The following is a 72,089-nucleotide window of genomic DNA, read 5'->3' as shown; positions in this document are numbered from 1 at the left end:
GATGATCGACTGGGGCCTGGGGGTGGCCGAAGAGTTGAGGGGCAAGGTCGCCGAAGAAGGAAACGAACCGAGGGGCGCTGGAGGAGGGTGAAGCAACAATGCGGCGGAAAAGGAGTCGCGGGCTTTATATCGCCGCCCGGGAGCAATCTCCACCGTCCGATTCAGGTCATAAAGAACGAGGCCATCATCCAGCCATTCATTTCAAACGGCGGCTATCCCATCGGACGTGACACCACCACCATACGCTGACAAGCGCATGATCGCCATGTGTCAGCAGGATATTGGTCGCATTTAATGAGCGCCCCTTACCGTGTGAAGCACACGTGATGAGTAGTAGGGGAGAGAAGTGGGCATAGATTCCAAGAGAATACAAGGCACGAACAAGATACCGCCGAACGGATGAACATCCCCAAGCCTGGCCGAGCGGACTAATGTAGCGGTCGTTACTCAGTCAGATCGGCAGTCCAGTCAGTCGGACTTCGCCTCCTTCGACTAGACTTGAGGAGGAGGCAATTGATCCGGCGGTTAGAACAGGGGACCCCCATTTTGAGGGGTCAATGCCACGCTGGAGTCAAAAGGCCAAGGGGTCGACCGGAGAAGGAGGGGCCGACCTCCCAACCGGCCCCGGCCGGCCGACCGGTGAATAGCCGAAGGCAAAAGATGCCCCCACAGAACTCGGGTTCCGACGCTCAATGGAATACTAACAAGGAGCCGAGCGGAAGGCCTAAGAGAAGGTGACATACTGCTAACAGTCCCCACATAGTACCCTACCGAAAATATCCCCAGCATATCGATACCAACGGCAGGCCGGACGGGATGTGAGTGTCGTCCGGCGCGTTAGATGAGGGCTGGCCGGACGGACTCCCCGTCCAGCCGGCCTGCCGAACGCCCCGGCCTGTGGTCGGTAGAGAAGAACCAGAACATCTTATGACAGCTGTCAAGGCCTATGGCTAGGCTATACTCTAAGTCTGACAACGAGGTGTTCTGTTGTCCCATCGAGGACATGCTTGGACTGTAGCAGTATGACGTCAGGTAAGCTTTCTGACAGACACATACCGAGGTATGGGCTGCGGACATGTAGGCGCCTCGGTGGACGTGCAGGAGCTCTCTCACCACTCTATATAAAGAGCCTCATACTTCGCCGGAGGTACGGGAGATACAACTTTGGAGCCACTTGTTTTACTGCTAGCTTGCCTGACTTGAGCGTCGGAGGGTCGCCGCCGGGAACCCCTTCCCGGCCCGACTTCTGTGCAGGTTCGCCGGAACTTCGTACGATAAGCCGGGGATCTCCATCAGCGATTCGGAGAGAGCCACGTGCCCAGCGTCCGTTGATTCAGCCTTCGGACAGGATCAATGAACTAGTTATGATGCGGAAACTAATAACTAGTTATACCTTTTGTAGCTATAGACCTCTTGATCTTCTATTGTATTCCTCTCATTCTCTTGGACGTCGTGTGGGCGATGATTTTCTAAGATGAAATCCACTTAAGATTCTTCCAAGGCTTCTAAGATCTGGCCACCAAATAACCTCCAAGGGATGCTAGACAAGAGAGCTTCCTTCTCTTCTTCTTCTCCTTCAAGCAACCGGCCACCAAGAGATCTCCCACAATTGATGCCGCCGACCTCCAAGAGAGAAAAACAAAAGGAGAGAAGAGAAAGAACAAGGGCCGGCCACCAAGGAAGAATAGAGAGGAATAGAAGATGTCTTATTAGGTGAGGCACCCCCTCATTCTCTTTTATATTCCTTGGTCTTGTCAAAAAAGGAATGCTTTATAACAAAAAATAAAACTTCCTTTTCTCCCATGACATGGCCGGCCACAAGCTTGTGCTCCAAGTAAGGAAAGATTTTAAACAAAATTAAAATCTCTCTATTAAATCTCTTTTGTGGATAGTTATAAAAGGAATATTTTATAAATTAAAATCTCTCTTTTAAATCCTTTTATGGATATCTATAAAAGAAAAGATTTAAAATAAAACATGGTTACAAAAGGAAAGTTTTATAACAAAAATTAAAATCTTTCTTTCACATTATAGATAACTACAAATAAGAAAAGATTTCAAATCATTCTTTTATTCCTTTGTAGAAAGCTATAAAAGGAAATATTTTAAAATTTAAAACTCTCTTTTAAAATCATCATAAAAGGAAATTTTTTAACAAAATAAAAATTCTTTTTATTTCCTTTTGTGACTAATCTAAAAAAGAAAAGTTTTATATTAAAATCATCCTTTTAAATCCTTTTAATGGATCTCTATAAAAGGAAAATTTTTATAAAAAATAAAACTTCCTTTTCTTCTTATGTGTGGCCGACCCCTTGCTTGGGCACCAAGCTAGGCTTGGTCGGCCCTAGCTTGGGCTCCAAGCTTAGCTTGACCAGTCCCTTGCTTGGTCTCCAAGCAAGGCTTGGCCGGCCCTAGCTTGGGCTTTAAGAAGCTAGGCTTTTGGGTGGATATAAGGCTTTATATAAGAGACTACAATAGGGACCGAGAGGAGGAATTTGTTTTGGTTTTCCGATGAGCTTGAGCTTCCCGTGTTCGCCCTGAATACCCAACTCAAGTTCATCAATAATATCTCATTCCACTAAAGAGTTATTATTGCACTACCGCACCAATCCCATATTACAATATGGGCTCCTTCTTATCATGAGTGTGTTGGCCTCCCTGTGTTTAAGATATCGAATATCCACTAATTAAATGAGTTACTGACAACTCACTTAATTAATATCTAGCTCCAAGAGTAGTACCACTCAACCTTATTGTCATGTCGGACTAAGCCCATCTGTAGGGTTTACATGACAATCCTTATGAGCTCCTCAAGGGGGCATTATCAACCTAGATTACTAGGACACAGTTTCATTCTATAATCAACAACACACCATATAAATAATATCATTTCCCAACTTATCGGGTCTATTGATTTAACGAACTAAATCACACCCTTTGATAAATTAAAGAAATAAATATTAAGTATACGTGCTTGTTATTATATCATGATTAAAAATACACACTTCCATAATAACAGAGGTCTTGTTCTTTTTAATAGTCAGTATAAAAAGAACAACCTCAAATGGTCCTGCTCAATACACTCAGAGTGTACTAGTGTGATTTATAGTCAAGATAAACTCATACCAAATTACATTACAACCATTCCAATGGTTTGTCTCATTCCATCTTGGTTGTGAGCAGCTATTTATAATTTATAAGGAACTGATAATATGATCTTCTGTGTGTCTCCTCACATCATGTTATCTACAATATAAATTAAATGGACAATTACACTTAGCATAAATGTAGACATTTGACCAATGTGATTCTTATTTCAAAATGAGTGTTTATACAAAAAGTTAGACTTTTAATATGCACTCTAACACTAAGGTCGGGTGCGGCGAGGGCACTGGGGGGCGAGCGATTTCGCCTTTGCCACAAGAAGGAAAATAAGTAAAAAAAAAAGTAAGAAAAGAGAAGTGAAATTGGGGGGAAAGGGATCTGATCGGAAGGTAGATCATATTTGAAGGGATAAGCCAACCCATTGGAGTAATTGGAATCACCCAACTTACCATCCTTCTCCTTACCAATCAAGCTCAAACTCCTAAATATAGGCACTTCCACATCAAATCAAACCTTGAATCCCACCTCCTCAACTCCCCTTTCATCAACATCCTCCGGAGACACCACCTTGGAGGCCCTCTGCACCAGATCATCGAAGAACTAGAACCTCTTGTCCAAGTCCACCACGACCATTGCACCCTCCATTGCTCCCGATCCTGCAATATCGCCTGGTTCATCCTTGCCTATTACAGGATGAAGAAGACCTTATCGGGGAAGTCGGGGGGCTTCTGGTGTCAGCGAGGTGGCGGCAGAGCTAGAGGAGGGGTGGGAGGCCGCTAGCCATGGCGAGGCAAGCGAAGCTGTGGGAGAGGGTTTCGGTGGCAGCATGCAGGGCGAGGAAAAGAATGCAGAGGGGAAGCTCACCCCCTCCCTGTTCATCACTCGGTCGAGCGTTACGATAGAGGTGACGAACCCTAACTTTTTAGCTGCTGTTGCAGCGACGACGACACAAGGGAATGAAGAAAAGGGTTAACCGATTCAACTCATTCCGAGGAGAAAAATATTTTAACCTTTAGTTCAGCACTTCAGTGAATAACTATTATAAAATAAAATAAATAAATTTAAAAATGAGATCAGTATTTTTTAATCTATGAAATTTAAATAATACTTACTATATCAAAGTTGATTATCATATATTACTTTATATTCAATAATTACTAAAGTAAACAGTGACGAACTCTATCAACAAAATTCACATAATAACATCAAAACCAATCCCAATACTTACACTACAATACTCCTAAGAATGATTCAAAGTCCATGGTCCAACTGATTTCCAAGCTTGCTCAAAATTTCATAGTTCCAGATGCATCAAAATTGTCATTATGTAAAAAAAAAAAAAAGATCAATGTCATCGATCATTGTTTATATTGTAAAGTCATTTTCACTCAAAATGGTTTCTTAATTTGGACTTTTGAGTGGGTATTGAAGATTGCAGAATATCTACATAAGTATGATTGATCAATTAATACCCTAACCTGGAAATTCTAGAAATGTTGAGTGATTATTGTTGTAGCCCCATGAAATCAGCAGAATATTGCATGGATATCATGGTCGAACCAATGCTTGTAAGTTGATATTTATAAGCTCATATGTTGCATAATCAGCCCTTGTGATGTAGCACCAAAATTACACCATCTCAGTGAACAAAATTTGTGAAAGAAAATTTATTAAACTGAATATGATTAACATTAGGGATTATCTCCTAATGGCTCCAACTAAAAAAAAAAACATAAGAAATAAATTAAAAATATTCAAGAGAAATTTAGAAGTCTTATTTCATCCAGCATTACATCACATTATTCTAAAATTCTTTATCAGATAATGGTGCATTCTCCTACCTTAATAGTTTCCAAAGAGTTGTTATATATGTGCTATAGCTAATCTTATGAAATTGTCAACTAGTTAACACAATGACAGGAATACTTTTCTATCCTTGTTTTTCAGTTTACATTAACCATCAAAATACAACCAAACTAAGGAAAAAACTATAAATTCAGTAGATCAAATGAAAAAAAAGTTAATAAAGTGAGGAAATTTGAACTCAAATACCATACAACACATGATCAATTATATATAATGACGACCCAATAAAACCACAATATCAAATTCAATCCTTTTGAAATATTAAATGCAGACATAATAAATTTACTTTTATGCGTAGTTATAAATATAATCTTTTATTATCTTGTATATCTAGTTATAAATATAATCTTGTATGCATACCGCCCACTCAGAATGCACTTCATCAATTTCTTCCTTATAGTGCTTTGTTTTCATGAACTGTGAATAAATACATATATTATATTAGTAAAAAAATAATTAATAATGACTTTGCAAAATGATACACACAATTATTCGAGAAGATTGAGAATATGCCAAATATTACTTTTGAGGATACAGTGAATCCTTATTACTGGTAGCATTTGTAGGATCGAAGAAAAGTGCTATAAGGGGGGGTGAATAGCCATGCCACTTTTTTTATGTTTTTAAAGAAACTCGAGAGATAACGTAGTGAAAAATAAAGTAAAGAGAACAAGCACAAGGCTAACACCCTTCTTTTTTACTTGGTTCACAGTTTGATGACTGCTAGTCTAAGACCCACGATCGTTGATCGCTTTTATTGGGTAATTCACTAAAAGAATGATGATTACAAAATTATTTCAAATACAATGAAAATACAAATGTTGCCGACAATTTAAATGAGTGTCAGCTTTGGTGTTGGTTGTTGGAGCATTGTTTGGGCATTGTAACGAAGGTTTCGAAATAACACGTGAGTATGGAAGTCATTAGAAAAAATGATTGAGGTGTTGGTCGAAACCTTCTTTTATAGGCCTTTCCAGACGCCTGAATCCCTTCCAGGCACCTTAATTAAGACTGACATGATGTGACTCAGTGAAGCTCTATATGTTAAAATTTATCCAGACCCATGTGCCTGGATCTTTTCTAGGCACCTAGATCGTGACGTGCTCCAACTAATCAGAAGTTGCCACGTGATCCTACCATCAGGCTGAGTTTAGGGTGCTTAGATCCCTTTCAGGTGCCTAGATCTCTTCCAGGCACCTGGATTAATTGTTTCCATATTTTAATTCCTACATCACAGAGTTAGCAAAGAATAATAATAACAAAGTGCAACGTAGTCAATCCAATTTGGACTATTTAGTCTTGACTTTTAGGTTTCTTATGAAACCCTAAGTCTTGACTTTTCTAGATCTATTTGGGCTTTTACTCAGCATCCGATCTTGACCTTCAGAACTTCTTGCTAGATGTCTAGTCCTCGACTCGTCTAAACTTCAACCTTGTGTCTTAGACCTCTAGGGCTTCCTTCTGTCTAACATCCTTGATCTACCAAGTCTTCTTCCCAGTCTACTCGACTTGGACTTCTTTGCCTAATCCACTCAACTAGGACTTCTTTGCCTAGCCAGAAGTAGGGCTTTCCCTTTGCCTAATATTTACTAGGACTTTTATCTTGCCTAGTATTTAGTCAACTTGACCTACTAGGACTTTCTGATTGAACTACTTGTAAACTTATTCAATTTCATTATATAACACCATAGCTTAGCTTTGAACCTTTGATAACATCAAAATTAGGTTTGATTATCTGGTGCTCCTTGTACCAACAATCTCTTCCTTTTTTATTATGGTAACCTAGTTCAAAGTTAAGTAAATATAAAGAAAATTTTCAAAAGTACCCCCCCCCCACCCACTCAACTTAATCTCTCCCTAAAAAATTAATGTCTTAGAGGTTTTTGAAAATACTTAAACTTTTAACCTATTCTCTCCCCCTTTGACATATGTCAAAAACAAACGCGGAGTTCCAAAAACATAGCAATTTTGTAAAGAAGCATTTCAAAGCAAATTCCAAAAAGATTGTGATACTAAGTATGGAGAAATAGTTTTGAGGAGCGGGAGGTTGAGCAATGGGAGGGTTTTGCCTTTGTAGAGGAGGAGGTGGCATTTGTTGACATAGAGTAGGAACTGTTAAAATATTTTTCATATGAGGATAAGCTTTGATGATACGCTCCAACTCTTGTTCTAGTCCTCGACATTTGTGAGTGTTGTGACCATATTCTTGATGCAAGTCACAAAAAGCATTAGAAGGTTGTCTTTGGGGTCCTCGTTGTGCTCTTACAAGCCACCTCAAAACTTGATATTAATCACAAATCTACAGAGCTCTTTCTTTATAATGGTGTAGAGGTAAAGCATGAGAATGATACCTCAAGGGTCTTACAACATTGGCTTGAGATGTTCGAGTGGTCACTCATTAATATTCTTCGAGCGAGTTCCCCTCTGTTCTTGCCTAGCTCGTTGAGCTTCCTTCACATTTATATATATTTTCCACTTGCACTAGGAGTGCATCATAATTTGATGCAGGATTTTTGGACAAAGAGTGAAAGAAATTCCCTTCCTGAAGCCCTTGCATGAAGGCTCCCTTCAAAATTTCTAGAACCGTCGAAGGAATCTCACGCGCCATACAAGTATATCGTTGGATGTACTATCTTAAAGTTTCTTGAGGCCTTTGCTTAAGATTAAACAAACTAAGTGGAGTGGGAACATACCTCTTGGAACTAGAAAAATGCCGTAAAAATAATGTAGCGAAATCATCAAAAGAAGAGATAGTTCCTGATTTCAAAGTACTAAACCATTGTTGCGTTGGTCTAACTAAAGTTGTTAGAAAGACGCACATTTGACCCCTTAAGTGTATTTATAAAGCACTATCGTATTTTCAAAATGGCATAGATAATCCTCTGGATCTGAAGAGTCATTTTATTCAGTAACATGAGACGTATGAAAATGAAATGATAAATATTCTTGTAAGATCTCCTCAGAAAAGGTGATCTAACGTGCAAGCATTCTTTGAGAAGAGGAAATCCAAACAAGGTCTTCCTCCAACAAAATATTGTTTAAATGAGGTACCATCGGTGATGGAACAACAAGTGTATCAACGATCGACAATTTGTCAGGTTGATATTTAGAAATAACTCCTCTAGAACTATGTGAGACAGGAGTAATTATTGGTGGCCTTTCAACAGATAGAGTTTCTCTTCCCCTAGATGGGCGAGGATCACTTGTAGATCCTCGAGCTTCTTCTAAGATTGTTACCACCAAATGTGAGATTTTCTTTTGTAACCTCGAATCTTGACTACCTTCATTGGGATTGGGCAATGATGGTTGGGAAGATTTAATCGAATATTCTGACTGATCTTCTATTGTCGCTTTACCAGATTGAGTCATAGTAGATTTTTGTAAGAGTTTTCAATAGACAATGCCAATTTGATGACTCCTTTTTCTACTCGCTTGGGCTCCTCCTTCTCAGCAATTCCTATTCTCTTGTATCACCTTTTAGATCTAAGAAAGTATCATGAATTAGAGTCGGGTCGGCTCCTCTGGTGTAGCCCTTCGAACGCTCAAGTTAGTAATAGGTAGAGAAAGACAGAGTTAAAGGAAGAAGAATAGCTTAAAGAAGAAAGAGTTGCCTCTGCTATTTAAAAACAAAAGACCATCATACATAGAAGTTACCATCTATGGTGCTTATATAACTTTTAAAATAGAATCTCCATGTCACCTAGCTTTGCGCCTTTTTACTTCTTCTCTCCTTAGTCAGTAAGGACGCAGTTTCTGATGATCCATTATCATGTGTCCAATTCTTGACTATCACATAAAGTGAAGAAGGCTCCTAGGGAACCATTTCTGACAACCATTACTCATCCTTCATTCACTGATTGCCATATATTATGAAGAAGGAATCAAGGGAACTGCCTCTGACATTCATTACTTATTTTTCTAATCATCAAATGTCACGTGATAGTAACCAGAAGCTTCCTAATGAAAGACTCACTCAGTAGTATTGCTCTGCAGGCCTTAATATAATTGCCCTGCAATAACTTAACATTATTGATCAATGAACCTCAATGATGTCACTTTGTGTAATTGAGCATTATTGCCCAGTGGACCTTTGATGTTACTTTACGAACACAACATGATTGTTCGATGGATCTTAATGATGTCACTTTGTGGAGTTGAGTGTTATTATTCAGGGAAGCTTTGATGTTACTTTACGAACACTTAACATTATTACTTGATGGGCCTTCAACATTATTGCTCTTCCATACTATTGTCCTGGGAACCTCTATATGATTTATCTGTGGAAACGTAACATTATTGTTTGGCAGACCTTTAATATTATTGTTCTTCCATACTATTATCATGCAAACCTCCATACGATTGCTCTACGGGAACTTAGAATTATTGTTCGGCAGACCTTTAGTAATATTGCTCAACGAACCTTCATGCAATTGCTCTACGGAACTTAGTCATACTACCCTATGGGGTTTTGATGATATTGCCCGACAATATTTATTCAACCCATAGGGAGAAACCCACCCATATCGCTCAGGAAAACCTTCTTATATTACTCGGGGTGGCTACCATCATGTATATCGACAGAGATTCAAAAGACTTTGTGCTAGTCGCCCTCAACACCAGATCAGCGATAAGCTATTCAATAATTTTATTAAGGATTACTTGCAATTACTCTGGGTTAATTTTGATGTGATCAACCAAGTTAAGTGTTAGAGTGTATACTAAAAGTCTAGCTTTTGTAAACATTTATTTTTGAAATAAAAAAATCACATTGGTCAATATCTACATTTATTTGTTAAATGTAATTGTTCAATTAATTTATATAGTAGACAACATGGTGTGTGGTGTCACACACAGAAGATCATGATGTCGGTTCTTTATAAATTATAAACAGTTTCTCACGACTAAGATGGAAAGGAACGAACCATCTGAATAGTCGTAGTGTAATTAAGTATTAGTTTATCTTGATTAATAAATTATACTGGTACACTCTAAGTGTATTGAGTAGGATCATTTTAGGTAAGTTCTTTTTGTACTGACTTAATAAAAGAACTAGACCTTAGTTATTATGGAAGTGTGTGCTCTTAATCCTAATATAATAACAAACACATATATTTAATATTTATTCTTTGATTTATCAAAGGGTGAGGTTTAACTCGATAAATCAATATGCCTGATAAGTTGGGAAATGACTTATAATGTGTGTTGTTGATTATAGAAGGAATCTGTGTCCTAGTTATCTAGGTTGAGAATGTCCCCAAGAGGAGCTCATAAAGATTGTCATGTAAAACCCTGTAGGTGGACTTAGTCCGACATGACAATAAAGTTGAGTGGTACTACTCTTAGAGCTAGATATTAATTAAGTGATTTGTCAGTAACTTACTTAATTAGTGGGCATTCGTTATCCTAAACACAGGGAGACTAACACACTCATGATAAGAAGGAGCCCATAATGTAATTTGAGATTGGTGCGGTAGTGCGATAATAACTCTCTAGTAGAATGAGTTATTATCGATGAACTTGAGTTGTGTGTTCGGGGCAAACACGGGATACTCAAACTCATCGGAAGGCCAAAACTAATTTCTCCTCTAGGTCCCTGTCGTAGCCTCATTAAAGCCTCAAGTCCATCCAAAGAAAAGCCCATCTTAGTGTGTAAAATACCTAAAATAGGCGAATATTAATAAGGGAATTTTCTGGAATTTTTGGAAATTTTTCGGGAATTTTTCGGAGCATGTATGGATGAGTTAACGGGGATAAAATTTGGGTCTCGGGAAAGCCTGTTTAGGTTACCCCGTTTAAGCGAGGAAATGTTTATATTTACATTTCCTTTTCTTTTATTTCTTTTTATTTTTCTTTATTACCTCACCGAATTCCCTCTCATCCTCGCCGAGACCCCCCCGCATGGCTCTCTTCCCTTCTCCTCTCACGCCCGACACCTTCCTCCTCCCTTGCCCTAACCGCCGGCCCGGCGGTTTCTTCCTCGCCGCCACCCACTTCATCTTCTCTCCCGAGCTTTATTCCGCACGAAATTGGGTCTGCAGAGCGCCGCCAGCCGACTGTCACGAGAGCATCGCCGGCTCCTTCTCTCGGCCAACCCATCCTTGCCGGCCGACGAGAGACAAGGGGAAACCTCGCCTCCACTTGACCGTGCCTTAGGTCACTGCCTCTCTTTTTCCTTCCTGTCCAAGCACCGGCGTCGTGTGAGCCAAGCTCACCCCCAAATGCTTGTCCCCTAGCCGAGACCTAGGTACCGAGTTCTTCCTTGGTGTGCCACTTCCGAGTGCGAGTTTGTTGCTTCCCTTGGTTCTCACTCAGTGTACTCCTCTCTGCCCTAGATTTGGATTGTGTCGCCGCCGAGTTTGCTTCGCCGACGCTGTGCCCTAGCATTGTCGCCGGCCACAGGTTCGATCCATCACAGATTGTAGGCTCTGTACCCTAGCTTTGATTGGAATTGGGTTGTTTTTGGTTGATTTTGGATTTTTATTGTTCTTGATTTGTGGTCAGTGAAATAACCAGCAAGGAGTTTGGGTTTGTGGATGATTTTGGGTTCCGGCAGCTATCCCATTTAGCAGCCTACTTAATTGTCAACAGCAACACACTTTGCGACCGGGAATCAAGAAACCACAGGCTGTGAATTGAGGTAAGGTTTATGGTTTTGATCTTTGTGTTAGATTATTGCTAGTTGTGTTAGCAATAATTATTGATTTAGGTTTAGAAGTTGTATAACGGTGTAGTTGGGGTTAATGAAACTAACCCTAATTGGTCAGTGGATTAGAAATTAGTTTAGCTATTTGTTTATAATTAAATTAGCTAAACTGTGCGATTTATCATAAGACCTTGACGCGAGACGAGTTTCTCGACGTCCGGATTTGGACTGATTGGACCTTTCTTTTGTCGGAGGCGGGTACTTTTGACTTATGTCATTTGATATACATAGTAGTGAATTTAACAAGTTGCATTAATTATGCCCTTTATTTGTTTCGGTTAGTCACTACCCAATATCTGATACATGATTGATTGATTGCTTGATTTGCATCCCATGTATACTTTATTTGTTTATACATGCTTATAGGGGGTAGTGATATTGTAGGACCGTTAGATTCGATAGAGGGGGGGTGAATATCGATTCGAAAACTTAGAGTGTAAACGCAGCGGAAAATTAAAATAGACACAAATGTTTTACTTCGTTCGGAGCCTGTGACGACTCCTACTCGAAGGCCCGTGGTCCTTGACCACTTTCGTTGGGCAATTCACTAGCAATTCGAAATGATGATTACAAAAGAACCGTACAGTGAATGCTAATGAAAACTGAAAACAAATACCGACAAGAAGGGAAAAGAATGGAGCGTAATGTCGGAGCTTTGTTGGCGTCGCACTGAACGTCGAGCAGCAAGACCAGCAGTAGAAGAATTCTCAGCTTAATTGATTGTTCTGAAGCTCCTGCCTGGTGCTTCTTTTATATGCTGTTCCGGGTGCCTGGATTCCTTCAGAATGTGACGAATCTTCGCTCAAACCATGATGCTCACGTGGCGGCGACTCAGTGCATAGAATTCGCCCAGGCGCCGGATCCTTCCGAGCGCGGACCTCGCCGGACCACCTTGTTTGAAAACTCCTTTTCCGCAAAACAAAGTTAGTCGAGGCAAATATACATCTGTAAAGCAGTTATTGTTAGCACAGTTAAAGTTCAACAGATGGATAAAAGAGTATGACTTAGACTCCGTCTTTCCGGACCGGAATCTAGTCATGATCTCGACTTAGACATCCGAAATGGATCTAAGCCGGATCGGCGCCTAATATCCCTTCCCGGAACGCGTCCTCACGGTCACTCCCCTCCGGTGACTTACCTCACTTACCGCCAAACGTCCGGTCGGACCCTGCCGACTTCTTGCCAGCGTCCGGTCGGCCCGTCGACCCGCTTGGACTTCTCGCCACTATCCGGTCAGCCCGTCGACCTAGCCGACTTCTCGCCAGCGTCCGGTCACCACGTCGACCGCTTGGACTTCTCGCCAGACTATCCGGTCGGCCGTCGACCTAGCCGGACTTCGTGCCGGACATCCTGTCTCGACCTGCTGGACTTCTCTGCACACTCGATCAAAGTGTCAGACAACAACAAAACTAACTTAACCTATTTGTCATTCATCAAAACCTGGGTTAAATCGTTAGTGCTAACCGCACCAACAATCTCCCCCTTTTTGATGGAATGACAACCTGGTTAAGTTAGTGAAAACATATGCAAGAAACAACATGCATTTATGTGGTTTTAAAGTTAGTTTGTATTTTCAAATTGGTTTAGCTAACTTAACCACCTAACCCTCCCCCTTTGGCATTCATCAAAAATAAGCAAGGGTAAATAATCATAGTGTAGAGTTACTGTAAAAAGTAATCAGATTTTGAAACATATCTAAGTTTGGTTCAAAATTGAAAGATAAAAGTACAATTTTTAACACCAAGTTTAAAAAAATAGTCAAGTTGACTTGGGGGAGACAAGTTGAATTTTGAAAAGTATAAATTTAAAGTTAATCAAGTTTAACTTTTCAAGCGTGTAAAAATTTTCAAATCAGGTTTTTCAAATTTACTTTTCATGTTTAAGTAACATTTACTTTTCAAATCAGCTAAGTTTGGAAAGTTGAATTTTCAAGCATATGTTACAAAACTGAATAAGTTTAAATTTGCAATATTCAACTTTTAAAATCAGGTTTAAAAATTATGTGGGATTAAACTTAGTTAAATTTAACTTTTTGAAAACTAGTGTTTTAAAAATAAGTTAGTTTTAAAATAGATGTAAAAAAAACACACAAAATTTTAATTAATTTCTCCCCCTGAACTTGATACTTAAAATTTTGAAAATATTTGCTAAAAATATTCAAAGTAAATTTTTTTTTAAAATGAGGTAGAATTTTCTAGAGAGATTTTAAAGAGAAGATTAAAAAATAACGCTTAAGGAAAAAATAAACCTCCCCCTGAATTTGATATTCCTTTATTAATCCTCCTTATTTATTAATTTTTCTAGGGGATTTAAAAGAAATTGAACCTCCCCCTGAATTGGTTACTCCCCTTAATTTAATATCTCCCCTCTAATACTAAGGTTTGGTTGTGTTAAATTTCAAAGCCCTAACACATTTGTCTAATTTAGTAATACATATATTATTATCTCTGTATCCTTGGTATAACTTGTAACGATCCAAATTTCCTCATTTTGAGCCTCAGAAATAATTCAAAAATATTTAGAAATACCTATAAAATATTCTAGAGATTTTTAGAAATTTTTAGAGTATTTTTATGTAATTTTTGGAGTTCGTTTGGTATTTTTACCAAGAGAAAGAAGTTTAAAAAAAAAAAAAGTGTTAAGATGGGGTTTTGAACCCAAGATCTCGGACCAAACTTGACCTTAACCAAGGTCAGCCAACCAACTGAGCTAAGTAAGTTTTGTTATAATATAGAGGAATTAAATGTAGTTAAGTAGTTGTAAGAAATGAAATTAAAATTCCGTTTAAAAAAAAAAAAGGAAAGAGTCGAGGGCGGCTCGAACCCGAGACCTTCGGGAATCCTCTTTTCCAGCAGACCAAGCGCGCACGCTGATATTTCATGAACAAATCAATCACGAATTGGTCTTAAGCCGTAGGTTATAAAAGGATAAGAAAGAGAGGGGTTGATTATTTTCTTTTCTCTCTTCTCCTCTTCCCTGGCGTCGGCGACCCCTCTCGGGCAGAAAACATCGACGAGTTGAAGGCTTCGTCTCCGGCGCCGGCCAAGGGGTCTTTCTGCGAGATCTTCACGGACCCGAACACCTCTCGTCAAGGAGAACACACGGGCACAGAAGGAGGGCAGAGATCTTCACCTCTCCGAACCCTAGAAGGCTCTCTTTCGGCTGTAGGACCAAGAATCCGAGGTAAGTCGCTACTCACCTGCAGTAAGATAGCTCCGATCGTTAATTTCCTTTTCCCGAAAGCTTTGGGACAGATTGTAGGTGCTTTGTGCTTTTGATCGGATTCTATGCTACTTAGTTTCATGCTATTTGATGCGACTTTGCTTCGTCGTAGTGGTTTTGATCCCATGGGACAGATTTGAGAAGTCTTTGAACCCGATTTGCCTTCCTTGCACTACTCCTACTAGATGGTTTTTGGTTGAGAATAGTTTAGATTTGTTTCCTTTTATCTTCTTGATGTGGTACCGAACATGAAAAGATTTGGTTTCATTTGAGCTTATAGTTTAATAAGTATGCACTGCCTGGTGAATTAGAAATTATGTTCTTACCACTTAGCAAGCATGAACAACCTCTTAATTACAGAGTTCGACTTTTATAATAAAGCTTACAGTTTGCCCTGCCATGGAACAAAACTGCCCAGTTACATAAAGCTTGCAGAATTGTGTTTCCCTCTTTGCAATTCCTAAGCAGGGCCAGTCCATATATAATGAGCATTGCAGTTTAGTTTTCCTTGCTAGTTAGTGAGCATGAATGCATTGGCAGATTTTGTTTATTATTCTAGTAGGCATGAAGTTCGGGTTTTCTTAACTGCAGTTCAGTGTTTTTGTGGCTGCCGTGAGCAGGATAGCCCTTAGTCTCGTTCTGGATTTTTGCCACCTATGCATACATGTGTTAGTAGATATGTTTTCCTTTGATTTACGACTGTTATAGCATACTTGAAGAAGTCAGACTTGCTCTTACGATTCGGATTTCCTGTTTAGAATTGCAGTTCTCGATTAAAACATGCAATTTAATATAGTGCAGATCTTTTTATAAGTATTGTACGCAAGATTTTTATAAGTATTGTTTGAAGATTTTGATAAGTGTAACATGCAGAACTCCAATCTTAGAACAGATTTTTATTAAGCTTATATGCGGATTTTTGTTAAACATTTTAGTTTTAAAGAAGCATTCTTTTGTTAGAAGTATTAACAAGTATAAGAAAGATAAAGAAAAGAAAGAAGAAGGCCAAGGCCTTAAGTAGATCCCAAAGTTAAGACTTTAGGGATTTTGGCACACAAGGTGCTAAAGAAAATGCCAAGGCATTATATAGAAGTATTAAAAGATAACAAGTATTTTACTTTTATCAGTTGCACTGTGTTGGACTCTCTGTCCTTGGGCTGGGCTCCCATAGTCGTCCCTAGGTTTAGATAACCTAGTAGTAACGGCTCGGCCGACGGTCGACGGTCGACGACCATAGGGTCGCCAAATGGGCCGCCAAATGGGCCGCCGAATGGGTCGGGTCGTTACAAAAGTAAAAGCACAGTTGCCGGGCCCAAGAAGAAGTTGATTATTATTTTGAAGTATTATAAGTATAAGTTTTTGAAAGTTTTACATAAGTATAAAGTATTAAAGAATAAGTCTTTAAACAAGTGGAATAAGACTCAGAAGGTGTTTAGAATTCAGTAAGTTTAGTTCTTTATTCTACCATGTTTATCTAGTGGATGAGTAGTTTCATGTTTACCTATTAGATGAGTAGCATGATTAGCGAGTAGAATTACATGAGTAGATTTCTTAGCTTTTCTTTGCTATTAGTTTGACATGAGCAGTTATGTTTATGCTTTATTTCTTTTTAGAGCATATAGTTTTTAGTTCTTTTCGTATACATGCACATTCGTGATTTTGTGAGTTAGATAGCGCTTACTAAGCAAATTTTGCTTATAGACTACACTTCCTCTTACTGCAGATACAGGAAAGGAAAAGATATAGAAAGGAAGGCGACAAGGTGGCGCGGATGGTGTGTGATGCCAGGACTATGGAAGCCTTGGGACTTAGTTTAAGAATTTATTAAGATTGTCATTTATTAAGAATGTATTAGATGAGTCATTTAGTCTTCCGCTGTTAGTTAATTGTATGTTTCATTTTGTTTCCGCTATTCATTACTTGCATGATTTGATTTCATTAAACTGCGTGGTGATGTTATTCCTTTTGTATGTTGGATATGTGTTCCAGCCGCCTGTGGCTGTGTATATTATGTTATGTATGTCAGTTTAAGGTCACCGGTACAGGGGAGACTCTGTCGAAATTTTTCGGTAGGGTTTCCATGTGGTTTTTAATCACACCGGTTAAGTAGAGTTAGTAGTTAAGTAGCGGTCATCCTTAGAGAGTAGTAGTAGTAAGAAGGGTGGTCGTTACATAACTGTTTATTTGAATTTGATTAATCAATTATTAATTAATTTTAGATTCAGGTGCTTAACTTTAGTTTAAGGTTAAATAAGATAAGATTTTATTAATTCAATAACAGTTAAGCATTATCAATAATTTATTGATTAGTTTTTACTTGATTTAATAATTTAATACTTAGTGAAATAATTTAAATTTCATATTACTTGATTGAGTTGGTCAATGAAAGTGTTAGTTATAATTATTATTATTATTAAAAAAAAATTTTAAAGGGATTTCTAAAACAGCATTTAAAAAGAATTTAAAATGATTTTTATAATATGTTTTATGTCAATTAACATATGTTTGATTCAGTTTTGGTTTTACATTTAAATTAATATTAGTGGTTAATTTAAGTTTAAGTTTAATTTTAAGTTTAAGTTAAAATTTTAATTTTAATTGTAATTTCAATATTAAGTTTTAATTTAAGATTTATTTTTTAGTTAAGTCAAATTAAAAATTAAGGTTAAAATGATGTTTAAGATTAAAAATGAGTTTAAAGTCAAAATAATAATTTTAAAGTGAAAATAATCTATAGAAATAATTTTTAAGTTAACAAAATTTCATTATAGTGAAAAAATAAGAAGAATTTTTCAAAATGATACAAAATTTTTAGATAGTTTTAAAATGGTTTTAAAAATATTTTTTAAATGATTTTTAAAAGATTTTATTTTATTTTTTTAAAAAAATAATTTTTGAAATAATTTTTAAGTTAAAATAATTTTAAAAATATAATTTTTATATTAAAATAATTTTAAGTTAAAATAATTTTTAAGTTAAAATAATTTTTAAAATAACAATAATTTTTAAAAGATTTTAAAAGAATTTTTTAAAAGAATTTTTAAAGTTTTTTAAAATAATTTTTAAAATGTTTTAAAAGAATTTTTAAAAGAATTTTTTAAAGTTTTTAAAATGATTTTTAAAAGAGTTTTTAAAATAATTTTTAAAATGTTTTAAAAGAATTTTTAAAAGAATTTTTTAAAGTTTTTAAAATGATTTTTAAAAGAGTTTTTTAAATAATTTTTAAAATGTTTTAAAATAATTTTTTAAAGTTTTTAAAATGATTTTTAAAAGAGTTTTTAAAATAATTTTTAAAATGTTTTAAAAGAATTTTTAAAATTTTTAAAATGATTTTTAAAAGAGTTTTTAAAATAATTTTTTTAAATGTTTTAAAATAATTTTTAAAAGAATTTTTTAAAGTTTTTAAATGATTTTTAAAAGAGTTTTTAAAATAATTTTTAAAATGTTTTAAAATAATTTTTAAAAGAATTTTTTAAAGTTTTTAAAATGATTTTTAAAAGAGTTTTTAAAATAGTTTTTAAAGAGGTTTTTTTTAAAATAATTTTTTAAACAGTTTTTAAAATAGTTTTTAAAGAATTTTTAAAATAATTTTTTAAAGAATTTTTAAAATAGTTTTTAAAGAATTTTTAAAATAGATTTTAAAGAGTTTTTAAAGAATTTTTAAAGAATTTTTAAAATAGTTTTTAAAGAGTTTTTAATGAATTTTTAAAATAATTTTTAAAGAACTTTAAAATAGTTTTTAAAATAATTTTTAAAGAATTTTTAAAATAGTTTTTAAAGAATTTTTAAAATAATTTTTAAAGAGTTTTTAAAGAATTTTTAAAATAGTTTTTAAAGAATTTTTAAAATAATTTTTAAATTAAAAAAAATAAGTTTAATTTTTTAAAATAAATTTTTAAATAAAAAATTTTAATTTTAATTTAATTTAAATTAATTTTAATTTAATTTAATTTAAATTAATTTAAATTTAATTTTAGATTCGAAATTTAATTTGAAATTTGAAATTTAATTTTAATTTTAATTTTAATTTGAAATTCAAATTTTAATTTTAATTTAATTTGAAATTTGAAATTTAATTTTAATTTGAAATTCAAAATTTAATTTTAATTTGAAATTCAAAATTTAATTTTAATTAATTTTAATTTAATTTTGAAATTTGAAATTTAATTTTAATTTGAAATTCAAAATTTGATTTTAAGTAATTTGAAATTCGAATTTTAATTTTAATTAATTTTAATTTAGTTTGAAAATTAATTTAATCTTTATTCATCTCACCCGATCTAGATTATCAATCAGGGAATACTATAATTTTGTGAGATGAATTTGATTTTATTACAGAGTTTGGTTTAACTTGTGTTAGATTCAGGTTTAGCTTTGGTCTCAACAAATAGACATTCTTCGGATAAACTTCTAAGCTTGGTGAGTCACTTGGACGTCATTAAAAGTAACCAACCTTTCGAGGTTTTCCGAATAGTGCTATCCACGGAGCTTAGTACTAAACCTTGGTCTAACTAGTTAGGATCCATTTAAAGGTAGCTTCGGTCGGTTCCACTTGGCCAAATGCACCAGATTGAAGTCATATCTTTCTAGACATGCGATGCCCAAGCTTCCCCAACGTACTATCATCAAAAAACTTCACCAGTACCTTTATTCAAGTTAAACTTGAACCCTCTTTAACTAGTCCTAATTACCCTGTCGGGTAGGTTGGTTGGGGTTACCCTTTTCGGGTAGGTTGGTTAGGGTTACCCTGTCGGGTAGGTTAGTTTTGGAGGTGCCAGCTATTCTGGAGCCTCCCCCTGAATTATTGTCCATAAATTTAGTTTTTAGTTCTGGGTTTATTATAGTTAAGTTTTGGTTAAAATTTAATGTTTAATTTGTAATTTAGATTCAAGTTTTTAATTTTGAATTAATTAAATTAGTCAAATTATCTTTCTTTAAGAGAATGTATTTAAAATTTTCTTTCATTTTCACTTTTATTAGGTTAATTGAATTATTTTTCTTTAATAGCTTTTTTTTAAAGTTTAAATTTTTATTCATTTTTAAATTTGAATTAATTAAATTGTTTGAATTATATTTCCTTAAAGGTTTATCTTTTAACCTTTTATTAATTGTTAATTTTGAATTTTTTAGATTATCTTTATTTAATATGTTATTCTTAACATTTAATTTTAATTTTGTTAAATTTAGTTTTGATTTTATCAAAGTGTTTGATTTTATTCTTATATTTTCTTTATTTTTTAAGTTGATATAATTAGTGGAATTTATTAGATTATTCTTATCGTTAAAATTTAATTTTTTATTAATTAAATTATCTTGGGTTTGGATAGGATTTTCTAGATTAATATTGTCTAGATTATTAAATAATTTATTAATTTTATCTAGATCAATATTCACCTTGTCCTCTCTATCATTTGAGTTTTCAGATTTGTTTAGGTTCAAGTTTGAATTTTTTAAATTAATTGGATTTGTTTTATCAGATAATATCTTAGGGGTATTTTTGTAATTATTGTCAACTACATTGTTTTCACATATATTTTCAGAAATAACCAGATCAATGCTCATATTTTCTAAACTACTATTAGCAGGGGTATTTTGGTAAATATCACTAACCTTGAGCGCAACCCCTAATTCAGTAGGCTTTTCGATTGGATCTAACCTGAGTTCAGATTCAATTTTTACTTGATCCTCAAGCTCAATCGGCTTCTCGTGAAGTTTGATCAATTGGGTCCAAAGCTCATGTGCATCTTTGTACTTTTTTACTCTGCATAAAACATTATTAGGTAAAACATTACAAATGATTTTACTTACATTTGTATTTAGTTCTGAGTTCTGAGAAGGTTTTCTCAATATCAGCCAATAATCAAAGTTTATGCTTCCTAAGAAGCATTCCATTAATCGCTTCCAATAGTTGAAATCTTGATCGTATGGTGGTGGTTCGTGGGGGTTCCGTCCTTCTTGAAGAGTCATTATTCTTGCACACAGAGAAACAGAAAAAAAATCCCAAGACTTGGTCTTGGATTAGCAGTGCTGAAAAAATAATATTTCACTATTTTCGAAAAAAATAATAAAATATTATTAAAATATTAATAAAAAATATTATTCCAAAATTTTGAAAATGTAATATTTTATCAATACTAAGCAACGGTGAAAAGATGATGATGTGTTTTTCAAAAACAGTTTTGGAGAGAAAAAACGAAAGGCGTACCTGCTCTTTAAAGTTTTATTTTAAAGACGAACGATATCTAATTTTTCTTTAAAAAATACCCCTCTTTGCCTGACTGGTGGTTGCACCAAATCAGAGCGGTACTTGCTCTGATACCACTTGTAGGACCGTTAGATTCGATAGAGGGGGGTGAATATCGATTCGAAAACTTAGAGTGTAAACGCAGCGGAAAATTAAAATAGACACAAATATTTTACTTCGTTCGGAGCCTGTGACGACTCCTACTCGAAGGCCCGTGGTCCTTGACCACTTTCGTTGGGCAATTCACTAGCAATTCGAAATGATGATTACAAAAGAACCGTACAGTGAATGCTAATGAAAACTGAAAACAAATACCGACAAGAAGGGAAAAGAATGGAGCGTAATGTCGGAGCTTTGTTGGCGCATCGAACCTGAGCTGGCGGCAAGACCAGCGATGAAGAATTCTCGACAATTGATTGTTCGAAGCTCCTGCACGGTGCTTCTTTTATATCTTCGGCGCTGGATTCCTTCGCACGGAATGTGACGAATCGCCAAACCATGATGCTCCACGTGGCGGCGACTCGGCTGGATAGAATTCTCCTTCAGCCGGATCCTTCGACGGACCGGTGCGGATTCCTTCCGGCGCCGGATTCCTCCCAGGCGCCCGACCACCTTGTTCGAAAACTCCCTTTCCGCAAAACAAAGTTAGTCCGAGGCAAATATACATCCTGTAAAACAGATTGTTAGCACAGTTAAAGTTCAACAGATGGATAAAAAGAGTATGACTTAGACTCCGTCTTTCCGAGACCGGAATCTAGTCACGATCTCGACTTAGACATCCGAAATGGATCTAAGCCGGATCGACGCCTAATGTCCCCTTCCCGGGAACGCGTCCTCACAGTCACTCCCCTCCAGTGACTTACCTCACTTACCTGCCAAACGTCCGGTCAGCCCGTCGACCCGTCTAGACTTCTTGCCAAGCGTCCGGTCAGCCCGTCGACCCGCTTGGACTTCTCGCCAGCTATCCGGTCAGCCCGTCGACCTAGCTAGACTTCTCGCCAAGCGTCCGGTCAGCCCGTCGACCCGCTTGGACTTCTCGCCAGCTATCCAGTCAGCCCGTCGACCTAGCTGGACTTCGTGCCAGACATCCGGTCAGCCCGTCGACCGGTCTGGACTTCTCCTGCACACTCGATCAAAGTGTCAGACAACAACAAAACTAACTTAAGCTATTTGTCATTTATCAAAACCTGGGTTAAATCGTTAGTGCTAACCGCACCAACAGATATGCCATGCTTCACCATGTTCAGGACCTTGATTTTTATACCTTTTGTGTACCTTTGATTTGATATGATTCGTTGACCTAGGGTGCACTTTTCTATATATATGGATTAGGTCAGGATGTTTTTATGGTTATTGCCATGCACCATTTGCATGATTGCATGCTGTGCGATAGTCTGCTCCATTATTGTTGAGCACATCGCCAGTTACATGGATCTGCACACACCACCACTCATGGGTTAGTGGTCGGTTCAGGCAGAGTGTGTTGCAGCAGGGACTCTATTAGGCACCGTTGGTCCGCTCATGGGTAGTGTGACTGGCGTGTTATCCGGCGGGATTCCTCCCGTCATCAAGGAGTTGAGAGCATTGCGCTCCCCATTTATGATTTGGGGTAGGAGGATAGGTGTACTCGACATCATCCCGTCACTCGGTCACTCATCAGAAGTAGTGACGACAGAGTGCACGGTTGTCACAGCCCTACCCACTCGGCCTCACTATTGTGTGAGATGATCGACTGGCGTCAGGGGTGACCAGGACGCATCATTGGCATCATATGCATGATGCATTTATTGCTTGTGTTTGTGTTTGCTGCATTTATATGCTGCATATTATTTGGATACCTATGTTTGACATGCATACAGGATTTCCCTATACCACTCAGACTGTTTGTCCTTATACCCAGGTCCTGGTTAGTACAGTATCTCTCCTGTTTACTTCACATGCATTTTTATCTTTCTTATATCAGGAGACTGTACGCATGATTAGTGCTAGGTGTTATTTCCCTACTTTGTATATCAATTGTAACTGCTGAGTGTTGGACTCACCCCGCCTCCATTGTTGATATTTTCAGGTTGATGTTGTCAGGAGAGAGTTCCAGTTGCTGGTCCCTGCAGACCTCGAGGATATGATTGGTTTTCTTTTGGTTTCTTTTATGTTCTAGACTGTTTTGAACTTGTTATGTTTTGGATTATTTTACTTATGGACATTGTATGGATTTTATTATATCGATGGATTTGGATTTGGATTTATTTTACTACATGCCTGCCTGGACGGCAGAAGAGGTGAGTTCATCGGATTTGAGATTTACGAGTGTAGTGGAGTAGGGTTGATTTCGAGTCAGGGTATTATCTTTCTGTTTACTTGTTATATAAACTGCGTAGAATGTGTGGTTGTATTTTTATTGTTTTTATTATTCCAGCCGCCTGTGGCTGAGGTATGTGAGGATGTAGAAAAGTTTCAGATTGTCCTCCGTACAGGGGAGATGCTGCCGAAATTTTCTAGGACAGGGACTCCTCTGGGGCGTGACAATTTAGTGGTATCAGAGCACAGGTATACGATCTTTTGTTTTCGTATTTTTGATGTTTGGGATAACCTGATACCAATTTATTTACTTGGTATCAGAGCGCCAGAGTTCGGCGACGCTTGTTGGATTTCCGTGTTTTGGATTTTCAAGATTTATCTGATACCAATTTATTGGTATCAGAGCAGGTTATGGATACCTAATTTTGGTGTTCTGGATTTTTGGATATCTATTTCGGTTTGTACGGATTTCCGTTATGGTTATGTTTCGGACTTCCGTTTCGGATTTATATGGATTTCCGGTGATTTTCTCGTTCGAAATTTTGAGGTCAGAAGTTGGGGACTGGACAGCGATGGAACATCTCCAGATGGCAAATAGGTATGATGTTTATTTTATGATAGTTAGGACATCTTTTAGCACTTTATCTTTATTACCTGTCTGGTTGTTGTAGCCATATTACATGTGATGGGTTAGCCACTGATCTTGGTCGACCCTAATAGAGATCAAGGATTATAGTCTCTGGTGATTTTTCATATCATACCATCAGTAGTTTTAGCTTCTGTTACTACTATTAGGAGATGGAGGCACATATCAGCCTCTGCTATTGTTAGCTGGGTAATGGATGATACCTATATATTCCTGTGGACTTAGCCAGTAGAGTTTTTATACTCGTATCTTTTGGATATTAGGGTATCCGATACGATGAAAATTGGTCATTGGAGAGTTATCATGTTTGATCATTGTTGAGAATGATTTGAGGTTGAGGGATATTGGGAGATCAGATATTGTGATGTGTTGATTTCTAATGATTTATGAGAGTAAATGTTATATGGTTGTTTGATAATCTATTAGTGGATAACTATTTTGATGATCTATTATTTAGGTTGTTGTTGATGGTGACATAGTGAGTGTCATGTAGGATATTCACAGGTTTGATGTTTATAGTTGGTGATCAGATTATAAATCGGGTGCTAGAGAGTTTATGGTTTAGAGTGCCTATGAGATTTTAATAAATCTGGTTAGTTGTGGTTAGTTAACAGGATGATAAAATTGATGTTTCATTCCTCTGATATTGGACTATGTTGATAAATAATGATTTGATGTTTTGAATGTTAACTTGCTCTCATGGGGAGTAGAGACTTATTCATCTGATATTATGTGGGCTGATATTTTTGAGGATAAAAAATGAGAGTGTCTTGATGTTCTTGAATTCTGACTGTCTTTTGGGTCGTACACATTTATGCATATGGTTATTGTGGGTTTCTAGTAGATTATACCCGAGTGGTTAGACATACATGCCTGATTGTTTATTGGAGGTATTTGTCAATTAAAAACTATGTTGTGGAATGTGCATATATGTTTGAGTGTTTTATTGGATGTATCTTATCGATCTAATCTGAGTTGTGATATGTGCAGATGTGCTGGGTGTAATATTTGAGGTATCTTGTTTATTATATTTGATTTGTGGATGCACTTGTGTCTATTAGGCTTTGTTGGAAGTATTACGTTGATTATACTCTTGGCATAGGTGTATATATGCCAGGTGAGGTTGTTTGAGGTGTATTGTCGATTATACCTATGTTGATATATGCACACGGGTTCGGTAGGTATAGTTGGAGGTATCACACTGATTTATACCTGTGCTATGAGTGTGTTTGGTATGTACTAATTGGATGATTATGTCGATCATACCTATGTTGTGTGTGCACGTGTGCCAGGTGTCTTGTTGGTAGCATCATGATGATTCTACCTATGTTGAATGTAGAATGCTGAGTGTCTACATTATGTTATTGGTTGTATAACCCTGTCAACTAATTCTCCTATTAGTGGGTGACCAACCCACTAGGATGATGATAGAGTTGACTATGGATTTGATTTGTTTACTAGGTTGTTTATACCTTTGGCTGCCCACAGTGATATGTGGTTGAGTGGTCTCGTGCAACCTCTAGTTGGATAGTTAGGTGCCTTGGACACTTATGGATCGTTTGTGGTGGAGCGGAGCTCCTACATATACATATTTCGGATTGCTTATAGCGGAGCATTGCTCCCATATCTATTGCAGATACATGTTATGGATTATTTGTAATGGAGCGTTGCTCCCACATATTGAGGATTTCTTGTGGTAGAGCGTTGCTCCCACATATGTGGTATTTCGTGTGATGGAGCGTTGCTCTCACACTGGAGGATCTATTCTTTGGTGATTTATATCGTTGGTGATCAGATCTGTTTATTGTCGAGGATCTTATGGATTGGGAATGTCTGTGATATGGACATTATGTGTCATGAGTTTACCATTAGGGTTTGGGAAGCCTTAGAGGTTTTCAAAGACTTGATGATTTTGGTATTCCCAGGATGTTTGGATCGGTTTTCATTGTCTTTGATGATGGTGTTGTGATCTATTTCGGATCCACGGTGAGTTACACACTTCATCTTTGTATAGTTCTAGAGATGCTTCGATGGAAACGTCTAGATGTGAAGATCAGTAGTGCGTATTTTGGTTGTCTTCTGTGAGATGTTTGAGACACACGGTCACCAGTAGGAGTATACCGTGGTTTCACAGGAGATCGAGGTTGTTACCGTTGGAAGTAGACGGAGTCTATAGAAGAGGCTCGCAACTTCCTTTGTTTGGCTCGATATTTCCGGAGATACATTGAGGGTTTCTCTCGGATAGTTATGTCACTGACACGCCTGACCTGGAAATGTGTGAAGTTCACTTGGACTGAAGATGACAAGACCAGTTTTTAGGAGCTGAAGCGGAGACTAGTGTCGGCTCCAATTTTGAATTTTTACTTTCTGGAGAGGACGGATATGTCCTCTGCACCGACGCATCTATTCAGGGTTTGAGCACTGTTCTGATGCAGCACGATATGGTAGTCTCCTATGCTTCTCGTCGATTGAATGAATGTGAGAAGAACTACCCTGTACATGATCTGGAGCAAGTCATCATTAATTTTTTTTTTTGCCATGAAGATTTGGCGATATTATTTATATGGCGTTACATTTGCGATTCTCACTGACCATAAGAGTCTCAAATATCTGTTTACTTGGAAGGAACTTAATCTCCGACAGAGGAGATGGATGGAGTTTCTGAAGGATTTTTGATTGTACCATTAGCTATCACCCGGGGAGAGCTAATGTGGTTGTTGATGCGCTTAGCAGGAAGTCCAGAGGGACTTTAGCTTGCCACCGAGTTATGGTCACAGACTTGATTTAAGGTTCCTCCGATTTGGTCCTTGCGGGGTAAGGACAGACAGAGCAGGGTACTTTGGTTACCATGGTTGCTCAGTCGTTGATCAGGACGAGGTTACGAGAGCCCTAGGCTGTTGATCAGTATTTGCAGTTTATTTGCAACCAGATAGCTTCCGGGCAGCAGACCGAGTTCACACGAGATGAGGAGGGTATTATATACTTCCGAGGCAGATTGTGCGTACCTCAGTCTCATCCGGCCTTACAGGAGCTACTTCAGGAGGTTCACCGCTCTCGATTTGCGGTCCACCCATGCGGTACCCGTGTGTACCAAGATTTGAGGTGTATCGATTGGTGGAACGGTATGAAGGAAGACATCACAGATTTTGTAGCTAGATGTCTTGGTCTGTCAGCAAGTGAAGGCCGAGCACCAGAGACCTGCCTGCTTACTTTAGCAGATTCCTATTCCTGGGTGGAAATGAGAACACATTACTATGGACTTTGTGGTAAGTTTGTCGAGGACACGACGAGACCATGACGCGATTTGGGTAATCGTTGATCGATTAACCAAATCCGCGTACTCGTTAGCGATCCGGAAGACTGATTTCCTGGATCGATTGGTAGATCTGTTTTGCCGGGAGATTATCAGATCACGTGGTATTCCGTTGATTATTATTTCGGATAGAGACCCCCGGTTCACGTCTCATTTTTGACAGAGACTGCAGCAGACCTTGGGCACGCAGCTCTGTTTTAGTACAACTTTCCATTCGCAGACAGATGGACCGTTAGAGCGGACCTTTCAGACTCTAGAGGACTTGCTGAGGTCTTGTGTATTGGATTTTCAGAGGCAGTTGGGAGGACCATTTGCCATTGGTAGAGTTCGCCTACAACAACGGTTTGCATTCATCTATCCAAATGCCACCGTTGAAGTGTTGTATGGTAGGTCTTGTCGGACACCCACCCTCTAGATGAGGTTGGGAAGGCCCAGTTGTTGGGACCTTATAGAGCCTAGCATGAGGCAGAGTTGGTCCGTACTATTAGACAAAGGATGTCAGAGGTATAAGACTGCCAAAAGAGTTATGCTGACCGGAGTCGGAGACTCTTAGAGTTCTCCATTTGCGACCATGTATTTCTGCGAGTTTCACCCACGAAAGGGGTGAAGAGATTGGCCTCAGAGGTAAGCCAGCTCCGCGATACATTGGACCTTTCTAGATCTTGGAGAGGATTGGAGCGGTAGCTTACCGATTGGCACTACCACCGTCCCTGTCAGGCGTTCACGATGTATTCCACGTATCTATGCTGAGGAGATACATAACCGACCCGACATATGTGTTGACAGATATCTCAGTTTTCCTTCAGCCTGACGTCACCTATGAGGAGGTTCCGGTACGGATTCTGGCCAGAAGGTGCGTCAGTTGAGGAACAAGACTATCCGGCTAGTTAAAGTTGGATGGCAGCATCATTCGGATGAGGAAGCTACTTGGGAGCTCGAGGATATTATCCGAGCTCGATATCCCCATCTTTTCACTTGAAATATGTGATTTAATTTACCGTTCAGCATTTATACTTTATATCTGTTGTTGGTACTTGCTGATGGTAGATAATGAAATTTGGGGACCAAATTTTTATTAGAGGGGGAGAATGTAAAATACCGAAAATAGGCGAATATTAATAAGGGAATTTTCCGGAATTTTTGGAAAATTTTCGGGAATTTTTCGGAGCTTGTATGGATGAGTTAACGGGGATAAAATTTGGGTCCCAGGAAAGCATGTTTAGGTTACCCCGTTTAAGTGAGGAAATGTTTATATTTACATTTCCTTTTCTTTTATTTCTTTTTATTTTTCTTTATTACCTCGCCGAATTCCCTCTCATCCTCGCCGAGACCCCCCCCCGCGTGCCTCTCTTCCCTTCTCCTCTCACGCCCGACACCTTCCTCCTCCCGTGCCCTAACCACCGGCCCGGCGGTTTCTTCCTCGCCGCCACCCACTTCCTCTTCTTCCTCTTCTCTCCCGAGCTTTATTCCGCACGAAATTGGGTCTGCAGAGCGCCACCAGCCGACTGTCACGAGAGGATCGCCGGCTCCTTCTCTCGGCCAACCCATCCTTGCCGGCCGACGAGAGACAAGGGGAAACCTCGCCTCCACTTGACCGTGCCTTAGGTCCCTACCTCTCTTTTTCCTTCATGTCCAAGCACCGGCGTCGCGTGAGCCAAGCTCACCCCCAAACGCTTGTGCCCTAGCCGAGACCTAGGTGCCGAGTTCTTCCTTGGTGTGCCACTTCCGAGTGCGAGTTTGTTGCTTCCCTTGGTTCTCACTCAGTGTACTCCTCTCTGCCCTAGATTTGGATTGTGCCGCCGCCGAGTTTGCTTCGCCGACGCTGTGCCCCAGCATTGTCGCCGGCCACAGGTTCGATCCATCATAGATTGTAGGCTCTGTACCCTAGCTTTGATTGGAATTGGGTTGTTTTTGGTTGATTTTGGATTTTTATTGTTCTTGATTTGTGGTCAGTGAAGTAACCAGCAAGGAGTTTGGGTTTGTGGATGATTTTGGGTTCCGACAGCTATCCCATTTAGCAGCCTACTTAATTGTCAACAGCAACACACTTTGCGACCGGGAATCAAGAAACCACAGGCTGTGAATTGAGGTAAGGTTTATGGTTTTGATCTTTGTGTTAGATTATTGCTAGTTGTGTTAGCAATAATTATTGATTTAGGTTTAGAAGTTGTATAACGGTGTAGTTGGGGTTAATGAAACTAACCCTAACTAGTCAGTGGATTAGAAATTAGTTTAGCTATTTGTTAATAATTAAATTAGCTAAACTGTGCGATTTATCACAGGACCTTGACGCGAGACGAGTTTCTCGACGTCTGGATTTGGACTGATTGAACCTTTCTTTTGTCGGAGGCGGGTACTTTTGACTTATGTCATTTGATATACATAGTAGTGAATTTAACAAGTTGCATTAATTATGTCTTTTATTTGTTTCGGTTAGTCATTACCCAATATCTGATACATGATTGATTGATTGCTTGATTTGCATCCCATGTATACTTTATTTATTTATACATGCTTATAGGGGGTAGTGATATGCCATGCTTCACCATGTTCAGGACCTAGGTTTTTATACCTTCTGTGTACCTTTGATTTGATATGATTCGTTGACCTAGGGTGCACTTTTCTATATATATGGATTAGGTCAGGATGTTTTTATGGTTATTGTCATGCACCATTTGCATGATTGCATGCTGTGCGATAGTCCGCTCCATTATTGTTAAGCACATCGCCAGTTACATGGATCTGCACACACCACCACTCATGGGTTAGTGGTCGATTCAGGCAGAGTGTGTCGCTGTTAGGCACCGTTGGTCCGCTCATGGGTAGTGTGACACAACGTGTTATTCGGCAGGGATTCCTCCCCGTCATCGTGTACCGGGAGTTGAGAGCATTGCGCTCCCCCATTTATGATTTGGGGTAGGAGGATAGGTGTACTCCGACAGCATCCCGTCCACTCGGTCACTCATCAGGAGTAGTGACGACAGAGTGCACGGTTGTCACAGCCCTACCCACTCGGCCTCACTATTGTGTGAGATGATCGACTGGCGTCAGGGGTGACTAGGACGCATTATTGGCATCATATGCATGATGCATTTATTGCTTGTGTTTGTGTTTGCTGCATTTATATGCTGCATATTGTTTGGATACCTATGTTTGACATGCATACAGGATTTCCCTATACCACTCGGACTGTTTGTCCTTATACCCAGGTCCTGGTTAGTACAGTATCTCTCCTGTTTACTTCACATGCATTTTTATCTTTCTTATATCAGGAGATTGTACGCATGATTAGTGCTAGGTGTTATTTCCCTACTTTGTATATCAATTGTACCTGCTGAGTGTTGGACTCACCCCGCCTCCATTGTTGATATTTCCAGGTTGATGCTGTCAGGAGAGAGTTCCAGTTGCTGGTCCCTGCAGACCTCGAGGATATGATTGGTTTTCTTTTGGTTTCTTTTCTGTTCTAGACTGTTTTGAACTTGTTATGTTTTGGATTATTTTACTTATGGACATTGTATGGATTTTATTATGTCGATGGATTTGGATTTGGATTTATTTTACTACATGCCTGCCTGGACGGCAGAAGAGGTGAGTTCATCGGATTTGAGCTTTACGAGTGTAGTGGAGTAGGGTTGATTTCGAGTCAAGGTATTATCTTTCTGTTTACTTGTTATATAAACTGCGTGGAATGTGTGGTTGTATTTTTATTGTTTTTATTATTCCAGCCGCCTGTGGCTGAGGTATGTGAGGATGTAGAAAAGTTTCAGATTGTCCACCTTACAGGGGAGATGCTGCCGAAATTTTCTCGGACAGGGACTCCTCTGGGACGTGACATGGTGTCCAAGAAGGGGGCGGGTCCATTGATTGGTGACCAAGAAATGGTCGGCCACCATCTCCTCTTAAAGGGCCAACCCTTTGCTTGGTGTCCAAGCATGTAGGGGCCGGCCACAATAATTCAAACAAGGAGGGGTGTTTTGAATTTTAAAATCTTTTCTTTGTAGAAACTACAAGTTTTAAAAGAGAGATTTTAAATTTAAAAAGTTTCCTTATTTGAATTAGGTCACATGTTTTAAAAGAAAGTTTAAAAGTTTTAAAACTTTCCTTTTTTAACAATCCTCATGGTTAAAGAAAAAAAGGAAGAGAAGTTTTAAAATTTAAATTTTCTATCACCATGTTAAAAAAGGAAATTTTATAAGAGAAGTTTTAAATTTTAAAACATGGTTTTAATTTTTAAAACTTTCCTTTTTTATCTCCTACTTTAGGAAATTAAAAAAGAGCTTGTAAAATTTTATAAGGATTTACAAAATTTTATTAAAAAAATTATTTTTCCTTTTCCTTGATGAGGTGGCCGGCCACCTTGCTTGGTGCCCAAGTAAGGGGCCGACCAATCAAAATTAAAACCAATCTATGATTTGGTGATTGATTCAATCAAGAGGAAAGAAAAGGAAAAATTAAAAGGGAAAAGGAAAACCATGAGAAAGATTTTAATTTTTGTAAAAAGTCTTTCCTTATTTGCCTTGGGCAAGTAATATAAAAGAAGGGGGAGGGGAGGCCTCATGATACAACAATTCTTATTCTCTTGCTTGGAGATCTTGGTGTGGCCGACCCCTCTCTCCCTCTCCTTTCCCATGCTCTCTTTTCCTTAGTGGTGGTGGTGGCCGAATATTAGAGGAGGAAGAAGAAAGCTCTTGGGTGGTGTTCATCTTGGAGGATCGTCGCCCACACGACGTCCATGGCGAGGCGAGGAATACAGCAGAAGATCTCGAGGTCATTAGCATACAAAAAGAAGGTATAATTAGCAATTATTTTCCGCATCATGCTAGTTATTTCTTTTTGTAAGAATTCCAAACACAAGAGGCATTAGATCTATTTTTTCGAATTTATTTTTCGAGTTTGTGTTTTATTTGTTTTTCGAATTTGTGATTCGATTGTTCTTTTTGGTTAACCTAGAGTTATTTAAGGAAATTAAATATTAGCTTTCCTTAAAAGGCTTTGTTTAGGCGGTGGTGGATGCTCCCATATCCAAGAAGGTCATGTGTCTCGCCATGCAGTCCTGAAAGCCAATTTTAGAAATTAATATTTAATGGAATTTATAAAGTAGGTGGATTTGAATCAATAGTGTTAAGTTCCGCTTGCGATTCAAATCTAAACCATTAAGAACAGATAAGTTAAATTTGGAATCAATGATGTTAAGTTCCGTCTGCGATTCCTAATTTAACTTCTAACGAACACAATAGGTTATTTAAGGAAAAGTTCGATACTTGTATAAAATTTTTTGTACAGTGGAACCGGTACGATTTTCCTAGGACTAACCAACAATTGGTATCAGAGCTAGGGTTTGCCTCTGTGTGTTTTGGTTTTCAAATTAATTATGCACATGTCATACATAATTTAGGCAGGATAATAGTAGGATGTGCTAACTTTGTGGTTGCAGGCTCCAACTATTATGACATTTAGATATTGTGTGTGATTGGACCCTTGGACATGTCAAGGGCATTATTTTGTGCGCATGATTGTATGTATCAAATACAGCAGGAGCTGTATTATTTAGAATTTGATTTTTGTTCGATCTAGAATACATGTACATTCCTTCATGGAATATAGGATCGATATATGTAAAATTCTATATTTTTGTCATGGATCGGATGTTTGCAAGGCGTGGTACTTTTGGAGGGCCAGAGGCGCAGCGGAATAAGAAGCAAGATGGATGCGACGACTCGACCCGATGGCGGTGGCTAAAGATGGCAGCAGCTAGGGTTGAAGCACACGGAAGACAGTGATGGAAAAAAAAAACCATAATAGTTGAAAAATAAATTTCCATATTTATTGTTTTTTATTTACTGTAATGTGTGTGTATGCATATAATGTATGCTAGGATAGTTTAAAATTCCTCATTTTAATAACTAAGTGGGAGAGGGATTTTTAAATAAATCTCATGATCTCCATTACTGGTTTGTAAGTGATGCAACAAGCTTGCGTGTTGGCTCTGAGTGCCTCCCTCCACAACGGATATGTTTGTTGCGGATCACTAGATCAAACTTCCTTTATGGATGGTTATAGGAAATTTTTTAGGAGTGTGTGATCTTCTCCAACTGAAGGGGCACAATCCTATTTAATGGACTAAGTATCAAGTAATGATATACACTTAGACGCATTCAATAGTATCCTCCCCAACGGAGTCACTGCTATTGTTTTATGTGACCAAAGGAAAACCAACTATTAATTTTATTTGTCATAAAGTTATGATGACAAGATAATAAAATTAATGGGTTACATCCTCCTTTTACAAATGATGAATTTGTATACGTCCACACTAACGTGGCATGCAATATTCACGGTGTTTTGAGGTGTTGGTAAATTTAAATAGTATTATTTGAGAAATCAATATTATTTTAAATTTAGAGTCTTGACCAAAGTTATTTTTGTGATTCTTAGGATGACTTTCAACCCACTGGCCATCATACTAAAAGAAAATAGACTTACTGGTCCTAACTATATAGATTGGAAAAGGAACCTGGACATTGTTCTAACTGCTGAGAACTATAAGTTTGTACTGACTAAGGCTTGCCCTGAAGCACCTAATGGTGACTCTACCCCAGAGGAGATTGAGTATCATAAGAAATGGGTAAAAGCAGATGAGATGGTGCGGTGTTACATTTTGGCTTCAATGTCAAATGTATTGCAACATCAGCATCAAGATTTACCAATGACTTATGATATAATGAACAATCTCAAAGAACTCTTTGGGCACCAGAGTCGGACTGCTAGGCAAGAGGCAATGAGAAAGTTAATGACAACCACCATGTCTGAGGGGACACCCGTAAGGGATCATATCCTCAAAATGATGGCTTATCTGAATGAAATACAAGTCCTTGGAGGAGAAATCGATGGGGAAACCTAGGTCGATATAATTCTCCAAACGCTACCCAGAAGTTTTGAGCAGTTTCGCCTGAACTATAACATGAACAAAAGAGAGTATACGTTGGCAGAACTTCTGACAGAACTACAAGCAGCAGAAGGTATATTTCGTCACAGTTCTCAGATTCACTATGCTGAAAATGGTTCTACTTCTAAGTCGAAAGGCAAGAAGAAGAAGAAGAAACAGGTCTTTTCAGCAAAGAGAGTGAATAAACCTCAGGGTACAGGACAAAAAGCTGGAATGAAGAAGCCGAAGGGTAAGTGCTTCATCTACAAGCAGTCAGGACATTAGAATGCGGACTGTCCTCGTAGGAATCAGAACAATAAAGGTATATCTCATGCTCTAGTAGTTGAAACATGTTTAGCGGTGTTATCTACCAGTACCTGGTGTGTAGATACGGGAGCCACTGATCATGTCTGCAATTCTTTGTAGGGGTTCCAGGAAACCTGATGACTATTTGAAGGAGAGATAATCATATACATGGGCAATGCTACTAAGGTGGCGGCTGTTGCAGTGGGAGACATCTACTTATCTTTTGATAGGAATAGAAGTTTGATTTTAAGAAATTATTTTTATGTACCCAGTTTTAGAAAGAATTTAATTTCAGTTTCTAAACTGTATATGGATGGATATTCTGTTTCCTTTAGTAACAATGTCGTTATAAAGAGAAATAAGGTGATTATCTGTTCTGGTGCATTGGTTGGCAATTTATATACTTTAAATCCAATTTCTCTCACAAAGTAAAATATGGAAATTAATAACACATCTTCTAACTCTAATAAGAGAAAAGAACCTTCGGAAATGAACCAAACGTATCTTTGACATCTAAGGCTTGGTCATATTAACTTAAGTAGGATTCAAAGGCTTGTAGCCAATGGACTCTTGGGTTCAATAGAGTTGGAAAACTTTCCAACATGTGAATCCTGCTTGGAAGGTAAAATGGCCAAGAGACCTTTTAAGGCTAAGGGGTATAGAGCCAAAGATGCGTTAGAATTGGTTCATTCTGATTTGTGTGGTCCTATGTCTATTCAGGTAAGAGGTGGTTATGAATATTTCGTCTCCTTTATAGACGATTATTCAAGATATGGATACATTTACTTGATGCGCCGCAAGTCTGAATGCTTTGATAAGTTTAAAGAATATAGGGCTGCTGTGGAGAAACGTCTTGGTAAAAGTATCAAGACACTACGGTCTGACCGTGGTGGCGAATACCTCTTTGGAGAGTTTAGGAATTACTTATCACAAGTCGGGATTCAATCCCAATTGTTTGCACCTGGTACACCCCAACAGAATGATGTGACAGAACGAAGGAATATGACTCTTATGGAAATGGTTAGATCGATGATGAATTATTTAGAATTACTAAATTCGTTTTGGGGATATGCTTTAGAAACAACAGTGTACATTCTGAATATGGTACCTTCTAAAACAATTCCTTCTACTCCCATGAAATTATGGAATGGGCGTAAGCATAGTCTGAATCATATCCATATATGGGATAGTTCAGCACATGTGCTGAAGGGAGATACTGACAAGTTGGAATCACGTACAGAAGTGTGTCTGTTTGTAGGATATCCTAAGGGAACAAAAGGTGGTTTATTTTATAATCATAAAACTCAGAAGATTATTGTTAGCACCAATGCTTGATTTTTAAAAGAAGATTATATAATGAACCATAAGCCCATGAGAGAAATAGTTCTAGAAGAAATAAGAGAGGACACGTCTACTTTAGTACCAACAGTACAAGATGAAGTACCACAAGAAACTGCAACACATGTCACACATGATACATAACTAGAGACAGTGTCTCGTCATAGTGGGAGGGTTGTAAGGCAACCTGAGAGATTCATTTTTTGGGAGAGTCTTCGGACTTGATTCCGGGTAAACATGAACCTGATCCCCGAACATATGACGTAGCACTCCAAGATATAAATGCAGTATCTTGGCAAAAGGCAATGAATTCTAAAATAGAATCTATGTTTTCTAATAAGGTCTGGGAGCTTATAGAACCACCAAATGGTGTAAAAGCCGTTGGATGTAAATGGATCTACAAAAGGAAAAGAGGGACAGACGGGAAGATAAAAACCTTCCAAGCAAGGCTTGTTGCAAAAGGGTATACTCGGAAAGAGAGAATCGATTATGAGGAAACTTTTTTGCCGGTAGCTATGCTAAAGTCTATCCGGATACTCTTATCCATTGCTGCTCATATGGATTATGAGATTTGGCAAATGGATGTCAAGACAGCTTTCTTTAACGGAAGTCTTGAAGAAAACATCCATATGAAGCAACCAGAAGGGTTCATTGAAAAAGGCAAAGAACATCTAGTGTGCAAGCTCAATCGGTCCATTTATGGACTGAAGCAAGCTTCAAGATCTTGGAACATCCGGTTTAATGAAGTAATCCAGTCATATGGATTTATTCAGTGTCCGGATGAGTCTTGTGTATACAAGAAGTGTAACGAAAACGTGGTGGTATTTCTTGTACTATACGTAGATGATATTTTGTTAATTGACAACAATGTCAAGGTATTATCGGACGTAAGGGTATAGTTGTCCAAACAATTTGATATGAAGGACTTAGGAGAATGTGCACACATTCTTGGGATCAAAGTTATAAGGGATCGCAAGAAAAGAATGTTGTGCCTATCTCAAGCTTTATATATAGATACAATCCTTGCTCGTTTTAGCATGCAGAACTCTAAGAAAGGTTTCTTACCTTTTAAGCATGGAATAACCTTGTCTAAAGAGATGTCTCCGAAGACATCAAAGGAGATAGAGGACATGAAGGCAGTTCCTTATACTTCGGCTGTGGGAAGCCTAATGTATGCAATGCTGTGTACGAGACCTGATATTTGTTTTGTCGTGGGCATGGTTAGCAGATATCAGAGTAACCCTGGACAAGGACATTGGACTGCTGTAAAGCATATATTGAAGTACCTGAGAAGGACTAGAGATTATATATATGCTAGTTTACCAAGCAGATGATTTGCTCCCTGTGGGTTACACGGATTCGGATTTCTAATCAGATAGGGACAACAGTAAGTCTACATCAGGCTATGTATTTACTTTAGGAGGTGGAGCCATTGCATGAAAGAGTGTTAAGCAGAAATGCGTTTCAGACTCAACCATGGAAGCTGAGTATGTGGCAGCCTCTGAGGCAGCCAAAGAAGCTATATGACTCAGGAACTTTCTAATGGACTTAGATGTGATTCCTAGTTTGCCCAAAATCATCACAATTTATTGTGATAATAGCGGTGCAGTTGCAAACTCGAAGGAACCACGAGCCCATAAGACAAGTAAACATATAGAGCGCAAGTACCACCTGATACGAGACATCGTCAAGCGAGGAGAAGTTGTCGTCGCCAAGATTGCATCAGCAGATAACCTGGCAGATCCTTTCACTAAGGCCCTTCCGACGAAAGCTTTTGATCGGTATGTGGAGGGGATGGGAATCAGATGTATGGCAACATATATGACAGCTTAGTCTTTTAGTATAAGTGGGAGATTGTTAGAGTGTATACTAAAAGCCTAACTTTTGTAAACATTTATTTTTGAAATAAAAGAATCACATTGGGCAATATCTATATTTATTTGTTAAATGTAATTGTTCAATTAATTTATATAGTAGACAACATGGTGTGTGGTGTCACACACAGAAGATCATGTTGTCAGTTCTTTATAAATTATAAACAGTTTCTCATGACTAAGATGGAAAGGAACGAACCATCGGAATAGTCGTAGTGTAATTAAGTATTAGTTTATCTTGATTAATAAATTACATTGGTACACTCTAAGTGTATTGAGTAAGACCATTTTAGGTAAGTTCTTTTTGTACTGACTTAATAAAAGAACTAGACCTTAGTTATTATGGAAGTGTGTGCTCTTAATCCTAATATAATAACAAGCACATATATTTAATATTTATTTCTTTGATTTATCAAAGGGTGAGGTTTAGCTTGATAAATCAATATGTCCGATAAGTTGGGAAATGATATTACTTATAGTGTGTGTTATTGATTATAGAAGGAATCTGTGTCCTAGTTATCTATGTTGAGAATATCCCTAAGAGGAGCTCATAAGGATTGTCATGTTAAACCCTGCAGGTGGACTTAGTCCGACATGACAATGAAGTTAAGTGGTACTACTCTTGGAGCTAGATATTAATTAAGTGTGTTGTCAGTAACTTACTTAATTAGTGGGCATTCGTTATCTTAAACACAGGGAGACTAACACACTCATGATAAGAAGGAGCCCATAATGTAATTTGGGATTGGTGCGGTAGTGCGATAATAACTCTTTAGTGGAATGAGTTATTATCGATGAACTTGAGTTGTGTGTTCGGGGCGAACACGGGATACTCAAGCTCATCGGAAGGCCAAACCCAATTTCTCCTCTAGGTCCCTGTTGTAACCTCATTAAAGCCTCAAGTCCATCCAAAGAAAGGCTCATCTTGGTGTCCAAGAAGGGGGTCGGTCCATTGCTTGGTGACCAAGAAATGGCCGACCACCATCTCCTCTTAAAGGGCCAGCCCTTTGCTTGGTGTCCAAGCATGTAGGGGCCGACCACAATAATTCAAACAAGGAGGGGTGTTTTGAATTTTTAAAATCTTTTCTTTGTAGAAAACTATAAGTTTTAAAAGAGAGATTTTAAATTTAAAAACTTTCCTTATTTGAATTAGGTCATATGTTTTAAAAGAAAGTTTAAAAGTTTTAAAACTTTCCTTTTTTAACAATCCTCATGCTTTAAGAAAAAAAGGAAGAGAAGTTTTAAAATTTAAATTTTCTATCACCATGTTAAAAAAATAAATTTTATAAGAGAAGTTTTAAATTTTAAAACATGGTTTTAATTTGTAAAACTTTCCTTTTTTAACTCCTACTTTAGGAAATTAGAAGAGAGCTTGTAAAATTTTATAAGGGTTTATAAAATTTTATTAAAAAATTATTTTTCCTTTTCCTTGATGAGGTGGCCAAGCAAGGGGCCGGCCAATCAAAATTAAAACCAATCTATGATTTGGTGATTGATTCAATCAAGAGGAAAGAAAAGGAAAAATTAAAAGGGCAAAGGAAAACCATGAGGAAGATTTTAATTTTTGTAAAAAGTCTTTCCTTATTTGCCTTGGGCAAGTAATATAAAAGAAGGGGGAGGGGAGGCCTCATGATACAACAATTTTTATTCTCTTGCTTGGAAATCTTGGTGTGGTCGGCCCCTCTCTCCCTCTCCTTTCCCTTGCTCTCTTTTCCTTGGTGGTGGTGGTGGCTGAATATTAGAGGAGGAAGAAGAAAGCTCTTGGGTGGTGTTCATCTTGGAGGATCGTCGCCCACACGACGTCCAAGGCGAGGCGAGGAATACGGCAGAAGATCTCGAGGTCATTAGCATACAAAGAGAAGGTATAATTAGCAATTGTTTTCCGCATCATGCTAGTTATTTCTTTTTGTAAGAATTCCAAACACAAGAGGCATTAGATCTAGTTTTTCGAATTTATTTTTTGAGTTTGTGTTTTCTTTATTTTTCGAATTTGTGATTCGATTGTTCTTTTTGGTTAACCTAGAGTTATTTAAGGAAATTAAATATTAGCCTTTCTTAAAAGGCTTTGTCTAGGCGGTGGTAGATGCTCCCATATTCAAGAAGGTCATGTGTCTCGCAATGCAGTCCTGGAAGCCAATTTTGGAAATTAATATTTAATGAAATTTATATCGTAGGTGGATTTGAATCAATAGTGTTAAGTTCCGCTTGCGATTCAAATCTAAACTATTAAGAACAGATAAGTTAAATTTGGAATCAATGATGTTAAGTTCCGTCTGCGATTCATAATTTAACTTCTAAAGAACACAATAGGTTATTTAAGGAAAGGTTCGACACTTGTACAAAATTTTTTGTACAGTGGAATCGGTACAATTTTTCTAGGACTAACCAACATTAAGTTGGGTCCTGTCTATTTTTAATACCTTGTGTCTAAGTGTCCAGGAGCATAGGAATACAAGAAGTTGAGCGAAAGACGTAGCGGATGAGAAAGATGGCACGGAAAGCCAGTCGACAGACTCGGTACATCTGAAGGATGAGAAGCTGCGGAAGAATATACTGGTGGAGTGAGAAGGATGCATGCAGTGGTTCAAGGGATGAGAAGCTAGGGAGGAAGCCCGTTTGAGGTAAAAATCGGAGTTGGATTCGGGTAAGCTCAACTTTGAACGGTCGAAAGCATCGCCCATAAGAGAAAAAGTATGAAAAAGGTCAACTCAGAGGTTGACCTTGGAATAAAAGGTTCTTCCTTCAAGACCCGAGGCACCTCGGTGGACTGGAGGTGCCTCGGGTAATATGGTTTGCCTCTGCCACAGAAAGGCGCAGAGGCGCCTCCCCGGACTAGAGCCACCTCAGCTGAAAAGGCAGGGAGGCACCTCAATTGAACTGAGGCGCCTCCGCATAAAACTCAGCCACAGTAACGACAACCCACTAGAGGCTCCTCAGATGGAACAGAAGTGCATCAAACGGAATGGAGGTGCCTCCATGCGTCCAGAGCCATTGGACAGATCAAATATGATCGGATAAGTTTTGTTGATCAAGAGGTACCTCGAGCTCAACTAAGGCACCTCCAGTGCCACATTAGCCAATGGTAAAAAGTGTTCTAAGCACTATAAAAAGAGAGGATGTCCTCTAGCTCAGATACAACACTTGTATTCAATTTTCAAGTCTGTTTTGCTATTTCTGAACTGTAAACCATTGTACGAGGCTTCTTTGCCTCCAACCTTGTCGAAGAAGGAGATTCTTGCTAGTGCTTACTTCTACCTTGGATTAGCAACCTCCCTGGTTGTGAACCAAGTAAATTGGTAGTCTCGTATTTATTTTCATGTATTTTTTTTATCTTAATTTATAAGTGTTCTAACTAAAGTACAAAGATCGAAAACGTACAACTTTCTATTGCAGGCAAGTCACCCCCTCTTGCTGGTCAACAAAGAACCAATAATTGGTATCAGAGCAAGGACGTTTTAGAAGGACTAATCACTACCTAAAGAAAAGAAGATGATGTCCAAAACAAGCATCCACTCGCCAAACTTCGAGGGGGGGTTCACTATCTGGAAGTGCAAAATGGAGGAATTTTTTAAAATAAATTTTGAAATTTTGTTAACTATTAAATAAGATTTTGAAGCGCCAAAAGACGAGAAAGAAAGAGAACTAGAGGAATTCCGATGGAGTAAGAAGTAGCAGAATGAGTTCACGATGAACGGAAAGGGCAAATTCCATCTCCTGAGTGTAATACCATCTCGTAAAAGTGCTTTCTAGAAGTTTGTACAAATTAAAACAAAGCATGCACTATTAAAAGAGAAAATGCCGACTTAAAGATTATATTAGCAAAAGTATGTTTATTTGAAGATTATGATAAACTAAAAATTAAGAATGACAAATTAATGGATCAAATAAAAACATTATAAAAGGATTATGTATGTTTAATTATTTAGAATTTTAGAAATTTTCAAGGACTTAATTGATATTTTAGATTTCACAAGTGTCAAATTAGAAAAGTGACATGAAAATATATTTCAAAAAATTATCTTGTTAATCCTGTAAGTACAAACTTATATTAGGTTCCTAAATCCTGCTTAGTATGATTAAAGTTAATTTTTATGAATGCTTTAGATTTAATTTGTTTTAATTTTTAATATTACTTACAAAATTAATTAGTTTAGATACCTACTCTTCATGTTTTCTATTGAATTTTTTTATGCACAAATGGATTATTTATTAGTATAAAACTTTTCAGAATTTTTTGACTAGTAATTATTTTTTTATAAATTTTTTATATAAAAATTAAATTTTAAAATTTAAAATATTTTTGAGATTAATTTTAAAATACCTAATTTTTTAGATAATTACCGTTGTGTTTTTAATGAGTATAAAAATTGGTCAAATTTTTAAGACTCAAAAATTATTTTTAAATATTTTATTTTTAAAAATAATCTTACATGCTCAAAATATTTATTACTGTTAAAATAAAAATATTTTGTACATAGTAATTTTTATCCTACTTTGATTAATTATGATTATTTTTGACAAAAATTTTTATAATTATTCAAAATCTTAAAATAATTTTTAAATTATTTTTTCAAATCATTGGATTAATCGATTAAAATATTATTTCTTTAAAAATTATTTTGGTAAAAAGGTAAATTACTAAAAATTCTGTTTCCCACCCTTTGAAAAAAATTTAGGGTGCGTTTGGTACGCGTGTTTTCCATTTTCATTTTCTGGAAAATACGCGTTTTTTGAAAAATGATGTTTGGTTTGTGTTTTTCGTGCTTGTTTCTAAAAAAAATAACTAGCGTTTTCTAGAAAAACAGAAAATGACAAAAAGTCATTTTCTATTTTCTAGAAAACGCTCGTTTTCCAGAAAATGAAAATGGAAAACGCGCGTACCAAACACACCCTTAGATTTTTTTTTTAACTAATTACCCTTATTTTTTTGATGTAATCAAAGGGGGAGAATAGTAGTTATTCAATTTAGGGGGGAGTAATTAACAGTGAATATTACTTATATTTTTTTGTACTTAAATGTAGTATTCATGTTATAATTATTTTTATTTTTTCCTTTAAAATTATTTTTTTATTTAACCCTAACTTTAACTTGAATTGATGCACATCAAAAAGGGGAAGATTATAAGTCCCCCGGGTTGATTTTGATGTGATCACCCAAGTTAAGTTGGGTCTTATCTATTTTTGATGTCTTGTGTCTAAATGTGCAGGAGCTTAGGAACACAAGAAGTCGAGCAGAAGATGTAGTGGATGAGAAGGATAGCACGGGAAGCGAGTCGACGGGCTCAGTGCATCCGAGAGACGAAAAGATGAGGAAGAGTATACTAGTAAAGTGAGAAGGACGCGCACAATGGTCCAAGGGATGAGAAGCCAAGGAGGAAGCTTGCTCAAGGAGAAAATCAATATTGGGTTCGGGTGAGCTCAACTCTGAACGGTTGGAAGCATCACCCATAGGAGCAAAAGTTTGGAAAAGGTCAACTCAAAGGTTAACCTTGGAATGATCTGCCTTGACGACCCGAGGCACCTTAGTGAACTGGAGGCACCTCTGGTGATCTAGCTTGCCTCTATCGTAGAAAGGTGCGGAGGTGCCTTAGCTAAAAAGGTGAGGAGGCACCTCGGTTGAACTGAGGTGCCTCCACTCAAAACTCAACCACAGTAATGGCTACTCACTTGAGGTGCCTCCATGCGTCTAGAACCGGTGGATAGATTAGATATGATTAGATAAGTTTTGCTGATCTAGAGGCACCTCCAGTTCCACTTCAGCCAACTGTAAAAGTGTTCTAAACCTTATAAAAAGAAGGGATGTTCTCTAGCTCAGGTACAACACTTGTATTCAATTTCCAAGTCTATTTTGATATTTTCTAAGCTGTAAACCATTGTATGAGGCATCTCTACTTCCGACCTTGTCTAAGAAGGATATTCTTGTTAGTGTTTACTTCTGCCTTAGATTAGCAACCTCTCCGGTTGTGAACCAAGTAAATCAGTAATCTCATATTTCTTTTTATGCATTTGTTTTATTTTAATTTACAAGTGTGTGCTAACTAAAGTCCAAAGATAAAAAAAGGTGCAACTTTCTATTGCAGACAATTCACCTCTCTCTTGCAGTCAATGAAGATAATTCAACATTACTTCCCATAAATAGAAGTATAATTGATGTAACTAGTGGAGGGGCTATAGTTAACAAGACTCCTACTCAGGCTAGGGAACTCATAGAGATCATGACTACTAGTTCTCAGTAGTTCAGGACTAGACCGATGATTATCAAAGGCGTTAATGATTTTTCCATCTAACCTCAATATTACGAGCCCCAACAACAAAATGGGTATGATTCATTATCTAATATTTATTATCTTAGTTGGATGGATCATTTGAATTTCAAGTATGGGAACACACAACCATAGATTGCTCAATCTTTTCCAATATACTAGAGGCCTCTTGCTCCCAGTCAAATAGAAACTTTAGTATAGAAATGAGAAGATATCGTGTAGCAATTTACAACCAATAATCTCCAATTATAGCAGTCATTACAAAATTGTCAGATGTATATGGACCAACTTGCATCATCCGTCAACTAGCTACAAGCACAAGACTCCAATCAATTTCTCTCAAAGACCATTCCTTATGATATTAATGTGCTTAAGGAGATAAATTGTAAAGTTGGTAATAATTCAGTCTCTAATTTTACTACTTTATAAGACTCCTTTATTTCTCTATGTTGTGATAATAAAGTTGTAGATGATGTCAATTCTAATTATATAGATGTTGCATGCAAGACTTTAGATGAAACTGTTGTTGTTGCAAATATTCTTGATAATGATGTTGCATGTGATGTTGAAGTTATGGATGATGCAAATATTGATGATGTTGATGCATGTAAAACTTTTGATGAGATTGCAGTTGTTGCATATGTTGTTGATGAGAATGATGCATATAAAATCTTTGATGATGTTGCTGAAGCATGCAAGGATGAAATTGTCGATGTTGTAAATTCTTATGAGGTTGTAGATGATGTAGTCATAGATGATGGTACATGTGAAATTCTAGATGAAACTGTCGATGTTCCATATACTGATGATAATGATGTTGGTGTGTTTCCATCTGAACCTATCTGTGATTCTATTGTTGATGATTGGGTAGGGATTTGTACAGCAAAGGCTATGCCCACACTATTACTGCCTTCAGTTGTACAACCATACGATCTGTCATTAGAGCCTCTTTTGACCACTTCAGTCTTTGCAAGGCTTCAGGTACCTCCCATTGTTTCATGGTCAATATGTTTTCTCATCTTTTAGAAATTTAATGGAGTTATATATAATTGATTTTATTGTATGCGACTCATTTTCTGATACAAACTTGCATATAAGATTAATATTGTTTCAGCTTTTTCTTACCCCGTATACGTGCGAGAGATGCATCCTTTCCATGTCGATGCTCTAGGTTTCTACAGGCATATCATTTTTTTAGCAATTATACAAGGAAGCATTCAACCACCTAAAGAAGTCCCTGACTTTAATTTAAATCATCTAGCCCCTGGAGTGGATTCTTCAACTAAACCACATCCAATCGTCCAAGAGAATGTTTGAGAAGACGATAATGGAGGGAGCGATACTTGACGATCACACAAAGAAGACTCTCTCCGATACTTAGATCATCCCACTAGTCTAAATGCTATTATTGAATGCCTTCAACTGCCAAGAACTCAAGGGAGTCCATTTTTTCTTTTCTTTGTCTTGCTTTTCTTTATCTCTATACTTGTGTGTTTGTTTGCTTTCTTTGTTTGCACTTTGTTTGATCTTGTCTATATTTTGTTTGGTTTTATTGCATATCTCCTTATGCATCTCCTTGTAAGACTTTGAGAATTGCAAAAGCTTGTTAATTTTGGCAATCAATTTTTGGAAATTCTTTGACATGATTTTTTTTTTTTTTTTGCATGTGGTCATTAATTAATGCGGTGATCCGCTCTAACTTAATAGATTGAGCTTGATAACTTTTATTTACCTAGTGAGGATTATTGTCATGCTATCATTTATTCTCTTTTTTGTGTGAATTGCACTTATGATATTTGACACTCTAAAATTTATTTTGATTCTTTTTGAGATTAAAGTAACATAATCTTACATAAATGTGATGAAGGCAATCTTTCTTGTTTATCTCTTGATTTCGTCCCTTACTTTGCTATTATTACTGGTGAGCATTCCATTTATGTTTCATTATATTTTCCTTGTTATATTTCTTCATCGTCATTATATTTTCACTATCACATTTTTATTGATTTATTCATGTCCTGTTTAGCATTGAGTGATTGCATGATGAATTGTATTTTCTTTGATAGATCTTCATTGGTTTATTTTTGGCCTCTTATTATTGTGAGTTTTGGTTGATATTACGATGTTACATTGCTCGATATAGAGAGAGAAGGAAAAATAAATAGAAGAAGAAATTTTTTTTTATTTTTATTTAGTGTTGGAATGTGCAAAGGAAGTTGAGAAGTTGGGGTGAGCTTGTGCTATTATCACTTGATTGTTCTCATCAAGTTCAACATTCCATTACTCTTATCTTCTTGTTTTCTCTTCTTGTACCTATCATTCTTATTTTTTTGGCCTAATTATATTTCTAAATAAGTTCTTCTGATTTATATATGTATGTTTACAGTAGTGGAGAATTAGAAGAAAACAGAAATATTGTAATGCAATATTGTGAATAGCATTGAGTGTGAACTCCATTTTTATATATGTTTATGAAAGTGAAAGCAAAACTACTTACCTTGTGAGGTTCTATCAATCTTAGTTTGTTCAAGTTGATTGAAATAACTATACTTATTGACTTTGTAGAATTGAACTCATAAATATTTTGATTCTTGAAAGTTTGATGATCCTAAGTAATTAGTTTTTTCTATCTTCGAAATATTAATAGGGGATTGATTTAGAGATAATTAGTTAATTTCTAATTTTGTTTACTTATCTGAGACATATAAGAATAAGTGTAATGGACCGACATTTTGATATATTATTTTAGTTCTTATACTCATCATTTATATCTTTTCATACGATTAAAAGTTACTTCATATAAGTGTAGATTTATTTTGAGTTTTGATGTAATTTCTACTATATTTATGGCATTAAATCTAAATATATGAATATGATTTTATAGGAAATCAAGATGAGTTATGGCCTCGAGCCGAATCGAACTAATTTTAGCCCAAGGAGTCATCAAGAAGAAGTTCGGTTCAATTGGGAGTTTGATTCGTTCAATTCAATTAAAGATGACTCACATTTCAAATGAAGCTTAGTTAAATCGATACACCCAATCAATGGGTGCACTTCCTAATGGAGCCAACCAAGATCCAAGAAGTAGAGATCCTGATTCAATCCCGATCCCGATCCCGATCCCGATCCAAGCAAGCTCATTCCAATGCAGATTGGATCTGGCCCATCTCCTCCTCCTTCCTGAACTCGAATCGGCGGCTTCTGCCCCCACGGGCTGGATCAGCTGGAAGAGTGTCTGACGTTTGCAATGGAGGTTCAGGGGTCGAGGGTCGCCAGTTGCACACGGACGTAAAACCTCGGTCTGCTGCGCTTTAAAATTCCACTCGACTCCCAGTTACCCCTCCTGCCCAGCTTAACCGTGATTTACCCCCTCTGAATATCTGTGGGATCGGACCCAGGGGGCCGCTAAGGTGACGGTTCCACCTTTTTGCATTGAATCGACGGCTTCTCAACCTCCACCGACGCACCTCCTCACCGGCGATTCCACTACCATCAGCACACTGAGAGGTCAAGGGGTTTCCCTTCATCCGGTCGTCGATCGACGCCAACCACCAAGAGGTAAAAGAGTTTCCCTTCCTCCGGTCACCATCTTCACCGATCGCAAGCCTCCATCCGGATCCCACACCACCAACTGGCCGTCTACCATCAGGTCAGATCTCCACCCCATCTGGATCTCAGAAGAGAGCTCATTTTACCAGAGCTTGGGTTTCCCTTCGTCGGAAAGCAAGCTTCTCCTATCCGGACAGCAACGCCACTTCATCTTCAAGCTCCAACAGAAGCCCCTTCATCCAAACAGCTCCTCAAGCAATCAATCATCCGAAGCTTGGGTGTCTCCCTTTGATGAATAGATTAGATCATTTGGTTGTTTGATTGTTGATTGCTGATTGAATGTTTTAGATTTTAACTCCATGTTTAAGACTCATTTGATTTGAATTGAATTGAATGATGCTTGAGTTGTGTTTGATGAAATGCTCCTTGTTACTTAGTTAATGGAATTCTCAGTGTTAATTGTCTTGCCATGCTTATTCAGTTAAGTGTTTGACGAGTTTACTTCAATTGATCTTATATTTTAACATAGTTACTTTTGTTGATGCATTTAACTTGGTTTAACTTTTTGTAATGTTTGGTTTCATTGAATGCGTGTTTCTTTTAATTCATTACAATTGTAGATTATGTTAGATTAGGATGCCTTTCAATTGTTAGTCTTAGAATTGAATCATAACTCAAACTTCAGTTCTAAATAACTTGATCATAGAATTATTATGCATTGACTATGATCCTGTCCGAGTGCTGAATCGACGGACGCTGGGGACGTGGCACGCTCCGCTGTCTCCGACTGGTAGTGTAGTTCTCCGACGAACCTGCAAGGAAGCCGAGCCAGGAGGGGTTTCCCGGCGACGGCCTTCCAACGCTCAAGTCAGGCAACGAGAGAGGCAGCGTAATGAGGCTACAGTAGAGATGTGTGCATACCTTCGTCAACGTTTGAGGGTCTTTATATAGGACCCCGGGAGAACGCGGACACGCTTCCCAATGCGTGCATGCTTCCCCAAATATACCTTAATGAGCCCGTGTCAGAAAAGTACCTCTGGCGCCATTCTGCAATCGCCCGAGCATATCCCGGATGTGACAGTGGAAGCTTCCACCGTATGATTCTGTATACGGCTCGGCCGCCAACTCTGCTGCTTGTCGGTGGCAGGTGTCTCGAGGATGATGTTATCCCCTGTCTCCTTTGTCCTCTTGCGTTCCCTGTCTGTTCCAGGGCCGAGCGGATAGGCCGCTGGGTAGGCATATCACCTCTGCATCGGTCATATGCTCGGATGAGACTGCTCCTACCTGTGTTGCCTTGTGCACCGGCCGAGCGGACAACCCGCTCGACCCTTGAAGCCTTTTTACCTCGAGCGTCAGAAACCCGACCCCTAGTCGGGTTGTCTTTCATTCGGTTCGGGGGATTCGCGGTCGGTCGGCCTGCGGTGACCGGTCAGTTGGCCTGCTTCGTCCGGTCGACGGGTTTCCTGGTTGAATCCCTTGGCCTCTGACCTCCACGTGCCGTTGACCCTCCGCCGACGAGGATCCCCCGTCCTTATCACCGGATCAGATTACATTCTTTATAAGATACGATCCAGTTACTTTATACTGCATTAGTGTAAATAGATTTAGTATTAATTTGAATTGTCATATGTAGTACGACATACAGGTGTTATCCAATGTTGAATGTCGCTCGAGCCTGAGTGGGTCATTGAGTACCGAGTCGAGAAAACGATGTCGAGATAGGAAGATATCGAGACCTACATTTGGTGTAAGAAATAGATTCATCCCCTTCAATAGTGTTTCGATGTTACAATGAACGTTTATTTTCTAGGATACAAGGAAGACCACGATCACCACAAAGTATGAGTCGGTTGTGACAAGCTGAACTTGTACCTGAACATTATCACGTGTAGATTGTCGAGCGAAATACACAGCAGAAAAGAAAAGAAAATAACAAGAAGGAATGAAAGTGGATGGAATTTTCTTTCTCTTGTATATGCTTTTATTATGTGTTTTTTTGTCTATTGGTCACCTCTTTATATAGAAGCTATGTCCGATTAATAGTCATTCACGGTTTTTACTCATCGAGCTCGAAATATCAACCGTCGACCATTAATGGTCAGTAATTTCACTCAGTCAATTATAATTCTTCATTAATCATTAATTAATACATTTGTTACATACTTACACTCACACAAGAGTCATCTAAGTTAATACAACCTAGATCCTAAATTTACAACTCTTTCTATAAGCATACATAAGTCCACAACTTTCACAGTTATAATTGTTGGACACAAATAATCTGTTGTCGGAGATATACGGGGTATTAGTTAAATTTAAACTGCTTTAAATTAAATTCAACTTACAATAAAAATGACCTGAGCGGATAATCTCAGGTTACCAGCAGGGGATGGTTTCTACTACGAGCCGAAGAATTGCCAAGCAAAAAGATCGGCTGAGCCGTTAGTCTGTATTGCCAAGCAGGCGGATCGGTCGAGCAGATTGACCGAGTCCTGCGAGAGTCATAGTTTCCTTGAAACAAATTCGTCCCCACCTCTAGCTGTGCTTCGAAGTTTACTCGGATAGTCTGTTTCCCATGATACAACGGTCTAACTATGAACTCGACCAAACACTGATAGACACGATAAACTAAATGACATCCGATTATTATCACGAATACTTTACCGAATAATGAAATATTTTCACTCATATTACCTTAAACGTTTAGATTCTACGTTAATTTAAAGTTTAGATTCGCCGATAACAAATTTTACCGGTCATATTTTCTTTAAGTGGCCAATGAAAGGCTAAAGTTTAGTATCTTTGTTGGACTTATTTGGTGAATTTGAGGCCGTGAAATAAATATATTTGTAATTATAAATTTAAATAAAAAGTCCTTTTATTTTTTAAAAAAAATGAAATATTCTTTTAATTTTTAAATATTTTTTCCCATGTAACTGAAGGGTTCGTTCGACAGGAATGCCTAAACCCATTCATTGTGTCATCTCTTTTTCTTATTAAAAAAATTTCTGAATGTCTCAGCTGTACGCCTCTTACCAACTCATATGTCCTTTTTTAAAATAAAAAAACCTTAATTGAGCATGAATAAACCCATGTGAGAAAAACTCAAACCCAACCATGGTTGACATTTTTTTTAGACAATAATTGTTTTAGTTTTGGGATTTCGGGCTGTCAATTTCCATGGTAAAAAGGGGTAAACATTCTCTCTGCTATTTCGAACCGCCGTCATCTCCAGATTCCAGTCATTTTTTGGTTTTGAGATTTGCGAGGGTCATTTTTCGCAGTGAATATAACAACTCAATGTGAAAAATGAAAAATAACAATTCATCGTCAATTGAAGAGCAGAGGAAGGCTATGGTTAAGAAGTTGAAAATACTAATATAATATGAAGTCCTTAATTTATCTATGTCAGCAAATGTTAACGTACAAATTGAAAACTTTGTTGTAGTTGTTTGGAGAGTAAGCTACTAGTGGATATGTTTGTGAACACTACTAAAGATGCTTAGTTATTATATTATTAATACGCACACGCCAGGGATTTAGTGTGAGGAAAGGTGATGCTTTTTTCATACTAATGAACTTCAATCAAAGAAATTTAATTAATATAAGTCCGAAAGATGGAAAAAATTCTAGTAAAAAAATTCCAATTTATCAAAAGCCGATCATTAGAATTTACTGTAAAGCCAAACTGAAGATTATAAGAGAGAAAATGAATGACGGATAAGTAGATTTTTTATGGAGCATAAACATAAGATGTTTGCTCCTGATCAAACTCAGTAGAAGGTATAGTAAATGTTAAAATATCTATCTCTAGTGATGTTTCTTTTATGAAAAATGAAACATGTGGACTAGAAAATTTAGATTTTATTAGAAAGGATGCGTATGCCCATTTGAATTGGATGAAAAAATAAATCAAAGTTCAGAATGAAGATGTCATTACACTTATTTAATATTTTATAAATAAGTCGAATAAGGATAATTACTTTGACTAGAATGTGCAATTGGATGATAACGATAGGGTGATGAACTTTTTTTTAACGACAATAGATGTGTGGTTGATTATGAATATTTTGGTGATATCCTATAAGTTGATATGACATTTAGAACAAATAAGTATAATTTGATATGTGCTCCATTTGTTGGTATAAATTATCATATTCAAAATGTGTTGTTTTGACTTGGCCTTTATGTCAGATGAAATCGAAAGTTCTTTTGAATGGTTGTTTAAAATATTTTTTGATTCTATGAATGAAAAACCACCCTAAACTATTCTTTCAGACCAACGTCAATAAATGATATTGAAATAATTTTTCCACATTTACATCATTGTTTATGTCAATGACATATAAATCAAATGCCTCCTCACACTTTAGGAGTTTAAATAGTGATTCAACTTTTAAAAATTTGTGACATAAATACATGACTTATTGTGAATCTGAAGATGAATTTGAGGTCATATGGAGATATATGATTGATGAATATAATTTGAATGGTCATAAATGGTTGAATGAGATGTACACGCTTAGAGAAAAATGAGCTACTGCTTTTAGTAATGGAAGATTTAATGCGAGACTTTTGGCTACTTTGAGGAGTGAGGTCACAAATATCATTTTGAAAAAGGCAGGTAATAAGATGAATTCATTGTATGAATTTGTGATGAATTATGCAAATATTCAAGATTATTGGTGGGTAAAGAAGAAGGTTGAGGATACTCGTTGTCTTCATGGTAAGGGTTCACAAATTTTGAAAAAATCATCCATTATTGATTCATGTTGCTGATGTTTATACAATTACCATATACCAGTTATTTGACATTGAATTAGTTAATTCTTTAAATTGCAAATATGTTGAACCACCATCTTGTTTGGGTAATGATTGGAACTCGATCAAGATCAAAGTAAAATCTCATGATGAAAATTCAAAGGTTAGACATTCGGTATTCAACAAGTAGAATCATGAAATAAAGTGCAGTTATCATAAGTTTGAGATGATTGGGATTTTGTGTAAGCATGCTTTGATGATGTTTAACTATATGGATGCTACTGTTTTATTCAACTATTATATTTTGAAGAGATGGATAAAGAATGAAAGAAATAGAGTTAATTCTGATTTTTAATAAAGTGGCAGTGGTGGTAGTGATGGTCATGTATCTTATATGGTATTTGTCAACCTTGTAATGAGATCGATATATGATCTAGCTCAACTAAGTAAACCACATGAGGATGCGAGAAAAATATTATGTAGGTTGGTTGACAATGCAAAAGATGAAATCTCTGAACTTGTTTCGAAGTTGAGTGTAGATGATGAGACATCGTGTGATGATATTCAAAGTGATGGAGTTTGCTTATGTAACCCACTTACTACTAAAGCAAAAGGAGTTACAAATGCAAATATTACATGACACTGAGATACCAAAAAAAGACAGTCCGGTGCATGAAACTCCCACTATGTGGGGTCTCGGGGAAGGATTCATTGTATGCAGCTTTACATTGCTTTTTGCAAGAGGTTGTTTCCAGGATTCGAACCCGTGACATTTTGATCATAAAATAATAACTTTACTGTTGCGCCATGACACTGAGATACTAAGAGCAAAAAAAGAAAAGGAAAGGGAAAAACTCAAATTTCAAGTAAATTTTCATTTATTCAAAAAGTTTATTCATATAATCGTTATATAGTTAATCGACCAATAAATTTGTAATTTTCCTGGATTTGCTGGGTAGAAAATGAACCAAAAGGAAGGGACAAAGTTCACACGATATCACCAACACAAGAGAAGTGAATTATATGCCATCACAATAACACTCAAATTCTATTCTATCGTAATATTCATCTGCATCTCCTCAATTTCCATCTTTATTTGGGCACAATCATCATTTTTGCCAATATTCAAATCAAATGGTAACTAATTCATTTTTAATTTTTAATATGGAAGATGAATTTGGGTACAATCAATATTTATATCTTATAGTTATTTTTTTTTATTAAAAAATGTAGTTTGGAGGTCCTTATTCATCATAATTTTGGGGTCCTCATATCTTCACAAGTAAAAAATTTTGCCGAAGAAAATTAAACTTATTTACAAATTCATTAAATTTTTACATTGTTTAGGGACATGTACATGATCATGATAACCGAAGAAGCTTGAATTGTTGATAAGGATGATATGGTATTTGAAAAATTATACATTATATTAATTTTGAAATCTTGCTTAGAAAACTATTATTTTGATGCATCGAAAAGTTAATTTTGATGGAGGAAATGGTAGAGGCCCATGGGCTAAAGAACTGAGAATGTTTGTTGGAGCAAGAATACCATTTTGGAGGATATCATGCTTGATATTCTCGCTGGAACCCTACTTTCCATCAAGCTATGGTGGCAAAAAGGCGAATACGCTCGCCCTTAGCGCCCCCGCCAACCCGTCCCAGGGCCAACACGGAGGAGGTAAATCACGGGCGGCTACTAGCCTTTGGAATAGTGACTAGCACATAAGGGAGACATTTACCTCGACTTTATCGAAATTCGAACCCCAGACCTCATGGTGGCAACACCTCATGCGCTACTTTCCATCAAGCCATGTTCGATATGTTAAAGGATACATTAAAGTAGTCAATGATGCAAGGTTGAGTTGGTTATTGCAAAGTAGAATTTGTTACAATGGGCTGGAGTTAATTCTCGGCAAAGCCGATCGAATAACCCTTTCTCACAATGGCTACTATAACTTTTTGATTTACCTCCTCACATATAGCCATGAGACCGATCGTGTGTAGTAGCCGTCCGTGATTTACCTCCTCCGTGTTGGCCTGAGACGGGTTGACGAGGACGTTGGAGGCGAGCGTATTCGCCTTTTGCCACAATGAGACCGACCGTGGAGTTGTTAGGATGACAGATTCTATCTTTTATTACAAACAATACATTAAAGTAAAAAATATATATATAACCCCCTCCAATCCAATATTTCCGATCACCTATAGTTTTCAAACAAACTAAATGCACTAATCGGTCTAGCATTATATTTTTCTTACTAACATTGATCATCGTCACTCAATCTCATCTCTTGTAACTTTCGTTTTATCTCATCCATTTTCAGCTTAGCTTTCCTAGATTTTCTTTGTGAGATTCAATTGAAAATTGCACTTGAACTTTCCTTGGACTAATCTTGAATGAAGTAGTTGGACGACACTTCTTCAGTTCTTCGCATTTTTCTCGAAAGCTCTTATCGCTTCTTCCGCCCAAGTCGCGAACTTTTGATATAAAGCACTTCTTGCTTTCTTGGCCCTTCTGAAAGTTTTTAGAAGCGCTTATCGCTTCTGCCCAAGTGTGGAGCTTTGAATTCTCGTATCTTCGGTCGAACCATAGTTGGTTTAAGAAGGTTCTGTTTGTTTTTTTTTTTTTAACAAAAAAGACATAGGAGTGGGTAAGAGGCGTACAGCTTAGAGATTCAGAATCCTTTTAAAAAAGAAACAGAAAGGACTTTCAATCAGTGAATGGGTCCATGCATTACGTAGGATCGAACGAACCTATCGAAAGGTACGCGTGGATTCACTTATTGCAGGGATCTCCATCAGAGTCGCAGTACGGAGCTACGATATTATAGCACAGTTCGTAATCAATGGTCCTCACGGCTCGGCCACTTGGATAAATAAATAAATAAATATGCTAGAGAAGGCTGCACCACTCACCAGCTCCTCCAAGTTTTTTCAGTCATGTCCGCAACCTACGACAGATCCTCTGCCATCAAGGCCTTCGATGAGTCCAGGACCGGCGTCAAAGGCCTCGTCGACGCAGGCCTCGACGAGCTCCCAGCTTTCTTCGTCGCTCCACCTATCCAAGTCGAGCCCAAATCCACATCCAACCACCAAATTCCTATCGTAGATCTTAAGGATGTACGGGCCGATGAATCACGGAGGAAGCAAGCGGTGGAGGAGTTGATGCACGCTGCGACGACGTATGGCTTCTTTCAAGTGGTGAATCACGGAATTGCAGGGGACGTGCTCGACGCAATGCTCCAAGGTGTGACGCAGTTCCATGAGGGGCCGATTGAGGTGAAGAAGCAGTACTACACGAGAGATTTGAGGAAGAAGGTGCGCTTCAATAGCAACTTCGATCTCTACGTTTCGAGAGTAGCCAATTGGAGGGATACTCTGTCCTGTACCATGGCGCCGGAGCCTCCACAATTGGAGGAATTGCCCGACGCATGCAGGTAAATGAAAAGCGTCTCACCACAAACTGAGACCTTCCTAGTATGCAATTTAGAAAGATAACGTAATCGTAGATTCTCATTTCGAGAAAGTGATATAAAGTACTTTCTTTTGTGGATGTTGCAAAATTCTCTTTCTTGGTTACCTTTAGAATTTGGATTTCAATATATACTTGCATTATTATTTTCTTCATAATTTTTGCAATCATGGTTATAACCAAGTAATTGTCATATTAAGTGCTGATCGTCACAGACTAGCAAATCTGATCTTGAGGCACATATGTGATTTCCTTGAGGCTTCATTCATGCTCACCGTTAGTGTGCAATTGGTTCTAACGAATTTCCTATAGAATACAATGAGATTGTTGCCTTGATGCATCTTATTGTTGAAGAAGAGCATATGATCCACCTTACCAAAAGTAAAGTCATTGCAATTTGCCTTGAATTTCACTAAATTTGGTGGTTGCAGAGGAGGATCTGTAATGTAGATGCGAGAGGAGTGGTTGTTATATTTTGTGAATTCCATTGAATTCAAACTAATCTGCCTAACTTCTTCTTTTGGCTATTTATGTAGTAGCCCATGCCCCTTCACTGTTATGTGTTGGTTGGGCTTCATTTGTTGGGATTTGATTTCAGCCCTTGAATCGGATCAACAATTCAAATGATGATATTGATGTACATAATCACCGCCCTTGTTTGTTATGATATGTTTTGTTAGTTGCCGACTTTTCTGGGTGGTGGTCAAGGAAAGTAGTATATATCTATGATAAATCTGATGTGTTTGTGTGAACTACAAAATGTTGCACTAGTGTGCATGCATGTCTGCACTACATTGCTTGTCTCGTCACTTGTCCATGATCACATGGCCCATATGGATATTATACCATGAATCATATGGCTTCACCACTAGCTTCATTTCCTTCCAAAAGCTAGGTGTAGCACTAAAGCAACTCAACTATGTGCTACAAATCTAGAAGTTCCCTTAGTGGTGATTCATAAGGTGATTTGGGAAGCACTGAATTCACATTGAGGTTTACAAAAAAAATGAGGAGGAATATATTTCCTAGCTGGTTGATAAAAGATTTAGAAGAGGTGCCCAAGGAGGCTGTTGGAGTGATGGACAAGCTAAGGGGAAAATATAAAATTGACAGTAGAGAAAGAAGAAATTAAATAGCACCAAAGAGACATAAGAGTATTTTTGAGGTTAGGAACTGGATAAACCAATATAGAGAAGAGGAGAGAAAAGACTACCGGAAGAGAGGCGCTTAGAGATTAGAAATGCCTTGACCTTTGAGATGCTAAAGGAGCTAGTTTTACAGAACTTCTATGTTCCAAGCATGAAAATTACAATGATAGCATGACACAAACTCTTCAAAACATGTGAATGCTTTTAATTATTGGATGTCTTTTTGTGAAATTTTAGATTTTTCTTTGTGTTGGTGTTTCCAACAACATTGTGTTAGATAGCACATCATTGGTTTGTCAGGTTGCCATTAGAAGAAATTGCTAGATTCAAGAATTTTAATCAAAGTCTTGTAGCAGATTTCTTTAGTATTAGCCAAATCTCTCAAAGGGCAAATAGTCTGACATAATGGCAAGGAGGTGATGAGTTGCTTTTAAAGTTTCTAATAAGGTTTGTTAAGGTAGCTAAATTGCCTTGAAACCTTTTAGAATTCACATTCTTTGTACGAAAACCCTCAAGGGACTATGTAGAAATTCTAGAAAGAGAAATAGATATACCACTGTTGATGATGTGATGCAAGCAAAGACAACAGAGTCTAAACCTTAAAGGATCAATGAGCTAAGGAGGTTTCACTAAAAAAGAATCACTATCACTCGATAGAGTTTAACAAATGCTCACTTGTGATGAAAAGACCCAAAGGAATGCTTCACAATCATATTTACTTGTGGAAATCAAAGATTAGAACTTATCATTGCCCCAATCACAACCACTTCGGTTAACATTCTATAAGAAGGATAGGAATGCTCACGATGGTATCGTGAGCATGATTATTATAAAGATGATTGCTTACACTTGAAAATCTAGATGGAGAAGAAGATCAAGAAAAGACATTTGCTATAATTTGTGAGTTTGAGTACGAAGATGAGTCAAAGGAGAAAGAACAAGATCGGGAACCAATCCAAAAGCATATTAATTTATAATGAGAGGATAAGCATCAAGAGCGGAGAGTAGTAGTAAGTAGAAGTCTCATGCTCGTAGGAATCCTTTTTTATTTTGTTTTGCATGTAGAACCAAGTATAGTATGATCTAACATTCTCAAAGGAAAATGCTAGGGTAACCAGGTTGGATCATCAAGATTCTTGGGTGGTCTAAACTCTAAATTGCGATTTGTCTACTTAGAGGGGTGCCATGGTAGATATGACAGTTTGCAGTACTATATTATTTTTAGATACTTGGGGGATTAGTTCTAAAATGCTCGTACTATGCTGACATTAACGAATTGGTTGGGAAGCATCACATTTTAGGGATAGGTCTAAATTATCTTGGAGCTTTTCCAAGGATCATCTATGTATTTTGTTTTCTAGTGGGCTCAAAGAGTCTCACCTTTGAACTCTATAAAAGGATTCAATAAAACACCTATTAGTTTTTTACCAAACTGCGAGACACTTAACACAAATCAAAACTTGGCCAATAAAGTCAACTAGTTTCACCATGGAGTGATTAATCACTTGAATCCTTTGAGGCTTCAGCCCCAAGTCTTGGGCTTTAAGAAGCATATTAATAGTATTACGCCAATCGAGGTATGAGCTAGTTGGAGCAGCTAACAATCTTCTACATCTATTGTAGTATTAACTATCATAGTAGGTTTCTTATTATGCTATACTACCTACTAGAAAATATGGATTTTGAGATTTGAACATTCCAATATAGAAGGGCATAGGCTACTTCTTGAGTATTGAGTATTGCTTATCAAATATTCAGCTTAACAGAGGCAATAACATCTTCTCTTCTTTCATATGGGAAGGTGATAGACTTTCAAGTCTTAGCTAATCATTCAGCTAGTTGTAGGTGTGTTTTTCTCTCTTTTCATCTGAGACTGAAGCTTCTAATCTGCTTTATTAATTCATTAATGTATTAATTCTCTTTTAGCTAAAAGATATCCATTTTTTGCTTGAGTTTTCTCAAAATTAACTTGTATACCAATTTTTTTTCTTGTCTGTGATTAAAAAAATGTCTTTCACATATATGCAGAGATATTATCTTCCAGTTCGCAAATCACATTCAAAGCTTGGGAACACTTCTGTTGGAGTTGTTTTCTGAGGCTCTTGGCCTCCGTAGTGATCATTTGATACAGATGGAGTGTGACAAAGGACTTTATATTCTAGGTCAGTACTACCCACCCTGCCCACAGCCAGACCTCACTCTTGGAGCCAGCAAGCATACTGATCCTGATTTCATCACCATCCTTCTACAAGATCAGATTGGTGGCCTTCAAGTAATGCACCAAAACCAGTGGCTTGATGTCCCTCCCTCTACAGGAGCTTTAGTTGTAAATATTGGAGACCTTTTGCAGGTATGTGCTTTGATTACGAACCCACTTCATTGACAAATCGGAAAATAGTACACCTAAAAGGTTAAACCAAGGTTTGGTGTTTGCATTTGATATTGCAGTTAATAACTAATGATAAGTTTAGGAGTCCTGAGCATCGAGTGCTGATAAAGAAGGTAGGTCCAAGAACTTCAGTGGCTTGCTTCTTCACAACTCAATTTTGGCCATCAACAAAGCTATTTGGCCCAATCAAAGAGTTGTTGTCAATAGAAAAACCCCCACTTTATAGAGAAGTCACAGTGAGAGACTATCACACATACTACTACAATAAAGGAATTGATGGACGATCAGCCTTAGATAACTACAAGTTGTGATAAAAAATGTGTGTTAAGCTGTTGTGAGTTACAACTATTTAAGGTCTGTTGTAGACTATAAGTTTGGCTGTGGAGTAAGCAATTAGCGTATTTATGTAATAAACGAGAGTTGCTGTTAGTTTATGAATTTGTGCTGGAGTTATATATAATCTTTGAGATGCTTAATTTCGCATAGCATGGGGAAAAAGATAAGATGGGAAATCAACCTAGCAATTGGGTTCTCATTCATAGCCATTCCATTTATGCTGTCTTAGTCTCCAATTGGCCAGCAGGAAACCCAGCAAGGAATATCAGAACAACGTCATAAAAGAAGATTGCAACAAGATTATATTCCTGGTAAGTTAACCTCTTACCATTGGCCATTGGTAGTTTCAGTACTTCATTAAACAGTGTCTGAGTCATATTTCTTTCTGATGCCAAAATGGAGAATCAGGGAAATGGATAATCAGACTTCATTTATCAAAGTTGCAGTTCCACGACATCATCAGCGTGATACCAGGCAGAATGAAGTTTTGTCACCTGGCTCAGGGATTATCAATCTATGAATTCAGAAGTTCTACCACGAGTAAACCCTGCAAGGAGTCTTTGCTTCAACAAAACACATTGGATGGATATCTCACCTACTAACAAATGGTCTTTCTTTTGGAGTCTTTGCTTGGAGGATTTTCATCAAACTATTTTTTGGTACCTAAGTTAAAATTCACTCTTGCTGGTCTTAAGATAAAACACCAAGGACGTTGTCAACTCTAGGATATAATGAACCTTGACATCACATATATGCGTTGTATTTCTGAGGATGAGACAGGAATGCACCCCTATTTCAGCAATGCAATATGGTGCAACAAGAATGGAACATCATCAGCTGTGCAACAAATCTTTCAGTTTCACATAGTATACTTATCCATACAAGAGTAAGGAGATGACCTAGAGCCTGGTTTAACAGCATCAGTTAGAGCTGGCCGTGATTAGTATGGTTAGGAAGAAATCATAGAGAATTCAGGCAGAAACAGACTTGTTATATGACGCAGAGCTTATTAAGAAGCCAGATTGCTTTATCCAGAAGCCATAGCAGTGAGCGCAATGGTTAATTGCAATCTGCTAGTAATACCAATTTATGGAGCTGATTGCACTTGACAGACACACTTGCTCCGCGTCAACCTCCTCTGAGCTGTCAAAAGGAAGCAGAGGTGACATTACAAACTTCCCTTTGGATGACTGCGAAGAGAACGCTGGAAACGCCATAGCAAACTTTCTTTAGTCAGCTAAATTTATTATATAAAATTAATTCTATTTATTAAGGATTGAGATAATCAATTAGGATAGAATATTTCTTTTTCATTTTAAAAATAGATAGATAGTAATTATTATATATATATATATATATATATATATATATATATATATACAGCACCGCTACGCTGCGGACTGGAATTTGCGGATCGCTGCGGACTTGCCCTCGTGGCAAAGTCCGCGTCAAACCATTTTTAATATTTTCTCGCCACGAGATCCTGCACAAGCCCTCATCTTGCCTCCCGACGCTGTGCCCTAGCTCCTGCCCCAACTCGCCGCATCTTCTTCCTCCCGACGCGACCCCAAATTGCCTCTTCCTTTTTCTCCTGGCGTTGTGCCCCTACAGGCGCCTCTTCCTCCCTACCTGTGCCCTAGCTCCTGCCCCAACTCGCCGCATCTTCTTCCTCCCGACGCTGCCCCAAATCGCCATCCTCCATTTTCTCCTGGCGCTGTGCCCCTACAGGCGCCTCTTCCTCCCGACCTGTGCCCTAGCTCCTGCCCCAACTCGCCGCATCTTCTTCCTCCCGACGCTGCTCCAAATCGCCTCTTCCTTTTTCTTCCGACGTTGCCCAGACTCGCCGAAGAGACCCCTCTCGCCGAGTCCTACAGAAGCCCTCTTCTTATGATCAAACCTACCTCTAAATCATCGCATTGACAACTTCTGTCGACTACACAACCTCTGAACCGTAGCCTTAATATAGCAGTTAACATGCTCATACTGCAAACACATTACATGCTGATATACTAGCCACCAATTTTCTGACTGGTTTTTACTTTGATTCAAATCAACTTCTACTTTTCTTTTGTGGCAAGCCTATTTACCTTCATATTTATTTTTAATCCCTCTAGATTAGTGAACACTATAATTGGGGATACTACATGCAAATAAGTGGCTTTGACTTCTTTTTCTTCTTTGGCTTGGTGGATGAATGATTTAGTTTGTACAACTATAAATCTAGCTTGGTCAACTTTATATAGTTTTGTGAAATTCTCTTTGAAAGATGTGATTAATATGCACAGAAAAGGCACCAAGCCTGAAAGGGTATGAATGTTTGTAGCTTATGGGGTACTTTGATGTTTAGATATTTGTAGCTTGTGATCTTAAAACAGCTGGTTCTTCAAAGTAAATGCTACAATTTAGTTTGTCAGTTTTTTTTTTCAGAAATCATTTTTTTCTCTCTATTTACGGTTTTTTTCCTAAAACATTTTGTTTGTGTTCCCATAACACAAGGATGGAGTACCCTTCATTGTCGGTAAAAACTTTTTTTTAAAAGTTGATTTTGCATCTATGTTATACCGGCATAATAAAGTCCAAGTTTTTGTTTCTCACTGGGGGTCTGAATTCAACATAATCTTGCAACTAATAGGAGGTCTGAATTCAAATACAGAACAAAGTCCAACTTGTAGCTAAAAAACTTTATTATACCTCCTATTAATTTGCAAGTTTTTGAAACTGTAGCTAAAAAACTTTATTATACCGGCAGAATAAAGTCCAACTTGTATCTATCAGTTTAGTGGTCAAAATTTTGGAAGTTTTGAAATATACAATTATAGAGTTAATAAGTTGTAAGTATATGTTTTGAAATACACAACACAGCAGAATTATTTATACTTTGTAGCAGTAGCAAAAAGTTATTTGGAAATTGGTTATCTGTTTACCTTTAAATTAATGAATTTGTTGTTTTTGTTGTAAATTTTAAAACATGATTTGAATCTTTGTTTTACTTCTATGTTATACCGTCATTTATTGTCAATTATATATACTGTCAATTATGTTTTTCCTATCGGTTATGCAGGAAACTTGCAAAACAACGTTTCCTTTTATCAACGAATGGTAAGTCATTTCATTTTAAGTGCTAATATTTTATTTATACAAAATTCTGAATATTGTTTCAATGTAGGGGAAAACATATGTTGTATTTGTTGGATATAATCCGGGTATTTATGAAACGTGGGTAGAAGCATCAAGTCAAGTTATTGGCTTTAAAGGCGCCATACATCAATCATACAAAAGTAGAATGGAGGCACAAAAAGCTTTTCAAGCGCACTTGGATAAAAAATTTGCACCAATTTCCATTTCATCATGTGCAACTTCAACTTCGGGATCAAATTCAAATTTAGACAAACAGCTTTTAAGCTCTGAAAAAGAAACTAAGTTGAAGGATACATTAAACAAAAATAGAGCAGCTTTCCAATTTCTAGTTGTTGTTATTGTTGGTGTTATGTTTTATTTTTTTTTTAATCTGAGTTCAAATTGAACAATGGTGTTGCAAGTGGTGTATTGAACTTAAAACATATGTTATGTTATCTTAATATGTTGTTATGTTTGGAATTTGTTATGTTGCAAGTGGTGGATCTTCATAGTCAAGTGCTACCTTATTAGTACTGTGGACCATCTTAAACCTGAATTGTTGGCAGGAGGGTATACTCATAAGATAGTAGGAGAGGAGAGGAAAAGTTACCTAGGTAATTAATCAAACTTGATTAATTGTGCTTTGCTAATCAATTGATTCTCGTCAGTTTGATTAGATCAGGCTTTGTGTCCATATTATACTTTTTTTTCAAAATGATACGTCAGATTAAGCTTAGGCGTTCATACTAATCAATTGATTCGTTGAACGACTTGTTTCATTGAGGGCCTAATAGAAAGTGAATCAACAGTACCACGCCATAGCTATAAACGTCTGCTTTATCAGAAACGCGACATGTCATGGCATATTCAGGAGCAACGTACCCAAAAGTTCTAGCCACACCAGTAGTTGCATGGGTCTCAGAATTTCCTAGAAGCCTTGCCAATCCAAAATCTAAGAGATAAGCATTATATTCATTGTCCAACAATATATTGCTTGGTTTAACATCTCGATGAAGGATACGGGGCACACATTGGTCTTGTAAATAATTAAGAGCACAAGCAATGTCTAAAGCAATTTTGTGAAGCATTCTCCAATTTACAGGTCTTCTCGACCTTTCTTGTATAAATCTCTCCAAATTACCACCTGAAAGATAATTGTAAATCAAAAACATCTCAGAATCACTAAGATGGTAACCTATCAGCATCACAAGATTAGAATGCCTCAATCTTCCAAGAGTCTTGATCTCTGCATGGAACTATTGAACACCTTGAAACCTTCTTACTGCGAGTCTCTTTATAGCTACTAGAACTCCTGGTGAAATCTGAGCCTTGTATGTGGCCCCAAAACCTCCACTTCCAATGCAGTTGCTTGCATTAAAACCACCAGTGGCTCGTGCAACACTTTCATAAGTCAATGGATAAATTCATTGATTCGATAGTCTGGATAATGGATAAATTCAAACCAGAAGCTGCTTGTCATTTCACATTAACTAACTTTGGAGGATCAAATTAATTACACAAATGTATTTGAAGATAACATTTTTGTCACTCCACTTAATTTTGACATTGTGCTGTGTAATCAATTGAAAAATCTAGTAATTTGAATCATATACAGGGGCAAATGGTCTTCCTGGAAGTTTGACTCAGATAGGAAAAATCCAACGCCGGCTCTGAAAAAGAAGCAGCGAGGAACACACTCTATGAAAGGCAGTGCCTACCAACTCATTCAGAAAGGGAAAAAAGCTACAAATAGTTTTAGACAATGAAATCAGGATCCAATATATTCAAATAGTTTCAGATAACTTCACTGCCTACCAACTCATTCAGAAAGGGTAAAAAGCTACAAATAGTTTCAGACAGTGAAATCAGGATCCAGGAAATGTCATTAGTTTCAGATAACATCACTGCCTACCAACTCATTCAGAAAGGGAAAAAAGTTACAAATAGTTTCAGACAATGAAATCAGGATCCAGAAAATGTCATCAGTTTCAGATAACATCACTGCCTACCAACTCATTCAGAAAGGGAAAAAAAAGCTGACCACGAACTCAGAGGCCCAGTATTGTCAAAGTCGGCTGTGATTTCTGCAAAAAAAAAATAAAAATTATAGTCCTATGACAAAACTCGAGAATATATAAATGGAAGATCCTTAAATACTCAAGTACGTGGAAACTATAATATCTTGTACATAAAACCTCAATATCCAATGGTTGACATGAGAATTCATATTAAAACCTCAATATCCCTAGGCTTAGTATATGTGGAAAACCATAAGTCAAATAATATCCTGTGAAAGATTTTAATCATACCTTTGCTTCAAATGCAGCCATAATGCAATGAATCTGATCCTCCTCAAGAGGCCCGCCACCAGTGGTCACCTGGAAAAGCAACCAATAGCTCATAAATCATCCATGAATCAAAGTATATCTTGAAATTAGATAATCTTCGTGATGTTGAGTGAAATCATCAGCAGTAGCAGCAGCCATCTAGTGCACTAAACCAATCAAACATACAAATAAAGGAAATAGATGAATACCAATGCATGTTGTTAGAACCTGCAACAATAAATGCAATTATTAACTTCATTTTCTCAATGAATCACTATAATTTAATATATTAAAATTTTAATAGTACCTGCTATAGAAGTCAAATCTGGTTCATACATGTCGTCAACAATGTTATGATTAGTATCTTCAGTCGATCTAATAATTAACACATTGTCATATTTACAAAATGTAATGAAATAAATTTATGTTTGCAAGTAAAATTACAATAAAAATGCATCATTAATTGACACATACCCCCCTTGTTGCAAAGTTAGACAATTGCGCTTGTCATGTGACACTCCTCGATGTCCGCATCCACGACATAGCCTGGAATTTGAGGTTGATTTCTCCTTTGATGATTTCAATCTCTTCCCACATCCCTTTGTTCTGACTGAAGAAGGATCAATAATACCAAGGCCCTCATCCACAGATTTCTTCTTTTGACTTCTATCATTGCATGTTCTACTAATATTCATCTCTTGAATTTTATTGTAGATAGAATCAAATTGTTCATCCAAAAAGGTTGTCCCCTCATTAGTCAAAGATGCATCATCAATTAATATTGAAGCTTTATAAGATAACCTTGAGTGTCTAGACATCAAACACCTTTCTGGATCTGGATCATTAATGTAATTTTGCTCCCCCAAAGCATATATTGCTCCAATTTTTACATCTCGTGTCCATCGTTTGAGTATATATGTATCAGGCAAATGAAACACTTGGTTGATACGGAAAAAAGCTAGCATATGTCTGCATGGAATGCCCTCAAAATCAAATTTTGTGCAACTACATGATATGTAATCTCTTTGCTTGTCATGCATAAGTACCCTTGGTTTCGAGGAAGAAGAACTTTGAAATTTCATCACATGGTAAACCACTGAGTCAACTTCTGTAAATACTTGCTGCACATAATAACCATGACTCTCGCTCATTTCACTTTGAAACTCCAGCCATTTCTTTTTTGTGTACAACTTAACCATTTAAATTTCCATTGGCCAATTTGTCTTAATTTTCGGATGCTCATTCATGTCAATATGGTCAGCAACTAACTCATTATGTCTTTGATGTCTCAGTGCTCTATTAAAACGGGTGATAAAATCCATCAGTGAGTTCTTATTTGAGACATATCTCTTGAAAAATGCATGTGAGCCTTCAGATCTTTGACTACTTGACATTCCAGCACAAAATAAATGTCTAAAATATACTGGCACCCATTTGTGTCGTAATTTATACATCAACGATAACCAATCATTATTCTCTAAGTTAGCAGACTTGATAGCTTCTTCCCATGACTTTTCAAAATCATCAGGTGTTGTAGAATTTGCAATGACATTCTTTAAGCTTTGATAATGGTTTTGAAAAGTCAAAGGGTTTAATTTTTCTGGAAATTTGTTCAGTATGTGCCATAAACAATATCGATGCACTGTTTGAGGGAACACTTGTGCAATTGCCTTTGTCATAGCAGGATCCTGATCAGTGATGATAACACTTGGTGGACCTTTAGGCATGGCTTCTATGAACTTTTTAAGCAACCAAACAAAAGATTCAGTTTTCTCATCACTTAGAAATCCGCAACCAAATATAATTGTCTGATGATGATGATTAACTCCTACAAAAGGTGCCAAAATCAAGCCATATTTGTTGGTGTTATATGTTGTATCAAATACAACTACATCGCCAAATACACTATATGCCCGCCTGGATATATGATCAGCCCAAAAACATCTTCTAAATCTATTATCTGAATCAGTCTCATAGTCAAAGAAAAAAGCAGAATTCTTCTCTTGCTCGGATGTAAAAAATTCGATTAGTGTTTCAGCATCAATACCCTTTTGCTCATCTCTTAGATTTTTCTCAAAATTTCTAATATCTTTTTCTGTACAACCTACTCTCTCAGGTCCTCCATACTCTATCTCCAATATTCGCATTTGTTGACAAGTAGGTACATTGGCCTCTGAAAATTGTTTCGTCAATGTTTTCTTTGCTGCTGAAACATTACGATGTGAGCGTAGCAAATGCACCTTGGATGGAGTAGAAAGTGGATGATTATGGGTTTCTATAAAGTTACCAACAACCCAATTAGGCCCAGTTTGTTTCTTCACAAATGTAATATTTGATTTACAACCCGTTCTAACTGTGCCACGTGCTCTTTCTTTTGTCGGTTGATCAACTTTTGTATGTTTATTCCACCGCATTAGATCTGTATGTCCTTCTTTAAAGCATACAATTTGTTTCCACGTTACTTCATTTGTGATCTTATTTTTCTTGCTCGTGTGCATCCTTGAACTAAACCCAGCTTCTCGTGCATATTGATTATAGAATGAATATGCATCATCTAGTGATGAGAATTCCATTCCAATTTTTGGCTTTCGATCATCTGAAACTTGGGGAATATATTCCTGATCATCAACTCGATTTCCTTCCATTTCTGGACACCCTCACATTATAATTGACAATAAGTAATTAGATAAACAAATAAAAAATACAACTTATTGTAGATACTGTAAAACAGAAACAGAAACAGAAACACTTGCAACATAAATAAAAATAAATCAGATTCTAAATCCTATCATAAATAATATGATGAAATTTGCAACATAAATATAAACAAATTTGATCATAAGTTAATTTTTACTACTAGCTCCAACAATCAGTTCAGGAAAGAAGTACCATGATTCAGAATGTAAGATGGTGACATTTGAAACGGATATAAAGTAATTAAGATAGAGTTTTATCCTTGTGTAAAATAAAAGTAATTTTTACTCCATCCTTGTGTTATGGGAACACAAACAAAATGTTTTAGGAAAAAAATCGTAAATAGAGAGAAAAAAATGATTTCTGAAAAAAAAATTGACAAACTGAATTGTAGCATTTACTTTGAAGAATCAGCTGTTTTAAGATCACAAGCTACAAATATCTAAACATCAAAGTACCCCATAAGCTACAAACAATCATACCCTTTCAGACTTGCCTTTTCTGTGCATATTAATCACATCTTTCAAAGAGAATTTCACAAAACTATATAAAGTTGACCAAGCTAGATTTAGAGTTGTACAAACTAAATCATACATCCACCAAGCCAAAGAAAAAAAAGAAGCCAAAGCCACTTATTTGCATGTAGTATCCCCAATTATAGTGTTCACTAATCTAGAGGGATTAAAAATAAATATGAAGGTAAATAGGCTTGCCACAAAAGAAAAGTAGAAGTTGATTTGAATCAAAGCAAAAATCAGTCAGAAAATTGGTGGCTGGTATATCAACATGTAATGTGTTTGTAGTATGAGCATGTTAACTGCTATATTAAGGCTACGGTTGAGTAAATTTGTACTTACAAAAATTATTCAAGATAAGCTTTGTAAATAACTCAGGCTGAAATCATATCCTGTGCTGATATTTGATCATTAAGCCATGACAGAACATATGGAGGCCTAGATGATAAAGGATAGGCAGCTGATTGTAAAGCTCCTAAAGGGACAACAGGAACATTAAGAGCCTGCGCAGGATCAGCCTGTGTAATAAATAAACAAAATTAGGTTCCTCCATTAAATTGTAAAATAAAAAAAAAAAAAAACCAAAGTGTCAAATTTAATGCACACAAAAATAAACATGCAACTTACAAGTGGTAGTAACAATTTCAGAGGTTGTGTAGTCGACAGAAGTTGCCAATGCGATGATTTAGAGGTAGGTTTGATCATAAGAAGAGGGCTTCTGTAGGACTCGGCGAGAGGGGTCTCTTCGGCGAGTCTGGGCAGCGTCGGAAGAAAAAGGAAGAGGCGATTTGGAGCAGCGTCGGGAGGAAGAAGATGCGGCGAGTTGGGGCAGGAGCTAGGGCACAGGTCGGGAGGAAGAGGCGCCTGTAGGGGCACAGCGCCAGGAGAAAATGGAGGATGGCGATTTGGGGCAGCGTCGGGAGGAAGAAGATGCGGCGAGTTGGGGCAGGAGCTAGGGCACAGGTAGGGAGGAAGAGGCGCCTGTAGGGGCACAACGCCAGGAGAAAAAGGAAGAGGCAATTTGGGGTCACGTTGGGAGGAAGAAGATGCGGCGAGTTGGGGCAGGAGCTAGGGCACAGCGTTGGGAGGCAAGATGAGGGCTTGTGCAGGATCTCGTGGCGAGAAAATATTAAAAATGGTTTGACGCGGACTTTGCCACGAGGGCAAGTCCGCAGCGATCCGCAAATTCCAGTCCGCAGCGTAGCGGTGCTGTATATATATATATATATATATATATATATATATATACAGGATTGTTATACTACGGACTCTATCCTACGGATTGCTACGGACCAATTGACATGTCATATTATATTATTTTTTTTAATACAATATTTTCTCTTTCTTAATTTTTTTCTTCTCGCTGTAACGAAGCAACCGCGCCTCGTCGCCGCTGCCACCCGCCTGTCTGCCGGCCGCCTGACCCACTGCCTCCGAACGCTCCGGAATCCGGCCGCGATCCCACCGGAATCTGGGCGATTGCGGCCGGACTCCAGACGCTATCGCGATTGGACGCTCGCCACTGGACGCTCGCGACTGGACGCGATCGTGCCAGATTCCGGCGAGATCGCGGCCAGATTCCGGCGCAATTGCATCCAGTCGCGAGCGCGTCCGGAATCCGGCCACGATCTCGCCAGATTCCGGATGCGATCGCGACCGGAATCCGGCGGGATCGCGGCCGGATTCCGGACGCGCTCGCGACTGGACGCGATCGCGCCAAATTCCGGCCACGATCGCGCCGGAATCCGGCCGCTATCTCGCCGGAATCTGGCGCGACTAGATCCCCTCTCAACTCGGCGGTGGGCAGCGGCAGCAGCCGCGATCCCCGACGGGTTCACCCCTTGGCCCATAGTATGGGTGCGTCCAGGCGGCCGAAGGCCGTCGGCGGTGGCCAGATGGCCGGTGGCAGGGCGGTGGCCAGATGACCGGTGGTAGGTGGCACGGTGAACTGGTTCTCGGCGAAACGAGAATGAACGAAGCAGAAGAAAAAAACAAAAGAAGAAAGAGAAAATTTTTTTATAAAAAATTAATAAAATAATGACATGACATTTAGTCCGTACCAATCCATAAATAATGGTCGTAACTTAACATTTCTCTCTCTCTCTCTCTCTCTCTCTCTCTCTCTCTCTCTCTCTATATATATATATATATATATATATATATATATAATTCTGATCATCCTAGTTTGATGTTGACATCTAAACCACACAACAAAAATAATTATGAATAATGGAGTCATTTGATGCAAATAGCTCTAAGTGTCAAGAACATAATTGGTTTTATTAATAAGACAATCAAGCCACCATTGACAACGGATGATAAATTTTCCATATAGGAACGTTGCAATCACATGATATTTTCATGAATCTTTAATTCTATTTATTCTAGATTGAAAGTAGTATTATTGATACAAGCCAAAATGAAGTGATCTATATGATAGGTTCTCATAAGGGAATAATAACACTCGGATTTTTAAAATCTGAAAAGAAATTATAGAATTTCGACAAGACATCAACCTCCCGTGTCAAAGTGTTACACCAACATGAAGGCACTTCGAGATATACTTACTTTTTTTTATGATCCGATCACTTGCACTTGTGGAGGTCTCAAAGGACTTGCTAGGCAATTCGTCATGGGATTGAATAATTTCTTCTCTAAGACTTGTGATTATATTCTCATGATGAATCCCATACCTTGCACTTGGAAGTTCATGCCCTCATCTTACAACATGAAAGACAGATTGAGGTAGTTGCTAATTAGCATATTACAAGGTTTCATGCTATCAATACGTCCGGAGTCAAAAATGTCGAACAAGTCAATAGGTAAGATCAACAAGTAAAAAGTGCTTCAAATGCACTCACTGTGATATAGACGGAATAGTATTGATCCATGCCTTTTATTCATGGATTTCCTCGTGGACATTGTTACCATGGAAAAGATGCCAAACTAAAGGATAGGAAGTTCACAAATTCTTAAATTATTTCTAATGTGAAGATACTGATCATATATCTAAGATTAAAAATATATATATTTCAAAACATACCGCTGTGCAACTATCAAATGGAGGTCATGCTAAAATTAATATAATGTTATAGTTTTGACGACGTGCTCCATGTTCTGAATTTTAAAATAAATTTATTTTCCATTAGCAAATTTATACAGGCCTCAGGTTGTAATGTGATATTTTACATGATTTTTGTGTAATACATGATTTAACTACGAATAAGATGATTGGAGTAGGAATAAAGAGTAATAGTTTGTACTATTTTACTAGGAATCTAAAACCACGTGTCCTATGTTATTCATCGCATTTCCAATCTCTGGCATAAGCTTCTTGGACATCCTTACATTCACCCACTTCAATTACTATCTAAAACTTTTAAAACTTCTTTTGATTTTAATAATGTTTGTGATGCTTGTCATTTCGCAAAATAATCTCATTTATTCTTTTCAACTAAAACATTCATACTCAAACCTATTGATTTAATATGTTATGATCCGTGAGGACCTCATAAACTTTATTCTTACTCTAGTGCTCATTATTTCTTAAACATTATTGATGATTATTATCGTTATAGTTGGATTCATCTTATGTGACATAAATTTGAAACTCAATCATGTTAGGACACTCTGAGAGCTAGGGGTAAATAATTAACTTCTTTCACTTTGTCTTGTT

General features: G+C 37.4%; 2 protein-coding genes across 7 annotated transcripts; one reads left to right on the top strand and one right to left on the bottom strand.

Annotated features, from left to right (window-relative positions):
- The first annotated feature begins 55,309 nt into the window (after positions 1-55,309).
- Positions 55,310-60,593, top strand: LOC121974810 (1-aminocyclopropane-1-carboxylate oxidase homolog 1-like). 3 transcript variants are annotated; one of them, XM_042526055.1, is made up of 4 exons: positions 55,310-55,852; positions 59,064-59,385; positions 60,008-60,071; positions 60,169-60,593. In XM_042526055.1, exons 1-4 carry the CDS (start codon positions 55,356-55,358, stop codon positions 60,360-60,362), a joined length of 1,077 nt encoding a protein of 358 aa, XP_042381989.1. In that variant the 5' UTR covers positions 55,310-55,355; the 3' UTR covers positions 60,363-60,593. The 3 variants fall into 3 exon arrangements, with proteins under 3 accessions (XP_042381989.1, XP_042381988.1, XP_042381990.1); XM_042526054.1 differs by having other exon boundaries at positions 60,163-60,593; XM_042526056.1 differs by lacking the exons at positions 60,008-60,071; positions 60,169-60,593 and adding an exon at positions 59,484-59,961 and having other exon boundaries at positions 55,313-55,852.
- A 3,892-nt stretch (positions 60,594-64,485) lies between these two features.
- LOC121974809 (protein FAR1-RELATED SEQUENCE 5-like) lies at positions 64,486-69,532 on the bottom strand. Of its 4 annotated transcripts, none has more exons than XM_042526050.1 (7): positions 69,041-69,532; positions 68,756-68,931; positions 65,679-67,860; positions 65,512-65,579; positions 65,414-65,432; positions 65,187-65,255; positions 64,486-64,961 (listed from the first exon to the last, which is right to left on the bottom strand). In XM_042526050.1, exon 3 carries the CDS (start codon positions 67,847-67,849, stop codon positions 66,404-66,406), a length of 1,446 nt encoding a protein of 481 aa, XP_042381984.1. In that variant the 5' UTR covers positions 67,850-67,860; positions 68,756-68,931; positions 69,041-69,532; the 3' UTR covers positions 64,486-64,961; positions 65,187-65,255; positions 65,414-65,432; positions 65,512-65,579; positions 65,679-66,403. The 4 variants fall into 4 exon arrangements, with proteins under 4 accessions (XP_042381984.1, XP_042381983.1, XP_042381987.1 ...); XM_042526049.1 differs by having other exon boundaries at positions 65,679-67,851; XM_042526053.1 differs by having other exon boundaries at positions 65,679-67,851; positions 69,041-69,531.
- Positions 69,533-72,089: the final 2,557 nt, after the last annotated feature.

The sequence above is a fragment of the Zingiber officinale genome, chromosome 4B (assembly GCF_018446385.1).
Source record: "Zingiber officinale cultivar Zhangliang chromosome 4B, Zo_v1.1, whole genome shotgun sequence".
NCBI lineage: Eukaryota > Viridiplantae > Streptophyta > Magnoliopsida > Zingiberales > Zingiberaceae > Zingiber > Zingiber officinale.
The sequence above is the reverse complement of the archived record's forward strand: the minus strand, read 5'-3'. Positions and strand labels throughout refer to the sequence as shown.

Bases quoted from the DNA above. Each gene is read 5' to 3' on its own strand.
- LOC121974810 (XM_042526054.1), top strand. From the start codon at position 55,356: ATGTCCGCAACCTACGACAGATCCTCTGCCATCAAGGCCTTCGATGAG. The intron at 55,853-59,063 runs GTAAATGAAAAG...ACATATATGCAG, and splicing joins GAATTGCCCGACGCATGCAG to AGATATTATCTTCCAGTTCG. The intron at 59,386-60,007 runs GTATGTGCTTTG...ATTGGCCAGCAG, and splicing joins ATATTGGAGACCTTTTGCAG to GAAACCCAGCAAGGAATATC.
- LOC121974809 (XM_042526050.1), bottom strand. From the start codon at position 67,849: ATGGAAGGAAATCGAGTTGATGATCAGGAATATATTCCCCAAGTTTCA.